Here is a 72,089-nt window from a genome sequence, read left to right as displayed (position 1 = left end):
TAGGAATTTTAATGCAATAGATTTGAGAATTCGACCAAAAATTGGCTACTCTACCGTACTCGTCTTCAGAGGCCATTACGGCACAGTTAAAACTCGATCGGAGATCAAAGATAGGTCTGTTCGACTGAGATGTGTGGCTAAACGTGGGTGAATCTACTAAATTAGAAAATTCTCGTCGACCAGCACTAGACTGATTTTTCTATCGTTTGGTACCCTATTTCCATATTTGAATCCTCGAGATTTTCACGATAACCGAAATTTGTCAATGTGTCGAGTGAGTCCATTGTGGCTCGAAGAAAATCGACCATAGGTCATTTGCACTAAAAATTTCTAAAAGCTACCAAGTAGTCTAGGTCATGCTAAAATCGTGCTGAATTGAAATTAACCACAAATTTGAATCCGATTTCAGAAATTGAAAGTTCTGCCATGTCACAAATCATTTTAAGAACGTCGACTCAGTCTCAAATTTTTTTCTACAAACTGACACTTTTTGGGAAAAAGTCAAGGTAAGGTCGTTTTTGTCAAGAAAATGTCAAGGTTACCATATTCCAATACAAGGACACCCTGAAGGACTAAAATATGTGTTGGTGAAATCTACAGTCTGGGTTGATGTGGGTTTACCCAAAAAGGTGCCCCATTAATACAGGGCATGGTATTGCCATTATCATAATGGACGAAGGAAGTGACCTCTACCGGAATCTGATATACCCCTGTTTGCATTGGAGGTTGCTTTTGGGAAAGGTACAACAAATCCTAAGGATGAATCGATAGTGGACGCAAAAGACCCAAAGCTTGATGATATAGACTCTCTAGTGTACTCGGTAGTGGGCTCTAGCTAGAGCATGGAGGAAGGAGAAATCGAGGAGGATGATAACCTAGAGTAGATTGGAAACCCCCACCCCAGTTTACAGACCCTATTTGTTGAACTGGTTTTGAGTAGAACCTGACTTTGGTGGAGTGTATTCTAATATATATGGTTTGCAACGTATATAAGTGTGGTTGTTTTTAGGTTCGAAAAATATGACTCTACTTTTCTATCCCATTGTTTTATTGTCTTGGGATTTTATATTTGCTTTCACATGCGTATTAAAATGAATGGGTCAGCGCTGCGTCCTGGGAAATCGCTATTTAATCGACCAGTGAGGAATGGGCAAGCACTCGAGGATCGAGGCCTGACAGTGAAGGTTTCCCCGATTTAAATCACATGGTAGGGCATTCGTATTAGGTTTTGGTTCATGGGTTTAACTTTGAGTTTAGGAACGACGAAATCGGCAAAGAAAGTTACCGTGGTCCTTAGAGTTGCCACCACTAGTGTTGTGCGGAAATATGGACCCGTGAATTGGGTAAAATAGTTGGAATGAAGAAAAGGGAATCGGACACCGGATTTACGTAGTTTAGTCTGAATATCAAAACCTTCATCCATGGGGAGAGCAGTACGGAATTCCACTATAAAAACAAGCGATACACCGGAGATTACAATCACTCGAGCACTCAAACACACTCGCAGTGTTTCCTAGCCCCAAATTACACCCAAATTACTCACATGATGTTTAGCCCCTCACAATTCTTAGTGAAACCTCACTCAAGGAATGAAACAATTCTGCTCACAAGAATTTAACTAGCTAAAACACTCGAGTATAATTACAACGAGAAAATTCTTCTTTGTCGAGAGCTTCTGCCTTTTCTCCCTGAAGTCTCACAACTTCTCTGTGGCATCCCAAAAATTCAAGACAAGCTCTAAGGTGTATTAAAGCCCCTAATTAGGTAATGAAATTTCCTAAGGTTTAGCCATTAGTTTTTCTCTTAAAGCTAAGTGATATATGCTTGTGTTCATGAATTTTTTTTTAAATTAGTAATATGGGATAAATTAATAAGAATGATTTATTCTTGGCCATGTGAAATTTAAAAATTTGAAATCTATAAAAGAAATAATTAAAGATGAATAATTGAAAATAAAATTTGATTTTATTTAGGTTGGGCCTTAGGCCCATTGGTTTGAGCCTTTGGTGGGCCGAATGGCCAGCTCAATTAGGGCCCGAGGAGGTGTGGCCGTCAACCATGAGGGGGAACGAGTGGCCGGCCCACTTCTTCCAAATCCAAGCCCAAGCCCAATTTCTCCCAAAGCCCACTATGCATGAGCCTTGCCAAGTGGCAAAAAGTGGCTTGCATGCATTGGCCATTGGAGTGGCAAGTAATGATTGCAAATGATGAGGATTTGGGGAAATAAAAGGGGAGAGGAAGAGAGAGAGTGGCCGGTTGAGAGCCACCGTCCAAGCCAAAGAGAGAGAGAGAGAGTGAGTTGCGAGAGAGCGTGAGGCCGAGAGGGAGAAGGAGTCGCCCGTCGCCGCCCGCATGCCGTCCGTTCGTCCGCCATGTGCCGTCCCTTTTGCTGCTGTTCGTCTGGTCTTTAAGGCAAGTTGGGATTGATTTCCACTCTTGCATGTGTGTCTTGCATGCGTGGTTGAGTTCTTGGATGTTTAGAAGCTAGAAATCGAAGTGCATGAGGTTTGTTCTTGGAGATGCTTGCTGTTTTCGTATGAACCGCCCAAACCAGAATCTTGTGAGAGCTTGAATGCATGTTTCGAGTTTGATTTTGACCTTTATTCCTTCATGAAAGTTGTAGCCAACATCTTAAACTACAACATAATAAAATTTGGGACAAAATTATGGAGATTTATGGGGTCAAACCCTCATCCTACGAAGATACTAGATCTGGAACGATTTCGCTGACCTTTTGGTAGATCTGTGGTTGCATGTTGATTTTTACTAAGAATATCTCTTCGACTTCTTCATGAAACTTGTAGAGAACATCCTAAATACTAACATACTCAAATTTGAAGTAAAATGAGCAAGTGTAGCCTAGTGAATTGACTTATTCTTGAAGACGGTAAATCTGGAAGCACAATACAGGACACCCGAGACTTCATGGACCCATATGGTGACTATTCTTTGGAAATATGAATTAGATATCTTAATTAAAGTTGTAGAAGACCTCTTGACGTAAAACATATCCAAAATTTCAGAGGAAAAGAAGAAGAATAGAGGGGTGAAAACTCGATATTTCGGAGATGACTTCACTGGACATTTCGGTGCGAGAACCAGAGACTTCGTACGACTATAGAAAAATATATAAAACGAATCTGGCTTAGAAGTCTTCATGAAAAATCTACTTTAGTGTCTTAAATATAACCTGATAAAATTTCATAATTTTCTAAGGTCGTTTGGATATTTTAATCGAATTATTTCGGAAACTGTGCATTCCGTTTCTATCCGAAATTGCATGCTGTTTTTGTGTGAATTATATCTTCTTGTGTGGAACTCTCTGGGCGTGTGCTTTTCATGAAATTGCTATTTTATTGAATTTTCTATCACATGTCTTGATTTCATGATTGTTGAGAAGCATATGGATATTTAATTTAAATATTTTCAAAAATGGTGTATGCTGGAATTTTGTAAAAGGCATGAAATATGGACCATTTTAAATTGCATGAACTCCATGAATTACATTGATTGGATGATGGTGCCTTGATGCATGTATGATAATGATTTGAGATGCATGTATGAATTCAATGATGAATATGATATTGATTGCCATCACATCACATGCCATGTTAAATTGAACTATAATTGAAGATGAGAATTGAGATAAATTGAGAAGACCGTCGGAGGTGTGAGCCGACGATGCCCCGGGAGTGTCGGGATGCCTGGCTAGAAGGGTACGGCCAGTTGCCTGGTGGTCATGAATAGCCGGATACCGGAGGGTCCTCGGGAGATCGAGTGGTATCGAGATGCCCGGAGAGTGGGGGAGCTGGAAGCTCGGCATGGTAATTATGCCGAGGGATACCTCGCGATGCCGGTTTGGGTGCGAGATGCCTGGCTTGAAGGGTGCAGCCGGTTGCCCGGTGGCCTTGAATGGCTGAATGCCGGAGGGTCCTTGTGATGCCAGTTGGGGTACGAGATGCCCGGAGAGTGGGGGAGCCGAATGGTCTGAATTGTATCTTGGATACATGTGGGATGCAAACATTGGCCCTGGGAATGAGAAATGTGGCGGTCCAAGATGAAATTGAAATTAAATTATGCATGATGATATATGCATGGCATGATACATGATGATATGCATGTATGATAGGATGTGATGATGATCACCTATGGCATGATGATATGCATGTATGACATATGGTATGATGCATGGATGCATGGTAATGATGGTGGCACATGTGGTATGATGCATGGATGCATGGTAATGATGATGGTACATGCGATATGATGATGATGTCACATGCATGGATGCATGGTAATGATGATGGTAAGTGTATGATATGATGATGATGGTACATGAGGTATGATGACGTGAGCATGATGCCATGGTATGTTGTGCACGGATGCTTGTATGACATGTGATGCTATGATTGTGACGACTGCATGGCATGATGTATTGAGTGGCTTATTGATCCTTTACCTGCTGAGTGGTTGTACTTACCCATTCGGGGACCAACATTTCAGATTAGTAGGATGCCGCTCCCTGCTGTCACACGGGGCGTGTTTTACGGTCTACCTTCCGATGTAGAGGTCGAGTGCGAGGAGTTTGACTGTCCCTCAGTTCCTGGATTGACGTATATTCAAGTGCGCTGTTTAGTTATGTACGATGTGGGCCTAGCTGGGGGCCCTGTTATCCAGGAGTTCATATCCGTCCATGTTCGCCGAGATGGAGTGATGCGTGGGATGTTGCCGCCGCCACCGCCTGATGTACCGGGATGGGTGTGAGGGCCCGTGCGTGCGAAGTAGGGGAGTTGAACCTTTTTGGATGGTTAGCCGACACTAGTTGATGGGAGATCTTTCACGTGAGTCATAGTGGGTCGTGTGTTTCTTTTCGGAGTTTAGGCCGAGTGTGGCTTCATGTCCTGGCCTTTCTTTTGATGTACCAACCCAAGGAAGCCCATCTTGAAAATATGTAAATAAAGTGTCATGGCTTTGTCTTTTATTATGACGTTTAATGGTGTGCAATTGTATCATGGTTGATGGAGGGGGAGATGGCGACGTTATATTTTGCTTCTGCTAATGAGTCGCGCTGAGACCGTTTGTTTAAAATAAAAATGTTTATGATTTATGATGCTTCTTCTAAGAGACGTAATTAGGTGCAACGTTTGGTGCCTGTGGCGACCTAAGGGGATTCGGGGTGCCACATTCTCTTTCTAGCTCTAGCTTGCTTCTCTTCTCCAATCCTCTTTTTAAAGGAGAAGCAAGATAGAAATGTGGACTCATTCGGGCACTCATAATCAGTGCCGACGCCCACCAAAATTCATGGGCACACATGCACACTTTGCATGGGATGCATTTAATGAGGCAGAAAACATGCGCCCATAATCTTTGAATATAAGCATAAAAGAGGGATGGCCACCGTCTTCCAAGATCATGTCCTTGATGTTCAACTCCTTCAATTAATATTTTATCCTTTCTTTCCTTTTGTTGTCTGCAGCTGAATGGAATAGCAAAGGAAAGAAACAAGGAGTTAATGAAAGAAGACAAAACAAGCCCACAACTTTTTACTTTGGCCTTGGTCTTCAACGTCCATTTATTGCCATGCATGCCTGTCCATGTGCATGCAATTAAAGAGGTAGAAAAAATGGACTTGGGAGGCGTGCACATCTTTGACAAATATACACGTGTAGAAGGCCTTCATGCTTTGCTTCTTCATTGTTAATTTGCGTGTCAATTTATGCCGAACTTTGATCAACCAATGCTCCTCGTGTGCATCAAATCTCGTATTGGACTCAAACTCAAGACATAATTTTAATAATCTCCACCTTGGCTCAATGTTTGAGCCAAGTCATAATCGCTTCAATGGACACCTCGCTACTACTTTCCCACAACCCAAAGGGTCAACTGCCACAGAGTACTTCCAAGTTCAAGCCATGCTTGAACTTTCCCATAACCATGGACCTCATCAAGACACCAACTCCACCTCCATAATTAGCTACTCCACAAGGATTTTCTGACATAACCTTCTGTATTACAAATAAAGCAAAACCATCATTGCTTCCATATTTGATAAAAGGTCGAACACGCACCTTATCAAATTCAGCAGCTATAGCAACCGTTGGCTCTATTGGCTCTACCTTGCTACAAGCATCGTCCATGTCGATTATTCCGCTAGTACCTGCTACCTCATGAGTTTTTGGTTGCAACTCCACCTTGAGCTGTACATCGTCTAGATCTGTATTAATACTGTCATAAACACTTCTAGCCAGAAGTATCGGAGACTCATCAAAGGTAACTTCTCCACTGTTAATAGGTGAATTTATATCTAAGCACCACAACCAATTGCCTCGCTCACCTTGTGCATAGCCATAGAATATGCACCTTGCCCTCCCATTGAGCTTACCATCACTCGCTCGAAAATAAAATAGGCAACCAAACATTCTAAAAATAGAACAACAAGTAACATCACTTAACCACACTTCTTCAAGAGTCTGCCATTCAATAGCAATTTATGGGGATCTATTCACCAGGCAACTTAACGTACTAAGCACATCAGCTAGGATTCTCTTAGCAATACTAGCACTAGAGATCATTTTCCGAGCCGTCTCTAGTAATATTATGCTCATCAATTCTGCAAATTGTTATGGTTTACTAGCACTAGTGTGATGTTTCACTATGCCCTCTTTCATGCAAAATTTATTTGTCAGCTCCGAGCAGAACTCCATGCTATTGTCAGTTCGCACATGCTCAATCAACTTACTAATCTCTATCTCAATCAAAGCTCCCAACCACGTGATCCTGACACTAGCATTAAATTTGTGCATCGGCACAAGCGCCTAGGTCTTCCTCGAGTAGTCAATAGACTCTTGAACAGATACGTTCAACGTCTCCAGGGCGAAACCTGTCATTGTCTCACCTTGAAGTTCATACAACCCCCTCCATGCTTGATTCCTCTCATTATCACCATGGCACCTCAAACAACCTTCAGAACTCCACCTTCTGAAGTGTCACGCCTTGACCTCTGAAGTGTCACGCCTTGACCTTCGAGCGTGCGTACATCCTTTTGTGGTCGATACAAATTTGCGACTTCCTAGGACGAGTCGCTAACCTTTTTTGTTTTTAATGCGCATGCGGAAGCGAAACAATAACCCATAACAACAAGCATCATGGGCTAGGAAAGTAGGGCAACATTTTACAAAATCACACTTTTATAAACAATGGGGTTTAGGTACAAACAAGTCTAGTCAAAAGCCTACAAAAGATCAATTCTCAAAATAAGTTGTCCTACAACATACTAATAGGTCACATACGCCGATCCCTTAGACTCCACATTCCCAGACTCCGGGGCTTCGGTCTTCCATGACCACCATTTAAGGATCTGAAAATGGTTATACAATAACCAGTGAGACAATGTCTCAGCAAGTCCATCCCTAAACCCTTATTAGGAAGGAAATATGCCTTAGGGCGCTCTAGCCACATAACCACACAATGAGAACAGAGGACTCACGTTGCCTTAGTTTCTTCCTGCACGTTAGCACAATTCATATCTCAAATGTATATAATTAATGCACACAACCATTGAAACAACTCACTTTCAAACCAATCAAACACAAAAGTCTTGATTATCAGACCAAATCGTTATGACCCGTCCCATTCCGTGCCACACAATTTTGTCACATAATCAGGCGCGGGTAACTCATATTAGTGGTTCCACAACCACCATCTAAGGATTTGAAAATGGTTATACAATAACCAATGACATAATGTCTCAGCAAGTCCACCCCTAAACCCTTATTAGGAAGGAAATACGCCTCAAGGCGCTCTAGCCACACAATCACACAATGAGAATAGATGACTTATCTTGCCTCAATTCCTTCATGCACGTCAGCATAGTTCATATCTCAAATGCATATAATTAATGCATACAACAATTGAAACAACTCACTTTCAAACTAATCAAACACAAGAGTCTTAATTATAAGGCCAAATCGTTGTGATCCGTCCCATTCCGTGCCACACAATTTCTTCCCATAATCAAGCACAAGTAACTCATATCAGCGATTCAATTCACACCCGATATTCACTCTCAATAATCAAATTCCCAATTCAACTCGACATCCCCACTCAAAATTCCGACTTAATACTCAATACCAAGCTCAAGGTTCTAGAGGTGCCTTCTCACAAAGTTCCGATATCGCGTGGCACTTAGTCCCTAACCATAATCAGTCATAGTACGAGGTACTAGAGTGGCTCCCATGAATTTACATCATCGTGTAGCACTTAGTTCTCGATTATACTAAGCAATAGCTCAAGGTACTAGAGATGACACCCACGAATTTCCATTATTATGTAGCACTTAGTTCTTAACTATAAGAAGCGATAGCCCAAGTTACTAGAGATGGCTTCCACAAAGTCACACTATCATGTAGCACTTAGCTCTTGGCCACAAAAAGCACTAGTATAAAGTTCTAGAGGTAACTCACACAAAGTATCTCTATCGTGTAGCACTTAGCCCCTATACTATGCATGACAATACTGCAAGGCTTCTAGAGGTGACTCCCATGTGACTCAATTCACCATGTAGCACTTAGACCTTGACTACAATAAGCAACAGTACAAGGTACTAGAGGTGGCTTACACGAGGTTTCATTATCGTGTAGTACTTAGTTCTTTACCGGCTCACAACCCATTGGGTTTCCTCAACACACCCTATGTCACCTCGACATTCAATAGTTACCTTGCCATGACTATAAATCATCACACGATCATTAAGTATAAGCTCTAGGCATGTCACAAACCAACCATATCATCAAATATGCACAACCCAGCAAGCATTGTACCAATAACACCACAACCATGGCATAATCATTCGTGCCTCATCACGCATAACCTCCAGGCATAACATAAAGCAACCACATCACCAAATGTGCAATTTCCAGCAAGCAAAGCATCGAGAACCATCATAAAACTATAATCGGTCCTAACCGACAGAACGGTCTACTCGCGCGTTTCCAAGTTTAAATTCAGAAACCTACTCAAATGAGCTCAGAAAATTCTCAAATTTGAATATGTTGTAAGGGACACATAAACAAACATTTTTCATGTAGAAACATTAACCCAGTTCCTTTTGGATTCGGCCCAATAAATTGCTTAATCCAGTACCAAAACTAGGTAAGTTTTCTAGAAAGTCTATTTTTCGAAATCAGTTTCTTTAGGGGTCCAAAATATGTCTGTTTGATCCGAAATTTGAGTATGTTAAACTAGAAGATATAAAAAACAACTTTTGTGAAGAAATTATTTTGAAATTCGAACCCTAAGAGTTGATAAAAATCCCTAGAATCCCAAATAGTCACAAGTTCCAACAAAAACTGAGGTTCTGTTTGCAAATGACGGAGTAGATATCTCTTCCTTTAAATTCATAAAAAATCTTAAGAAAAATATATGTTATAGCTGAGGATGTCTAAAAAATTTCTCAAGAAAACATAAACTTCAAATTCACAACCCGTTTTGATCTAAAAAAATGGTAAACGGTGAGAGTCCGAGAATTCGAACTGCAGAAAGTCTACTGAATTGGACTAATCCATCATCAATTGTGCTAACCTCACTAATTAGATTAACACTAATCTATTATAAGGTTAATCTAACCATTCTAGATTATCATTAATCCATACTTAAGCTAATCTAAATAACCCTTAAGCATAATTAACCTCCTAAGTAAGGTTTAGTGAGTAAACTCCCTAGTTTAGCGACCCGGTGAATCCACGGCGATGGCAACGCGGAGGTGGGCAGTAAACCTCCAAGCGGTGACACCAACCAAGGCCCATAAGTGCTTAGAAATGGGCCATGAAACCTCACGGTTTGCTGCTGGCTTTGCTTCTGTTTGTTGGTCGAAGGAGTAGAACTAAACAACTCTAGGTGGGTGAGTAAGGACAACAATGGGGCTTCCGGTGACCACAATGGTGACGTACGGTGGCCTAGCAAGCTACTGGACTTGTGGGCAGAGGCGGAATGAGTAGCTGAGTGAGTTGTTGGGTGTGGCTAGCAGACGTGATGCGCACGGGTGAGCAATGGCGCGAGCAACTATTCAGGTTTCTGCAGGTGGCAAGGCTGCTCAGTGGTGGCTGCTAGCTCTCCTCTGCAAATTTTCAAAGCTCTAAAGGTTCTAAAATGGAGAAAGCAAGGTTGGGTCCCTCTTGCTCTTCTTTTATCCTTTTGTCTCCTAGAAGAGGCCCCACCATGGATGGGCTGGCTTCCTCAGCCAAAAGCAAACCAAAAAGCTTCCTTGGGAAGCCTTGGAAATGGTCCAAAGGTTGAGGGCATGGGGGGCTACGAATTTGGGACATTGTCCACTCAAATTGGATTCAATTCCCCACCAATTCTCTTTCAAATTAACTCAATCCGGTCCCCAAAAATTCCACCAAGATGTCCATGATCAAATTAACATTTTTCCTTGTTAATCCGTCCACCTCAAATCCCAAAAACGTGACCAAAAGCGGCCCTTGAATTTTTCCGATAAAAAATACCCTTACTTTGAAAATTTGCTAAAAATCTTGGTTTGCAGAAAAATCTTCAAAAGATGAGTCAACGATCCTAAAATGACTCGTGACATGATAGAACTTTCAATTTCTAAAATCGGGTTCAAATTCACGGTTAATTTCAATCTGTACAATTTTAGTGTGACCTAGCCCACTAGATAGCTTTTAGAAATTTTTGGTGCAATTGACTTATGGTCGATTTTCTTCGAGCCACAACGTACTTCTTCGACACATTGACGACTCTCAATAGTCATGACAATCTCGATGTTTCAAATACGGACACAGGGTACCCAAAATGATAGAAAATCGATCTAGTGCCAATCGACAAGAATTTTGCAATCAGGTGGAATCACCCACACTTTGATCACATACCTCAGTCAAATTGACCTATCCCTGATCTCTGATCGATTTTGACAATGCCGTAATGACTCTTGCAGACTAGCACGGTCGAGCAGTCGATTTCTGGTCGAATTCTTAAGTCTATTGCATTTATATTCCTTAACAGCTTTCCCTGATAGGCTAGTTATCTTGTGAGTGGCCATCTTAGAGAAGAGCACTATAGGCGTGTCGATAAAAGACCCGATTCATTCAATTGAAAATAGAACTGAATTTTCAAGATGTCTCATGAAGAATACCTGCAACCAGCTAAATTTAGGGCACCCAAGGAAATCAAGTTCTTTTTCAATTCTAGAACATGTCTTACTTCTGTCAATGTCCTCACAATACCATCATCCATTCTGATTTTAATATTACCAACACCCACAACATTGCACTCAGTATTGTTCCCTAACTGGACTTTACACTACTCGTGCACTGATAAGTGATAAACCAGTTCCTATTTGGTGTAATGTGAAATGAACAACCAGAATCCATTATCCATCCGTTAAATGACAAATCCTCAGTGACAAACAAGACACAATTGACACCATCGAAATCATTCTCAGCTACTGCTGCAACATTATTGTAGATTCAACTCTAATTCCCTTACCCTTTTCATTTTCCAGCTTAAAATAGTCTCTTTTACAATGCCCACTATTGCCACAATTCCAACAGACAACCCTACCAGTCCTAGACTGACTTTGTCTATTCATATTCCTACTAGCATGTGTGCTAGTTCTTCATCTACTTTCACCTACTAAAGCAATAGACACGGGTTCACCAGATTCTTTCCTACGAATGTCTTCACTTAGAATCAAATCGCAAACCTCATCATGCGTCAAACTTCTTGACCTAGAGGAATTACTAACAGCAGTAACAGTAGTATTCCAACTATTAAGCAATGAGGATAATAAAATCAACGCATGTACCTCATCTTCAAAGTTAATCTCAATCGAACTCTATTGGTTAACGACCTCATTGAATTTGTTGATATGTTAAGCTACTGACGTACCTTCGCCCATCTTTAAGTGAAATAGACGTCGCATTAAATATACATTATTGATCGCAGAGGGTTTCTTGTACATATTTGATAGGGTTTTCATTAGTCCCGTAGTGGTTTTCTCATTCACAACGTTAAATGCGACGTTACGAGCCAACGTTAACCGAATAATACCCATCGCTTGTCTATCCAGCAATTCCCACTCAGCATCTTTCATCAAGTTTGGTTTCTCCTTAGATAAGGGCAAGTGCAAATTTCTCTGGTACAGATAATCTTCAATTTGCATCTTCTACAAAGCAAAATCATTCTCATCAAATCGGTCGATTCTCACATTTCCTTCTTCCATCATTACCGATTTGCTTTAAATCAGCCAAACCAAGCTTTGATACCACTTGTTGCGTGGAAATATGGACCCGCGAATTGGATAAAAAATAGTCAGAATGAAGAAAAGGGAATCGGACACCGGATTTATGTGGTTCGGTCCGAATATCGAAACCTACGTCCACGGGGAGAGTAGTACGGAATTCCACTATAGAAACAAGCAATACACCAGAGATTACAATCACTCGAGCACTCAAACACACTCTCAATGTTTCCCAACCCCAAATTACATCCAAATAACTCACACAGTGTTTAGCCCCTCACAATTCCTAGTGAAACCTCACTCAATGAATTAAACAAATTCTACTCACAAGAATTTAATTGACTAAAACACTCGGGTATAATTACAACGAGAAAATTCTTCTCTATCGAGAGCTTCTGCCTTTTCTTCATGAAGTCTCCCGACTTCTCTTTCCAGCTCTACCTTGCTTCTCTTCTCCGATCCTCCTTTTAAAGGAGAAATAAGACATAAATGTGGACTCATTCAGGCACTCATAATCAGCGCCGACGCCCACCAAAATTCATGGGCATGCATGCACACTTTGCATGGCATGCATTTAATGAGGCAGAAAACATGCGCCCGTAATCTTTGAAGACAAGCATAAAAGAAGGATGGCCGCCGTCTTCCAAGATCATGTCCATGACGTTCAACTCCTTCAATTAATATTTTATCATTTCTTTCCTTTTGTTGTCTGCAGCTGAATTAAATTGCGAAGGAAAGAAACAAGGAGTTAATGAAAGAAGACAAAACAAGCCCACAACTTTTTACTTTGGCCTTGGTCTTCAACGTCCATTTATCGCCATGCATGCCCATCCATGTGAATGCAATTAAAGAAGTAGAAAAAAATGGACTTGGGAGGCGTGCACATCTTTGACAAATATACACATTCAAAAGGCCTTCATGCTTTGCTTCTTCACTGTCAATTTGCGCGTCAATTTGCGCTGAACTTTGATCAACCAATGCTCCTCGTGTGCATCAAATCTCATATTGGACTCAAACTCGAGATATAATTTTAATAATTAGGTACAAGTTTAGTAGGACCTTTACTTTCTACTATTTCGTTGGCCTGGAGATTGGTCGCTCCGGGCCTCGACATTTCGGCCGGAGGATACATATATTGCCGTTCATGGGCTATGTCGTGCAACGTGCAAACTAAAATTACCCAGGTCAACCAGTGGGGTGTGGAAGCAAATAGGAGTGAAAAGAAAGGGACACTTCGAGCTAACTTAAGAAAGAATGGGAGTCCCAATGCAGTAGGAAACAAGAATGTCATATTGATATACTAATAAGATCATTGAATAGAGTGAACCAATTAAGAAATAATGCATTAAAAAGTGTGTGATCGAGCATCAAGATAGAAGACAATTAGTACTAACAAAAAAATATTAGACAATTAGCAAAAGAAAAAGGAAAGGAAATATTAATCATTTCGAAAAAGATATACCTTCCAATACGAAAACGTCTTAAGACGATATGGAAAGCAGTCAACTCGTTCATCCCATGAACTGTAGCGGCCATTTATATAGTAAATTAAAGTTCTCTCTACTTGTTGTTGAATAAATCCCTGTACACAGTTGCTTTCTTGCTTCAAGTCCATTTAACTGATCCCATTCTTTGCTTTAGCCTGTCCTCAAAGGGTCACTGTTGCCAACCATACAAGCAAAGAGGCCTAGAGATTTAATCAGTCCTTCTGGAGCTAGCTTTGGTATATATGAAGCCGCGAATGTAGTAACCTTTTGGTTGCTGCACCACCATCATACCGTTCAACTTTGATGGCCACCCGTAAAATTTTACTTTGGTACAGCACAACTCAAGTATACTTTAAACCAGCTATTGACATATTTCACTGGCTTTTCAATTGTCACTAGATCATATCAAATTTATGTAATTATTGACAAATCGATCTGTGATTTAGCTTCTGTATCACCAAAATGCTACTAGGCAACTTTGAAAACTTGATATCGTGTATTGAATGACCAAATTTGGCGGGCCTGTGGGCCCCAATCTTGAGAAAGTATGTTATGTGTCGATCATACAACCAAAATGGATAAATAATTAATCACATTGCTTGTAGAATATGCGCTCTCTATTCAACTTTTAAATTTTAATTTCAAAACTCTTCCTCTTTATCGCTTCATTGCAACATGTAATATCGTCATGTGGGACAAACGTCTCTTCCCCGTGCTGTCGGCGTGGGGCTAGCCACGTGTCATCATTAAATAGGCAGTCACTGAGTGAGCAAGCTCACGTCGGCTCTTGCATAATTGCCAGACTAGATTGAAGCGCTTCTTTCTTCTCTTCCACTAAAGAGTAAAATGTAGAAATCGAGCCAAGATAATTAAAAATTAAAACTAGGACAGGGAAAATCACAAATGGGACAAAAGACAATGAACATGAATTTCATAGCTGATGACTCGCATCCATGAATGTTCAAGCATGAGCAGGATGATCTTGGGAATATCAGGATAGAAATTTTAATAACCTCAAGACAAACACGAATAATCCATCTGCATATATATCATCGTTTACATCCACACAATCGCATGCTTAGTGAAAAAACTTATACCTATTTCCAAATCGCGGATAACAAGATCAAGATGTTACCGATTTTTTTTTTTTTTAAGAAATTGTTTATTTCATAGGGAAAAAGTTGTTTTTTCATCATATAATTTGATGAATAATTTGGAATCTATGTCAAATTGCTTAGATTGATTCAATTGCGATTAAGTAATCTACTGTTACTTTTATGACTCCCATCTCATGGTTTCATACTTCCATCTAATCTACTATTAATTAACTCATAATGCGTGAGTTGATTAGTCATGACTTAATCTGAGAACTCAAATTCGTGCTTAAAAAGTACACCTAGTCTCAATCAAAGTAACTTTAGCCTTGGCTACTAATCTCAAGAGAGCCTTGATTTAATGCGCGAGGAAGAATCGGGACTAGACCTAAAGTCGGAGGTTCTTTATTAGACAAAAAATAGAATTGGGGAAAAAGCTAAAATTGGAGTTTTTTAAGGGTATCAGGCTAACATTTTATTGAAAAGGCCACATAAGATTTTTTTGTCAGATTTATTGCTAGAGTTACTCAAGTCATCATTTTTTTTTCTTCCAAGTGGCACTAAAGTGTTTCAATGAAAAAATTTTGGTTGTAAAGTTAGTACCATATGAAAGTTATGACTCTTCTAGTGTCTTTTTTCCCAATGTAGCAGGCATTTTGAGTATGTATAGTTGCAACACAGGCATACTTTTCTAGTTCTCTAAAGTGTTTCAATCTTTATGTTCTTTTTACATTTTTATTTTATTTTATTGAAATCTTTTCATTTTGTTAATTTAGTTTTTATTTGGATATAAAATTTTATACAAGTAAGGTATTCACATGAAGAGCTTAAAGTGGGTTAAATTGATGGTCATAAGTTTTCATAGATTGGATTAAATACAGATGTTTTTTAGTTATATAAGTAGGTCGGGTATGGGTGAGAACGAATCCAATCAGGTTGAGTACTAAACAGTGAATAGAATATAGCAAAATCCCTAAGTTTCTTATCTTATCCTATCCGGTCCTAAACTGATTAGAAATCCAAATGACCAAATGTAGTCTTAGTATTATTCAACCCCAAAGTATATCCATTAACTCACATAGTTTTTAACCTTTACAATTTCTTGAAAACAATCTCTCAAACCCATAAATAGATTTATAAGGATTTACAAATCTTATCACATAATTGATTAGAGTGCCGGACACCTAGAGAGCCAAAATTTGGCATGAATGGATACTTAAGTGCCAAAAGTTAGGAAAGTGACACTTAAGTGCCTAAAATTAGAGCAAAATGGATCATTTAAGTACCAACAATGAGAAAATTTGGCCAAAATGCTGACGTAGGGATTTTTCGACGAGGCAAGTGCAAAACGACGTCATTTTGCACGCTGATGTAGTTAGACAAGTGTAAAAACGATGTCGGTTTGCTTTGCTGACATGGGTAAATAATTAATATAAAAATTAATTTAATTAAATTTAAAACTTAAATTTATTTAAAAAGTTTAAAAAAGGGAAGGAAGCATGTGGTTGAGGGCTCGGCCCTCTGTGACATCCTAGATTTTCAATCCCGTTTTCAATTAAATTAATCGGGCATTTCATCGACGCGCCTATAGGGTTGTTCTCAGAGCTGATCACTCTCGATATAACTAGACTAACTGGGAAAGCCATTAAGGAATTTTAATGCGATAAACTTGAAAATTTGACCAGGAATCGGCCATTCGACTGTGTTTATCTTTTGAGGCCATTACGACACAGTTAAAAATCGATTTGAGATTAGAGATAGGTAGGTTCGACTGAAATGTGTGGCTAATCATGGGTAATATCACTAAATTGAAAAATTCTCGTCGGCCGGCACTAAACTGATTTTCCTATTGTTTTGGTACCTTGTATCTATATTTGAATCCTCAAGATTTTCATGACAACCGAGAGTCGCCAATGTGTTGAGTGGGTTCATTGTGATTCAAAGAAAATCGACCACGGGTCATTTGCATTAAAAATTTCTGAAAGTTACCCGATAGTTTAGGTCACGCTAAAATTGCGCCAAATTGAAATTAACCGCAAATTTGAGTTCGATTTCAGAAATTGAAAGTTATGTTATGTCACAATAAATTCTAGGAGCGTCGACTCAATCTTAGAAGATTTTTCTGCAAATCGAGACTTTTTGATAAAAAGTCGAGGTAGGGTCGTTTTTATGCGAGAAAAGTCAAAGATCATTTTTGGTCGCAAATTTGGAAAGCAAGTGGGATTAATTGGGGAGGAAAAATACCAATTTCATCATTGGTGAGTCAATTGATTTTATTTAGGCCGAATTGTGTTGAATTGAGTAAGAACAAGTGTCCAATTGAGGGGGAAATGCTAGAAATTCGTAACTCCCCCTTGCCTAGGATTTTTGGACCATTTCAAGAGTTGTAATTGAAGCATGGGTGGCTAATTTTGGGCCAAGGGTTGCAGATGGTGGTAGAGGTTGGTCGAATGGACATTTGAAGAGAAAATTTGGCCAAGTGGACCCCTTGTCCCCTTATCCCTCCCTCTCTCTTGCCCTCAACTGGCCGGCCATCACCATTTCCCTCTCCCTTGCTGTTTCAAAAGCCCTTAGCAGCCATGGAAGACCACCAGAGCAGCTAGCAACCCTTGGAGTCGCACGACACCACCGCCCTCTACCGTTCGCCGTTTCCACCCCCGTCCGTATGCCGCATGACCCTGACGCCCCTGTTGCTTCCAACCGTCTATTCTGCCATCCAGGGTGCTGCCAGGGCTGGGTGGAGCTCAGTCGGAGCTGTCCCGCCTCCATTCAGCCACCATGAGCCCTTGTTGTTGACCACTCGACCTCCTCAATCCTTCACCGGTCTTGTTTGCCTCAATCGGCCCTTGTTTCTCTCTTTTGCAGCCCAAAATAGAGAGCAAGTTGGTGGGTTTTCCAACAAAGGTTTGGCCCATTTTGAGGTGGTTCCGAACCTCGGTTGCCAAGCCTACTTTGGAGAAAGTTGTCCTCCATTGCATCCCCGTTGATTTGAACCGACCAGATCGCAAAACAAGTGAGTTTAACTCACTAATCCTTGCTTAGTAGGTTAATCATGCTTAAGGACTGTTTAGTTTAAGCTAAGATGGATTAGGTGGTTAGTTAGATTATATCAATGAAATTTAATTGTATATTGATGCATGCTAGGTGGATAGTTAGTGAAATTAACGAGTAAATAGACTCTAGTATTTATTTAACAGGTCACAAAAATTTTCCGAATCCGTTTCAGCGTCCAATTAGACATTATGAGCCTAAGTTGGATTTATTTTCATTTATTTAATAATTTCCGTAATTAATTAATTAATTAATTAATTAATTTTCCGGAAATTCAATCGGGATGGCTAGTGACCGAAATTTCGTGTTGATTGTAGTGGTGCTTTCTGTTTATTTAATTGAGCACTAAATTGTGAAATTTGAGTGCAAGTAGTGATTGTGAGTCATTATTCCAAAAAAATGGACAACTTGGGTAATTGATTGGGAAATTGCCGTGTGAGACTGTGAACTAGATCAAGAGAACCACCGGAGTATGGTTATGTTGAGTGGGGACGTGATTCCACTAAGTCTAAATTGCTCGGTGGGACTGTGATTACCACCAAATCTAGAAACTTGCTCGGTGGGGCCATGATTACCACCAAATCTAGAAACTTGCTCAGCAGGGCTGTAATTACCACCAAGTCTAGGAAATTGCTAAGTGGGGTCGTGATTACCACTAAATCTAAGATATGTCGAGTAGGGCTATGATTGCCACTAAATTTAAGTTATGCCTGTGAGGCCGAGTTTCATAATTGAAGCGATTAATGGAATTGACCGTGTGAAAGTCCTAATGACATGTAATCGACTAGGTCGATTGATTAATAAATCGATTTGAGTAAATGAGTTGATTTGTTGATGTGACTCAATGAAATTATGAATTGTGTTGAATTGTAGGGAGAAACTGAGGCCAAGGTAAGTCCTCTGACCCGTATTGTGCTTAGGTAGCTCTTAGGGTGTATTTTCTTCCTAATCGAGTCTTAGGGGGTATAACTCGCTAAGATGTAGTTTCACCCCGTTGTAGGACAACATTTTAAGTCCCTAGATGACAGCTCCTCCGAACCCTCCTGATTATTTTGGGCAACCTAAGAAGTTCACTGAGATAAGGTACCATATTTCGATACACCACCACCCCAAGAGTCTAGAATATGTGCTAATAAAGTCCACGGTTTGGGTTGAGGTGGGTGAACCCCAAAAGGTGCCCCACCATTACTGGGAGTGGTATCGCCATTATTTTGATGGACGAAGGGAAGGTCCTGTACCGGAATTCGAGGTACCCTTGTATGCATTGGAGGTTGCATTTGGGAAGGGTACGGCTAACCCTAAGGATGGCTCGGTGGTGGATGCGAAGGATCCTAAGCTCGAGGGCAATTCTAACTCTCTGGTGTACTTAGCCGTGGGCTCTAGCTATAGCGAGGAAGAAGGAGAGATTGTTGAGGAGGAAGAGAACCTGGAGGAGGACCCAGAGGAGGATCCAGAGGAGGATTGAAAACCCCACCCTTGTCTGCAAACATTGTTTTCTGAACTGGTTTTCGTAGGACCTGAAGTTAGTGTTTGTATTGTGGTATATACGACTTTGGTTGTTTGTATAAAAGTGTGGTTGTGGTTTTTCAGGTTTCAAAAATATGGCCCTACTTTTTTATCACATTGTTTTATTGTCTAGGGATTTCATATCTGCTTTCGCATGTGTATTAAGATGAACAGAGTTGGTGATGTGTCCTAAGATGTCACTATTTAATCGACCAAGCCTAGATGGGTGCGCGCTAGAGGATTGGGGCGTGACACCCTCATTGCCACTGCCTCCCCGCCATCGCCGGGAAGGGCCAGCGATGGTGGGGGGAGGGTCAGCTGGGATCGCCAGGCCCTCAATCGTGTGCTTCCTTCCTCTTATATATATATATATATGTATGTATGTATGTATGTATTTCAATGAAATTAATTTTATATTAAAAGTCAAATTTGCGCCAAAATGACATCGTTTTTGCATTTCTTTTTTTTGTTGAGTGAGCTCTTCAACGAGCCACGTAGGCAAACATAATTAATAAAAAATTGCCATATAGGATTTCTAGTGGGGTTTGCCGAAGATGGCATTTAAGTGTCCCATTTCTTTTTAAAAAGTGGCACTTAAGTGTTTCATTGTGCCAAGTTTTAGCATATGGGATGTACTTTTGCCTAATTGATTAACTTTAATACTTGTCTCTTGGATGCAATACATGAGTGCGTCATGGCTTGGATTGCATGGTGAACAATATTGCATGTACATGGCATAACTTTTCACACAAGGCTATTTACCCTGGACCAATCGAAAAAGGCATGAAGAATATTCCTTAACTTCTATTATGATATTTCTATTGAAGTAAGAAACAGACTTCAATGTAAAAATATGGGCAGATAGAAACCTAGATGGAGGAAGACTGAGATAAAAAGTATGTATATTACCTTTTCTTATTAAAACTGTAGAAGTACATATCTATTTTAAAGTATGTAGAGCCTAATTAATCTTGGCAAGAAATATACATAAAAGAGAATAAATCAATTCCCAATGTACGATATCCCAATAAAACAATTAAGGACAAATCATATCTATCATATTAAATATATGATTTCAATGATATCTTCACCATATCAATTAAGGGGCAACGATATCTCCAACACTCCCCCTCAAGCTAGTGGCATATACACATTGAGGACGCCTAGCTTACTTAATAAATACACATGTTGCCTTTGACACAAAAGTTTGGTGAAGATGTTTGTAGGTTGCTCTGTCATCCTTATTCCCATTATCTCCATCACTCTAGCCTGGAGTTTGTCTCTAATTAAATGCTAGCCAACTTCAATATACTTTGTTCTTTCATGAAAGCTAGATTCACTATGGTTTAAGTGCAACATTGTTGTCACAAAATAGAGTTGTTGGTTTCCTCACCCATAAACCGAGATCTTGAAGTGATCCCTTTATCTAGACAATTTCACAGCTAGTGTTTGCCATCGGTTGATATTCTGCCTCGGTGGATGATAATGAAACAATCAATTGTTTATTTGTTTTCCACCAGAGAAGTGAATTACCAAATTTGACATAGAATCTCGTTACTGAGATTCTACTCCAAGGGCGAGAAGCATAATTTGTGTTATAATATACTGTCGTTTCTATGTTATTCTCCCAAGACAATAGTATTCCCAATCCCGAACACCCTTTCAGGTGTTTCACTACTTTTTTTGTAGCATTCATGTGGGAGTGTTTTGGATCATGCATGAATTGACTGAGACTTTGGACCACATAGCATAATCAGGTGTGGTCATAGTGAGGTAGATGAGCTTCATGACAAGTCTCTAGTATGCTGAGGGATCCTTAAGTAATGGATCCTCATTCAATGGTGACACTTCCTTGTCATATTCAGCTGTTGTTAACTTAACATCCTACTCAATTGAAATGATAGCTAGTTTGGAACCAAATAGTCCTACTTTCTATATAATTTTTAGGAGAAATTAGCGCCGATTGAGACAAAGTCCTTTATCTAATCATGCCATTTTAATCCCTAGAACATATTTGGGTAATCCCAAATCTTTAGAGTTTGGGACACCTGGAGTGCCATAACTTCGTACGAAGGGACACTTAAGTGTCATAACTTCGAAAATGTACACTTAAGTGCCAGTTTCGAAGTTAAATGGAACACTTAGGTGCCACTCCGGCAAAAATCCGGCCAAATGGCTGACGTGGCAATTTTCCAACGAGTTTGGTCCAAAACGGCGTCGTTTTGCATACTGACGTGGCCAGAAAATGCAAAAACAAAGCCATTTTGTGTATGATGTGTAAACAATAATATAAAAATTAATTAAATTAAATTTAAACTTAACTTTATTTAAAATATTCTAAAAATTAAGAAACTAAAAATAAATAAATAAACAAATAAATAAAGATGAGGCCAAGGGGCGGTTGAGGGCTAAGCCCTCGCCGCCGCCGCCTCCCTACCATCACCGAGAAGGGCCGGCAATGGAGGGGGGACGGTCGGCCGGGGTCGCCGGCCCCCGCTTGACATGCATCGAGGGCTCACGGCCCTGCCGCCTCCCCCGCCGCCGCAGGAAGGGGCGGCGACGGAGGGGGAGGGTTGGCCGGGTCGTCGGCCCTCGGCCGGCGGCGGGGCCCGCGAGCCCTTGCCCGGATCTGAGGCGGGTCGCGGCCTCGCTCGGATCTGGGCGAGGTCGCCGCCTCGCCACCTCCTTGCCGCCGCGAGGAAGGGGCCGGCAACGAAGGAGGGAGGGTCGGTCGGGGTCGCCAGCCCCTAGTCGACTAGCGGCGAGGGCCACGAGCCCTCACCCCAAATCCGAGCGAGGGCTCACGGGTCCTCGCCGCTATCCAAGAAGGGGTCACGGCCCTAGTTGCTGGTCGGCGAGGGCTGGCGACCCCGGCCGACCCTCCCCCTCCGTCACCGGCCCTTCCCGGCGGCGAGGAGGCGGCGGTGGCAAGGCTCGGCCCTCGGCCACCCCCTTCGGCCTCCTCTTTTTAAAAAAAAAAAAAAAAATAGAATATTTTAAATAAAATTAAGTTTAAATTTAATTTAATTAATTTTTATATTATTATTTACACGTCGGACATGAAACGGCATTATTTTTGCATTTTCTCGTCATGTCAACGTGCAAAATGCTGTTTTGGACCAAACTCGCTGGAAAATTACCACGTCAGCCATTTGGCTGGATTTTCGCTGGAGTGGCACCTAAATGTTCCATTTTACTTCGAAACTGGCACTTAAGTGTCCTCCCGTACCAAGTTATGACACTTGGGCTGTTCTTCTGCCTAAATCTTTAACATGAAAAGTGGAATGCAAATACTTCTTAAATTCCTTGATGGTAGATTCGTCATTCCTCATTATCAATATATCGTCAACATATATCAACAAGTGGATGGATGATGTACCTCGACTTCATGTGAATAAGGCATAATCGTATCTTGATCGCTTGAACTTTGCAGCCGTGAGTGCATTGGTAAATTTGGCATAACACTAACAAGATATTTGTTTGAGTCAATATAGGGATTTATGAAGACGACATACCAATCCTTCCCCCATCTCTATAGTCCCAATGGAAGATCTTCATAAATTTCCTCTTCCAAATCCCCATGAAGGAAAGCGTTATGAACTCATCTGGCATAAAGGCCAATCATAAAAAAGTAACAATGAAAATAAATGAATGAATGGTGACTCCCTTGACTATTGGGGAAAGTGTCTCCTAATAATCGAAACCTTCTTGTAGTGTGAATCCTTTGGCCACTAGCCTAATCTTATATTGTTTGATGGAACCATCTACTTTGTATTTGATTTTGTAGACCCATTTATACCCAATGGGCAGCCAATTGAGTTGTAAAGAAACAAAATCTTAAGTCTTATTTTCCATGAGGGCTTGTATTTCATGTTCCATGGTTTGTTGCTAGCAGGGATCTTGAACAGCTTCGTTGTATGAGGATGGTTCCTGTTCTTCATATATTCTACTTATGTAGCTTCAATGTTTTGGTGATAGATGAGCAAAGCTAATATAAAAGGAGATGGGATAGTGTGCACCAGATGATTTTGAGGTAGAACAAATATGGTCCTTCATCCATTTGGGTGGTCACATTGTATAGTCTAAATGTCTAGGGGACACAGCATCAGTCTAGATGGGTGGCCCATGAGAGGCATGATTGATAGGGCTTGATGGGAAAGCCATAGAATCCTCTAATAATAGAGTTGGTATTGTACTGTTCATTTCCAATGATGTATTGGAATCAATTCTAGATGCAGGAGGCGCCATATGGAGGAACCATAATGAGCCGTGAGGGTGATAAGTCTTCCTCACTTAAGAATGGACATTGGTTGCCTATTTCTTCCAGTCACTTTTATGAAGATATTTCATTTTTGAAAAGGAAAATATCTTTATAAAAAATAACATCCCTACCCACAAAAAATTGTCCAATCTATGGAGCAAGAACCAAATATCCCTTTTGAAAAATAGGATATCCCATAAATAAGACATGTAGGTGATGAATATCCGATTTTTTGCCAAAGGGTAGCTCAAAAGGGGTTCATCCATTTAGGGTCCAAGATGTTGTGATGTTTCAAGAAAGGGAGTTTGGTATTTGAGGGCATGAGCCACCTCTAAAAGATGGCGATGTTTTCTCTTGACAATCTCGTTTTGCTTAGGTGTGTAGACACAAGAACTCTCATTAAGCAACAGGATATACCAGCATAGCTAGCCATTTTGTCTTGGGTTCCCAATTGGCTTAGAGCTTTCATAATCTACTAGAATTGATCGTGATTGATGGGCTGGCTAACTCTAGTATTTGCTGTGACTGGAAAATCTCGACCTTTTCTTTCTTTGTTGTATGATAAGGATGTTTGCCATAATTGCAAAATTTGCCTTTTCCTTTGTTGGAGTTTTGGCCGTTGGATGCTTTCCATGCAGGTGCTGACGTGGCATGATACGTGCTGTCTGATTTGGGCACAGCCAAGATAAAAGATGGGCCATCAAATTGCACCGCTCGCCTTGGACCGTCCAATCTCATGATCAAATCTTGGCCATTCATCTGTGTTGGGTCTCGCGTGTCTTGGGCAGTTTGATCTTAGGGACACGATTAAATCATGTCCGTTTGTTTTGAACGAAGAGTTGAGGTTATCTTCTTCGCTCGAGAACCCTAGAACTGTGCGAGGAAGACGTCCATGGCCGAACCTCGCCATGGCATGTCACTGCTACTGTGTTGCCTTTGCCGCAAGGGAAACATGGTCGCCGTCAGGTACTTCGTAGATGCAAGATGTTGGGATTTTTCTTGCACAACCAATTGGTAAATTCGTCTAAGCGAAGGTACAAGATCCATGGCTAGGATTTGACTCCGAAAAGGTAAATATCTTTTGTTTAGTATGAGTAGGAATCTAGTTACCTTCTCCCTATCCTTGATTGCTAGATATTGTGTTAGTGTAGCCTCTAATCCTTCAAGCTTTTCTACCGCCATCTTGACTTCATTCCAAAGGACCAATAGTTAGCTGAAAATGGCAGTGATTGAGAGGTTGCCCTATTTTAGCTCCGTAGGGCTTAGGTTATTCCAAAGATTTTTGCCCTATCAAGTTTGCTTTACATTTCTTTGATATTCTCCCAAATTTTCTTCATATCCTCAGTTGGGGGTAGTCCGGAGGCGACCTCTAGGGCGAGGCAGTTGCCAATTCATGTTCAGACGAGTTGGTTGCATTTCCTCCATTGCTGTGCAAGCCACTTGTCAAACGGAATTGGCATTATTTCGTCGATAATTTAGTCTTTATTTTTTGTGATTAGAGCACGCCGGAGCTCTTGGAACCAAAAGGAAAATTTTCCAGTCCCGAGAGCTGTTGCGCAATGAGGCCCAATTTTGGACTGTCAGTGGCAGGGGTATAGAAGGGTTTCTGTTAGTTCTAGCCGGCTATCGGTGGCAACTGGAAAAGGAAGAAACCGGGTTTGTAGACGGAAACAAAGTTTGCCCCAAAACCCAATGGACTCGATCCGATTTGGTTCGAGAAATGCCAACTCGGTTCAAGGACCAGGTTGGGCTCGAAAATGGGATGTGGGCCTCCTTCTAACCCATTATTCTCCACAGAGCCCGTTTAAACTGGGCTTGGTGAAATTGTTTGGTGCTGAATGGGCTAAACCTGGACAGGGACCCATTGGACGTATGAGCCTAGAAATCATTGCCCTGAATGGGCCTGTGTAAGATTTGGTCTTGGGAAGATTTGCCCTATACAAGGCTGAGCCGAGTTTGGTAGTTTAGTTTGTCCTTCCTCCGTCTAGCCTTCTTCGGTGATATTGGATGTGTCAAGGTGTGGATCCAAGGGAGGATCATTGAAGGGCTTTCGGGGTTGTTTAAAGAACCGGACTTTTTTTTTTTGGTCGGAATGAACCGGACTTTGAATTATGATTTCTTGGCATTTGTCTTTGCAGGCTAAAAAACGGTTTGCATAAGCTTATTTTGACTGCTCTGATACCATGTGAAAATATGGGCATATAGAAAGCTAGATGAAGGAAAACTGGGATAAAAAATATGTATATTGCTTTTTCCCAATGAAACTACAGGAGTACATAGAGCCTAATTAAGCTTGGAATGAAATATACAGAAAAGAGAAAATCAATTCCTGATGTACAATATCCCAATAAATTAATTAAGGACAATCATATCAAATATATGATTTTGATGATATCTTCACCATATCAATTAAGGGGCAACGGTATCTCCGATGTTCAACATGAAAAAATTTGAAATCGACTCCAATTGGTAAAAGGAAATTGCTGTGTTTGAAACAAACTTGTGCTTATACGGAGTCTTAAGTTAAACTTTCCATTCTTGACCGCAACTCCAACACAGAACCAATTTCTGATCTGCAATATTCGGTTTTGAACTTTCATGTTTAGGGCTTAGACACAAATCAATTCGGATCGAGTTTGTTCCATGAGCTCAAACTTGAGATATCCTTTAACAAGTAGAACGAACCAAAAACATTAAGAAAAAAAAAAATATATATATATATATATATCTCTGCAAATGATGGATAATGTCGGATGATCAATTGAAACTAGTGATTGGGAGGATTTGCGGTGTCCGAAAATTTCATTGTCGCCGAGTCATCAGTGAAGCGATTCGCAGCACCATCCTGAGGCTGGCCTACAGAGGTCCTGCTCGCCGTCCCGTCCTCTTCCCAGTCATCATAATGGAAAGTCTCAATTCCCCACCAATAAATGGAAGCGAGAACAACCCAGTATGTCATCGAACGGATTCGAAGACGCCTGGTCAGATAGAAGTGAGGGTACCCTAACAATTTAGTACCTGAGTTAATCAGGAGGATAACGAGTCCCGAATAAAATATGGTGTTAGCAAGCCATGGGAGTTTGCCAACAGTCAAGGTGACGCCAGTTATGAAAGCGATGGACATCGCCAGGAGTGCGACTATAAGCTGCAGTTTTGAGTACGAGTATGCAGTTAACGCCCTGTGGGCGTCTTTTTGCTGCGCCAACACGAGGTTGACGACCGCAGTCATTGAGAAGATCATCGCAATGGTGTTGCAAATCACGAAAGCCTGGAACATTCTCTTGTCCAGCATTGTAGCCATGCCGTGGTCATCTTTGGAGGCCGTGTCAATGCCGTTAAATCCTCCAGGAACTGTGAAACCAGCTGCGAAAGTCACAGTGACCACAAGCGCTGCCACCAGCAGACGGGTATTGATCAGATCCTTCATGTCGTCCATGTCTGGCTTCCTTGCATTAATGTCTACTATCGGATACTCTTTATTTCGAACTTCCGGCCTTTGTACGATTATGTCTCTGTTCACGGCTGATGCAGCGCTTAGCACCCTGAAAGCCAATACCTGAGATCGGAAGCATATCAAAAATCAAAAAAGAACAAATTGTTACCACATCGATAATGGGAATGAACTACCGGAATACTCATTCAAAGGAGAACTTTCAATTGCAAAGCTCTTTTTGAAGAAGTAACCATGGAGTACAGGTTCATTTTAAATGAGAAGAAGCATGAATGAAATGTATATGGTTATTGTAGTCATAGGTTGACTTTATGGTAATGTTATGAGATAATCCATACTTAGAGTGGTCATATTTGCCCCATTGACCCCTGGCTATTTAAGAAAAAAAGAATGGAACATTGACAACCGGCGCTTTTTGTCCATGGCTGTATCTATATAGACTCTATCAATGGAGATATCAAACAATTTATCTTTACATTTGTTAGATGACACGTCGCTTGTTTCTAACCGAGGACATATTCACGGCCACAAACTTTAACTACCTCCTATTGAGACTAAATTAGAGCTTTTACTATTGAGAAGACATTAGACAAGTAATTTTGAAGATTGACAAATCTTATCCAGAGTAAAGACTTTGATTTTGATAATAAGTATTTTTCAAGTGGAAAGTCTGACGAGTTATATAAGATATTATCAATCAAAATGACAGTTGTGGCTTAATTATTTCCTTCCATGTATGTTCTATCAAACTGCTAGGAAGGAGTCAATATACTTGTGCAATAGCGAGTGGCAATTGATTGGATTTCTTACCTTATATATAATAAGTTCCAAAGGAAAGTTTTTCCCGAAATTTCTCTCCAAAATTTGGATTTCTTGGAATGTTAGACTTGAAGCAAAGCATCATTTTCTAATTAAAGTACTCAATTTGTGACATCCCAGATTTTCAGTCATGTTCTCTACTGAATAAATCGAGCATTTCATTGATGCGCCTATAGGGCTATTCTCAAAACTGATCACTCTCGAGATAACTAGACTATATGAGGAAATCATTAAGGATTTTAAGGCAAATATACTTGAGAATTCGATTAGAAATCGACTTCTCGACCGTACTCATCTTTAGAGGCTATTACAGCACAGTATAAAATCGATTTGAAATCAGAGAAAGGTTGGTCCGATTGAGATGTATGACTAATCGTGGGCGACACCACTAAATTGGAAAATTCTCGTCGACCGACACTAGACTAATTTTCCTATTGTTTTGGTACCATGTAATACGTATTTGAATCCTTGAGATTTTCACAATAACCAAAAGTTGCTAATAAGTCGAGTGGGTTCGTTGTGGTTCAAGAAAATCAACCACAGGTCATTTGCACTGAAATTTTTTAAAAGTTACCTAATAACCTAGGTCATGCTAAAAACGCGCATAGTTGAAATTAACTGTGAATTCAAGTCCGATTTCAGAAATTGAAGTTTCTGTTATATCACAATAAATTCTAGGAGTGAGATTTTCTACAACCCAACACTTTTTGGGAAAAAAAGTCGTCACCAGGTTGTTTTCGTACAGAAAAGCATAGGATTGTTTTTTATGGCAAAATTGGGAAGCAAGATGAATGTATGGGTGAGGAAAAATGTCAATTGAAGCATTGAGGTGTCAATTTAATTTATGGAGACCAAATGAGGATAAATGGAGCAAGACTTAGTAACCAATTGAAGCCAAATGTTGGAAACCGTTTCATAGTTTTTCCTTAAAATTCGGATCAATTTTCAAATTCTTGAAAAACTGTTCTTTTAAAGTCGTGTTTGCTCATCTTCCTTAAAAAAGAATCTCTTGTTTCTTCTTCATTCTCCATTCCTCTTTCGCTGAAATACTTCTCCGCAAAAACTCTCTTTCTATCGAAAAGATCGAAACTTTCTTCTTCATTCCTATCAATGGCCCCAGAGTGTGTTCAAAAATCAAAGCCTAGACCTTTAGCATCAAGAAGATCAAACCGCATTACCGGAATGCAATTTAGGGCAAGAGGAAGTACTGATCACTTCGATATTTCCAACTCATCCAATAGCGTTGAAGGTATCATCGGCAAAGAAACTTTTTCTGAGTTCTTACAGTTGAAATCTATCATTGTATCTCTCAAGACTTTGGGAAACAATGAGGATGTGATCACTAGCCTATTGGCCAAGCACGGTTTCGAAAATGAGGAAGTTCTTGAACTCATGTTTGCAAACCTTATTAGAAGCTTTCCTCAAATAAACATTGGTGACTGGAGTGGTGTAAGCACTAAGAAGGGGAAGAAGGAAGTAGCAGAAACTCCCATCTCTAAGAAAAATTCTGATTCTAGGGAGGGATGGAGGGGTGACAATGATGAGAAGTATGCAAACTTCAAAAGAAAATTGACTAGTTATGTGGCCAAAGGAAATCGTACTGGGAAATTAATCAGGTCCAAAGAACATCTGGAGTATTTCAATTCTCTGATGCATAGAGGAATTATCAATGAAAGGACTGTGGATTTTGACTTCTTTGAATCTTCTGACATCAAAATCAAACATTATTTTGATAATGTTTGATGATTGATCTTTGTGTCAACGAGTTCTCAACTTATTTGGCCTTAATTGCATACTTTTACTCTAGTCTTGCATTCTATTCTGCCGATACAATTGAGTTCATTGTTTAGATATAGTCTATCTTCTTCAAGCTTGGGATTTAGCAAAATTATGGGAGTAACGCATTTAGATTTTGAGCCTATTGATATTGATCCAGATGTTGCCTATAGATCTTTCTCTGGAATTTCTAATTTCTCTGAGGATACAATGTCTCATGTTTCTCACTATTTGTTTCCTGTTAAGCAAATAGTTCTTCGCAAAATTATTGTCAATTGTCTAAGACCTAAAGGCTGTTCAAAGATTGATGTTTCTCGGTATGAAGCCAAGTTTATATGGGCTATTCCAAATCATCATCCCTTTTCTCTCGCACATCTAGTTATACATCACATGTACAGAACTGTGCTGAAGAACAAAGGTCGGTTACCTTATGGTTCTTTAATTACAAAGATTTTCAATCATCTAGACATTGGGATTCTAGAAAGATTGAGTGAATTGCAGCTACCTTTGATGAATGTGGGAGAGAATATGATGAGAAAAATGAGTTTTAGATTTACTGATGAGGGTTGAAAGGATAAAAAGGAAGACCACTAAAAATAGATGTCAATGACAACATTCCAGAACTTCCTTCGCCACCCACAAAGAGAAGGAAGACTGCTGCTTAGAAAAAAGGTCCTTAGGCTTTCTTAAATAGGCTAAATGAAGAATTCATCGAGGAGTTGAACTTAAAGGAGGGTAAGGAATATGATGATCAGGACAATTTGATTGATGAATATCAATCTGATGAGAAGGATGATGATGAAAGAAGGGAACAAGATGAGGAAGGAGAAGGAATAGGAACATCTACTGACCAATGTTGATCACCGAATAGGACAAGGAACAAGATGCTAAAAATGAGATAAAAAAAAAAAAAAAAAAAACCTATTAAAGCTCCTTTGCCTCAAAAAGAAAAAGTGTGACATCCTAATTTTCAACCCTGTTTTCGATGAAATGAAATGGGCTTTTCATCAATGCGTCTATGGCCATTTTCTCTAAGTTGGCCACTCATGAGATAACTAGTCTATCAGGTGAAGTCGTTAAGGAATCTAAATGTAACAGACTTGAGAATTCGACCAGAAACCGACTGCTTGACCGTGCTAATCTGCAAAGGTCAATACAACACCGTTGAAATCGATTATAGACCGGAGATAGGTTGCTTGCATGTAATTAAAGTGTGGGTAATTCCACCTAATTGCAAAGTTCGTGTCGAATGGCACTAAATCGATTTTTCTGTCGGTTCTGTATCTTATGTCCGTATTTGAAACTTTAAGGTTTTTACGACAACTGAGAGTTGCCTATGAGTCGAAAATACACAATGTGGATCAAAATAAGTGACCACAAGTCAAATGTGCTCAAAATTCCTAAAAGCTACCCTGTAGATTAGGTCACGCTAAAATTGCGTCTAATTGAAATTAACCACGAAATTTAACCCGATTTCATAAATTGAAAGTTCTGTCTTGTCACGATTTATTTTAGGAACATCAACTCATCCTTCAAAGAATTTTCGGCAAACTTGAATTTTTGGCGAAAAATCAAGATTTGGTGAAATTGGACCGAGAATTTGAATAGGCCAAATTGTGTGCACTTTTGGCCTTCAAGTTGAACCAATTGGTGAGGAAAATTATGAAATTTGATGTGGGCATCCTCCTTGACATTATGGCCATTTATTTGAAGTCATTTGGAGTGAGATTGAATTGAATTTGAAGTGAAATTGAAGGGAAATGCTTGGAAATTCGTAGCCATGGGGGGGCTACAACATTTTAGCACCATTTGAGGCTTGTTGGAGAAGTCTTGGAGGGAAATGGCTGTGGATGAGGGCTATGGACTTTGGGGGCCTTGTGATGATGAGTTGGGATATTTATTGAAGACTTTGGTGGCCTTCCTCCTCCTCAGGCTAACAGCAGCAGCCACCTTCTTCTTCTTCAGCTTCTTCTTCTCCTTTGTTGCTGTTTTAGAACTAGAAAACCAGCGAGAACCAACCAACCTCACCGAGCTAGCCCTTGCAGCCGTCAATCACCGGTACTACGCTCGCCCGAGCCACCTGCCTCTCACTGTCTGCACAACCGTGAGCGCCAAGCCCATGTGTCCAAGTCGCCGGTTCTATGCCTGCTTGCCGTCCGCTAGGCCCTCTGTCTTGAGCCCTTGTCCATTGAAGCCAAGCCGTCATCCGCCGTCACCAGCTCACATTCGTTACCCCTACTCACCTATAGTCGTCCTCGTTGCCATTCGCCATTCGCCAGCTGTCCTAGCTCCTCTCGAGCCGGTCTTCCAGCAACTCAAGCAGTGAGCTACAAGGGCTATTTTCAAGCTCTTTCGAGCCTCCCTTGGCATCACTCTAGGCTTGAGTCTCACTCGCCTCCGCGTTGCCGTCGTCATGAACTCACTGGCTTGCTAATCCGATGAGTTTACTCTCTAAACTCTATTTAGGGAGTTAATTATGCTTATGGTAAGTTTAGTTTAGCTTAAGATTGGTTTAGGTGGTTAGTTAGGCTAATTAGGCTGTTAGATTAGTTTAATTAAGGATTAATTAGATTGTATGATTTATCTAGCTTAGTGCATTATTTAATTAAGTCTAGTTAGGTGGTTAGATTAATGTTTAAAGCTTAATTAGTGCATTATTTAATTAATTCCAATTAGGTGGTTAGATTAATGTTTAAAGCTTAATTAGTGATTTATTGAATTATTTTGCATTTATTTAATTAATTTTGTAATTTATTTAATTATTTATTATTTTTCGAAAATTAAATCGGGATAGCCGGTCGTTACAATTTCATGCGATTGTCATCGTGTAATTAGTTTGTGCAATTAATTGCTAGATTTTACAATTGAGTGAAGATTGTGATTTTTGAATTATTATTTCAAAATTTTGGATTTTCGGTATTTAATTAGAAAATATCAAGTGTCGGTTTTGACTCCAAAAATGTTTTTAAGTACTATATAAAATAGTGAGATTTTAAAAGAAATGATATCACTTTTTTTGGTTCGATCTAACAGTGTGCCCACACATGATTATTTTACTAGGTGCTTTTAATACGAAGAAATAGGCCAAGCACATTACTTTAATTGAGACATTTGAGTGCAATGCACAATATCCTTGGTTGGGATTGGATGTGCGTGTGTTGGTTAAGAGAATCCGTCACCCGATGTGTGTTGGATGGACGATGCTCCTATATGGAATGCCCCACATCAATAGATGCCAGTCGCAATAGAAGCTAGGTCAATACTCCTTCGGGATTGTCGTCTAGAGGTAGACGTTGCCGTGCTCAATATGGTGAGACGATTCTCGGTTACGCCGGAAGACCGCCGAATGTCGAGTAGGCCGTGCCCGTGGGGCCATAATCAATTGGAACACGTGACTAGCTGAGATAATCACACCTAATTATGGGACAAAATTGTGTGGCACAGAATGGGACGTGTCATAACAATTCGGCCTTATAATCAAGACCTTTATGATTGTTTGAGATATAAGTTGAGGCGTTCCAATTGTTGAGTGTTATTATTGCATATATCTGTTATATGAACTGTACTAATGTGTAGGAAAGAACTGAGGCGAGGTGAGTCTCATTGGTTGTGTGGTTAGGGCATCGAAGATCAAGAAATCAATCTTTCAGAGAAAGCTACAATTTCTCAGGGCGAGCTATAAGGAAATATGAAGTTTTTGTTTATGCTATTTGGAAATAGGAAGTTTTGGGATTGACTTGTATACCATGGATGCATTTTAATATTATGGTTTGCCTATTATGCATTGTAATATTCTTTTTGGTTGCTAACAAAAAGATGGTAAAGATGACCTAGCAGAACTTGCAGGTTTTATACATGGTTTTTTTTTTTTTAATACATTATTGCACTAACAAGTTTTTCTGCAGGATTCTTTGAAAGACTTTGAGTATGAAATTGACAGGATTGGTTATAAGATTCCTTATCTCCTATCTTTTTAATTCCAGAGCATTATCTATAAGAATCTTGCTCAAATTCTTTCTATTTAAATATTTTTGTAGCTTGATTGCACTATATTTAAAATCTGACCATAAATAGAGCTATTCAATTTTAAATACTTTTAAGCTTTGAAAGCTCTACTCGGAAAGTTTTGTCATAATAAAAATGGGGTGATTGTTGACAAAACTGATTCGGAATAAAGACTTGGATTCTAATGATAAGTATTTTTAGGTGGGAAGTTTGATGGAGTGTGATCAGATGTTATCAATCAAAACCAAAGTTCTGGCTAAATTATTTCCTTCTATATATGTTCTATCAGACAACTAGGAAGGAGTCAATATACTCATGTAATGGCTAGTGGTAATTGATTGGATTCTTCATCTTATATATAAGGAGCTCAAAAGAATTTTTTTCTGCAAAATATCTCTTGACAATTTGAATTTATTGGAACGTTAGACTTGAGGCAATCCAAATTGAAGTACTCGATTTATGAAAACCCAAACTACTGTATGGGTGGTAGAATCTATGGGAAGCTTCATCCTCGACAACCTTGAAGCGATTAGATCTTCTAAGCAAGATCCAAGCCAACGGGTAAATTGGCTGGACAATCCTCTTGAAGATATGTCCAACAGTTAGCTTGGATAGGGAGGAGTATAAAAGGAGATTTCGAAGTTGAAAGGAATAAGAGAGCACGAGAAACTCGAAGCTTATAATTCCAAAGTCTAAAGAGTATTTCCAATCAAATGCATTCTTCTTTGTAAGCAATACTGTGTAATCACTTAGAGATTGAAAGTGTGTGAGGTGTCGTTCACACGAGGTTGAGTAATCATTACTTAGATCTTGTAACTTCTAATTGATTTGTATAGTGAAATCTAACTAATAGGCTATCTAAATCAAATCACTATAATCTTGTGTGCAATCCTCTATCACTTACTCTCTTTATTTTACTTTTGATAGAATTAATCACACACTGTTATGATCTAACCAGTGCATGCTTTGTCACCAAGCGTTATACTTTGCAATGTTAGTTTTAAATTTTTCTAATTTTTGCAATATCACCTATTCACCCCCTCTGGGTGATAGATCTAGTCCTAAAATTTACAACATTAATTCTACAGAAGTCTTGATTATTGTAATAAATTGATCAGTGCTTCAACAATCCCATCGACTATGAGACATGATTTGAATACAAGATATGTGCTTAACTAATGTACTAGCATGTGAAATTCCTGTAAGTTGATAAATAAAATAATGACTATCCATTTGACCTACCTTTCGAAACACATACTTATCTTTGATGCCGTCTAGAGCAATGTCAAAAGCAGTCAAGCGTTTGTGGTTGAGAAGTAAGAGCTGAATTCTTTCATCCTGCACAAGAGAAACCAAGGCACCGGGTTGTGAATACATTGCGGCCATGTGCAATGGTGTATTTCCAGCATTATCTCTTTCATTTATCAGCATCCCCAATTCTGGATCGCTGAGTATATATCTCACTGCCGAAGTTCTCCCATATTTGGCTGCAATATGAAGAATTGCTTGTCCTTGCCCGTTTAGCAACTGTGATACCGGTTGCAGCTTCTTGATCAGTTCAACATTTCCCATCTTGCTCGCAATATGAATGGGAAGATCCCCATTCACATCCCGTTCTTGAACCAAATATTCTGTTTCTGGCTGTAAGTGTTCGAATACTCTAGCCTTGCTCAAGAGAGCTGCTATGTGGAATACATTACCGCCTCCGGAGTCGATCATTGCAAATAGCTTCATGTTCCTTTTGAATAGCTTGGCGACTAATTCTGAGATCAGGAACTCCAAATTAGGGATCAAATCAGCAAAACATTCTTTGGTGGATGGGGTTTGCTTGGTTTTGATATATTTCAATACATTTTCGGATATGGACATCTTCATAGTTGCCAATGTCGGATTCGATTGCAATGATGAAACTAGTTGTAGCAATTTTGATAGAATAAACCGCACGCTTTGAAAGTTTTCTTAACCCATTTCCACATTCCTTCTATAGCATGATGGAACATGATTTGTGAGACTTTAGATAAATTTTGAAATGGAATTGTCCAAAAACCCTAAAAATATTTTGTGGCTGCCAATTAATCCTAAAGTTTTGAGTTTGGCCAAATTTAACCTCAAACTTTTGATAATTTTTCAATGTAATCTATTTGACTACTTTGCCCAAAAATAGTAATGTGGCAGTTCAAGCAACGCTGGCTGTCCTACATGGTATATCTGGCCTTGATGTGGACGACTTTTACAACTTTTCTATAAACTTTTCTGAATTTCTTTCCTTTTCTCTTCTTTCTTTTCTTCTTCTCCTTCTTTTTTTTTTTCTCCATTTTATTGTTCATCTTTTTACTTTGTCGGCTGCTGGCATGGGCCATGCTTGCCTAGATCTAGGCAAGGGAGTAACGACCCTTGTTGGCCATCACCAAGGCTAGGTGACCTACTGAGGAAAAAGATTCACAATAGAACAAGGAAAAAAAAAAGAAGGTTGAAAGGAAAGGAAGGAAATGCAAGAAAGAAACATAGAAATTTAAAATTTGTAAAAATTGTCCATGTCAATGCTGACCTCACCACAATGGACAGTTCGCATTGATTGGGTTGCCATGCTATCGATTTCCTACCAAAATTGACTATATGGATTATATTGGAAAATCGTCAAAAGGTGAAGAACTGAATTGGTCAAATTGAAAAAATTTACAATTGAATTGACAACAGTATCATATGTTTAGGACTTTTTGGATAATTTTTCCTCTTTTGAAAGCATCCCATTTATGTATTATGGAGAGACTTTAGCTAAATTTCAGACCATTTCCTTACAAAGCAATGCGGCATGTACTAGGATTATACCATAAAAATCTTACTGAATGACATGGTGATTAATATGGCGTTTCCATGTCATGAAGTATCTAAAGAGTCGGCAAATATAATGTATTGGAAAAAAAAAGAGAGACAACATTTAAATTGCTAGGGCAAGATCAAGAAAACTGAAAATGATCTTTTACCATTACGTTCGTCGAGTTCTAGCAAATATCAAGCAAATATATTCATCTGTCAAGAACATTCAATGGCCTCCATGGCAACGTACCGAAATACCATTAAATTTCTTCCACCCTCTCTAGAATGAACTTCATCTTCTTCGTAAAGGTCGACACCTATTAAACTCAACTAAGAAATTACTTACTTACGAAATTTTTTTAGTAAAAACTAAGTAAACTATGTGACCAGAATCTCTTTCCGATATTGAATAATGTACAGTTTTTAAATCACAAATCACAGAAGGAAAAAACTCAATCAAAAGAAGAAGTTTTGGCCCCAAAATTTAGAAATTTAGACGTGCTATTAAAGAAGATAAACGCAATTATATATCCGACATAAATAATCTTAAAATTACTAAAATATATTTTTAGTTGGGACAATACGTATGATAATACTATAATATGAAAGTCGGAGACTACAATCACATGAAAATGAAAGTTTAAATACGTGAGTGAATTTTTTCTTGGACATCTGAGTTCTTTGGGTAGTTTACATAATTTAGTGGCATAAAAACTCAAAAAACACGGTGTCAACTATTACATCATTTCCGTTCAAAAAAAAAAAAAAAAACTATTACATCATTCAAAATATTTGTAAATATTAATAAAAGATTATTGTAGTTGAGTGGAACACGATTAGCCCAACTCAAAATACGCGGCACCGCCGTTACATATATAATCGCCACATATATAACATTAAATTGGAGACCCGTGCGTTTTAATGATTTAAAATTTTGCACATTCACATTTTAACGGGGTAATATAATAAGGTAAAAACTTTAAAATGGATAAAAGTGTTGTATGTCTAACGACTTCAGATTAATTAACCAGACAGCAAGTACGTATGAGTAGCATGGGCATCACTTTGCTATTTCTCTCAAATTATATCTCGCTTATTTGAATGTTCATATTATATAAATATTCAATATACAAACAATATTCCTACTATAAGATTTGAAGAGATGCTCTATTATTTTTAAGGGATCTCTTCCTTCTTTCTTCCCAAAATGCTATCATAAAAATTTATCTTTAAAGTCAATTGATGCGGACAAATGCGTAGATCAATAATTTTTTCTTGAACAAGAATAATTTATTGTTAAAGTTCAGCATCTACTTAATTCTTGAATCCTATACCTCATTTCCTTCGTACTTTCTCACTCTTGATCGTTTAAATTTTATATGATATGTGACAATTGCATTCTCAAAATTCAAATATACATATTCATGTCCTAATTTGCACAAGTATACCTGCTATACGCACAAATTCTGTGGAAATAATCTGCACCTAACCAGATTTTATGTGGGGATTTAGTATGTATGAGGACCTTCTATATTTTTGTTGAGATCTCTAAATGGCCAAATGAAAATGCGATTTGATGATGTAAACACATAATTACATGCGCAGAATAAAAGAGACTGTTAAGATTAGGTTCAACTTGAATTACTTGGTGAATTTTATCAACATAGCTAAAGGAATCGTATATAATATAACAATTCGAATAATCTAAAAACTGAATGATTATTTTTTGTGGTGAAATCATGTATGGGTGCATATGTTCCTTTATGGGCTGACTGTTAACCGGAAAATTTAATGAACCTACACAAGTTGTGTGACTCTTATACAATATTAAGAGCAATTGACATGAGTGGTCCCTTAATTTTTCTTCAACATTCGATGTGGTTCCCGAAGTTTTTTATTCAGTCTAAACTCTAACCTTAAAAAAATTTGCTAAATTTAATCCTTCCTTTAAGTGTATTACCGTGTCACGCACATTTTTTCATGTGAAATGCTTGAGCCAAAATGCTTATGTGGACTATCAAGTCGTTCTCCTAGCAAATCGTTTTTTTTTCCTTTCTTCATGGACTATATATATACATATATGTGTGTGTGATGTGGAAGGCATAGATAAACCACATGGAGCCAAAACGCCATATCTAATAGCGTCAAGTTAATAGAAATTATGGTCACCTCAGCTAATGGTGTTAGAAACTTTAACGGAAGGACTATATTAATGGACTTTAAAAGTTGGAGAACTAGATTGAATAAATTGAATTTAGGGACCACATTTAACATTGAAAAAAAAAGTTTAGCGACCATTCATTCGTTACAATAATAATTAATGGGTAGATTTTACAATTTTTGTCATTTAGATGAATGATTAATGAATCAATCAATCAACTAAAATTCTTTCAATAGGCAATTTAACTTGTTTAGTGTCTCTTATATCATGCTATACCTTAATTAACAAATTGCATAAATTAATGGAGGAAAATTCCTGAAGTACATTATTTATGGATTTAGTAGAAAAATTAAGTATTTATTTTAATGACTGTAAAAGGAGATGGGAAGAGAATGGAGCTTTCTGACATTGCCCCCATTAGGGCTTGAAATGGTTTTGAGATTAATCTGACGGGCAAATTTGAAACAAGAGTATGTTACATTATTTACCAAACTAACTTTACTTTGCTATTCAGAACCCCCCGCCCCCACCAAAAAAAAAAAAAAAACTTTACTTTGCTACAAAACTGAAGATATATTTATGTGAATCCTTCAACAAGATTAATTGTTAGATTCTAGATTTTTTTATTGTCGCTCTCAGTATCCAGCTACTCCAATAAGAGGTTTGGAATTTTATGATTCTCGGGAAAATTGACAAAAAATATTAAATCTATTGCAATTGTATCAATTTAGTCTTAAACTTATTTCTTTGGCCAATTGAATCTTAAATCTTTTTTGTAATTATGCAAATTTAGTCTATCCAGCCAAATTTGGTAGGCTCTGCAATTGCAATTATATATTTTTATTAATTCTCTCTCTCTCTCTCTCTCTCTCTCTCTCTCTCTCTCTCTCTCTCTCTCTCTCTCTCTCTCTCTCTCTCTCTCTCTCTCTCTCTCTCTCTCTCTCTCTCTCTCTCTCTCTCTCTCTCTCTCTCTCTCTCTCTCTCTCTCTCATCTTCATCTTCTAGCTCTAGCAACTAGCCAAAGACAAGGGCCGATTGTTGGACCGAGGCGATTGGCTAGTGTAAGCTAGGAAGGGTGAGCTCACCGAGCCACTAGCAAGGCAAGCCCTCCCCGAATATGGCAAAGGCAAGCCTCACCATTAAATTGGCGAGCTCACCCTTGCCCAACCATTGGCAAGGCGAGCCCTTGTTAGATCCAACAAGGCTTAGCCTCGCCTAGTGACGACAAGGTTGAGCTCGCCACTGGCTGGATGAGTTGGCCCTCGCTCAGTGATGGTGAGGCAAGCTCACCATTGGCCAGCTGCTATAATTTGACAATTGGCCCTCCCCTCTAGCCGTCATCGGAAGAAGGAGAAAGGAGGAAAAAAAAAGAGAAAGGAGAAAAAGAAAAAGGAAAAGATAAAAAAATTAATAAAAGAATTTAAAAAATAAAATATTAACAAATTATTGGCTTGCAAAAGGTTTGGCAAAAAAAAAAAAGTATAGGATTGAATCAGCACAATTGTGGAGTCGCCGTGTCAAAAGTTTAGGACTTTTTGATAATTTTCCCTATGATTCTCACAAAAGGTTGATGACCAGATTAGAGACAAGGTATGGTTTACAAATAGATAGATATTTGCCATAAATAGATTTAGGTGCGTACCATAGTCAGAACGCAGAACAGCACCATGAACAGGCGGCAAGCCTTGTATCCTTGATGTTTCAAGCGAGAGAGAAAGTAGAAACTCAAGTATTGTGGAGTCGCCGGTGTCAAGGGCCAGGTACAGTGGAGATTTTTTATCCAAGTTCTCCCAATACACGGGCTCCAAATCTTCTCTCACCAAAAGTTGCACCATGTTGACATGACGATTAAGCACGGCCTCATGCAAAGCGGTGTTTCCATGTTTGTTCTTCATCCTCAGGATTAGGTCAGGGAGGTCTCTTGCCCGGCGAATCAACATTGTGGCCGCTCTAGATTCCCCGGCCCTAGCAGAAATGTGCAGGGGGGTATTTCCCCAATCGTCTTGGCTGGCTATGAGGTGGTCAGGGACAAAATCAACTAGGAGCCTTAGGATGTCGACCTTGCCAACTCCTGCTGCAATGTGGAGCAATGAACCCCTCGATAGCCCCTGGAAATTGAGAATGACAGACGGATGGGCTTGATAGGCAAGCCTTTCGATCGTGGAAATGAACTCTTCAACGTCGGCGCCATTGATGACATCCCCCAGTTTGCGAGCAAGTGCGTACACTTTCGCTGGATATTGTTGCACCACGGTTTGCGTAGCCGCCAATGCATTATTTATTCTCTCCCGTCGACTCCTCCAACCAACATCCTCCTCTCCTATAGATAGCTCTATGTCCATCGAACCTAAGCTATGCAAGTAATGTAGTTATTGCAAGGGAACAAGATTTGTGTAAGCAGACGTGATATCATTTCATCTAATTATTTAACCTTTTATAATAGTTAATAGTGGTCCTACCGATTTTTATATGACATCTAACAAGAAAGTTTCGAGTAAAAAATTGTTGTGCAAGATCCGAAGCATGAATAAAAACAAATGGTTCATTGCGAGAATTTGAGCGCAGCAAATTAATAAGATGCTGCAAATTTGCCTGGTGGTTTGGCCAGGTGTACCTGCTTGACGAAGAGAGATCAATGAGATGTTTCATTTTAAACAAGCAAAAAGAGTAAGTGCTTGACGCGCTCAATCACTCAATTGAGTGGTTTCCTATTTTGAATAAATTGCCAATTATGGATATGAGTTTTTCTATATAAGAAGTGGGTCTTCTTAGTGAAATATATCCAAGAGGAGCTTTTGGTGTTTAAATCAATAAATTTTGTAGTAAGATCTATGAATTTCTTTGTGAAATTGATAGAATATCTTGTGAGAAATGGATAGCAATAAACATTGTGCAAAATTATTGGGTGTAGCTGGAGATTGAGAAAGACTAGAAGTATAGTGATCTGAGTGTAATTGTAATCTCCATTATATCATTTGATATGTAGTGGAGTTCCAGTGTTACTTTTTTCAATAAAAAAAGGTCATGCTGCCTAAATCATGTAAATTTGGTATTTGATTTATTTCCTTTTTCCGTTATCACAATAACTTGTATTAGAGCCAAGCTTGGTTGAGTTCAAGAGAATCAATAACGACAGAAGAAGGAAAAGTAAAATTTGAAAGATTTGATGGAAAGGATTTTGATTTCTAAAAGATACAAAATGGGGATTATATGTACCAATGGAATGTGCACTTACCCTTGTATGGGATGAAGCTAGATTCAGTTAAGCAAGCTGATTAATATTGGCTAGATATATAGATGTTTAGTGTTATTTGGTTGACATTAGGTCATAATGTTGCATTTAACACTGTGAAAGAGATTAAGATTGTGGGATTGATAAATGCCTTGTCAAGCATGTTCAAAAAGCCCTCTTGGTTGAGGTTGACTTTGATGAAAAAGTATGTGTTTTGATTCTATTATTCTCATTACATGATAATTAGAATACTACTATCAGTGATTCTTCTAGGTCAATGAGCTTAACGTTGGATAAGGTTTGCGGTTTGATTGAAGACATCCCTAGGAGGGAATTTAGTAAACCTGCATTTATTGCTCAAAAACCAGTTTGTTACTTATCGGTGCAAGGATAGTAGTAAGCTAGGGAATAACACCGAGTACCATGAGGATATGGAAGAAAGCTCTTTTCCTACTTTAGGATCGTACGGTAGAAAGCATTACTTCCGATTTGAATCATCTCGTGTAATCAAATGCAATTCTTTATCTTTGCATCTAGGAGTGGTTGGGATTAACAGCCTTCGTACATAAAATTGTGTTTTCAATTAAGATAGTGGATCAATAAAACTCCGTCCAAAGGTCCTCATAGAGGCGGTAATGATAATGACATTTCAACACCGAACCATTCATAATTACCAGATTTACATGACGGCCTTTAGGTTAGTATGGAAGTCATACAAACACAAATCCTTAAAAGACAATTGAGATCCTAGCGTACTTTGCAAGCCATCCACAAACGTTATCTTATAATCTCTCATAAAAAAACATTTATTCAAAAAACTCATAGAGAGAATATCTTAACACTTATTTTGTTTGGTTTAATATGCTAAAACCAAAAGCCACCCATTTATATATAATATATGCGTCCAAAATAAGAAATCCCATTTTAGTCTATTCAAACTAGAAATCCAACACCAACCATTGTTACTTCAACATGTTTGGTTAACAAAAGTCCAATGAAGACTTTCCTAATTCAAATCACACGGTAGTGCATTCATACTGGATTTTGGTTCGTGGGTTCAAGTTCGAGTTCAAAAATGACGAAACCGACAGACAAAGCTACCGTGGTCGCTAGAGTTACCACCACTAGGCGCATGTTTTGCAGAACCTTTACTTGCTCCTGTTTTGTTGGACCGGAGATTGATCGCTCTAGGCCTCGACATTTCGGCCGGAGGATGCAATATATCGCCGCTCATGGGCTATTTCGTGCAGAGTGCAAACTAAAATTACCACGGTCAGCCAGTGGGGTGTGGAAGCAAAAAGGAGTGAAAAGGAAGGACACTTCGAGCTAACTTGAGAAAGAATGGTAGTCCTAATGCAGTAGGAAGCAAGAATATTTTATTGATATACTAATAACATCATTGAATAGAGTAAACCAATCAAGAAATAATACATTAAAAAGTGTGTGATCGAGCTTCAAGATTGAAGACAATTAGAATTAACAAAGGAAGTTTTAGACAATTAGCAAAAGAAAAAAAAGGAAATATTAATCACTTTGAGAAAGAAATACCTTCCATTTCGCACAGGTCCCTCTCCAAAATTTCAAGATGATATCGAGAGCAGACAACTCGTTTATCCCACGAAAGATGAACCGAAGTGGCCATTTTATTTCACATTAAAGGGCTAAACTTCTTGTTCAATATATTCTCATACATTAGATCCTTTCTTGCTTTGAGTCCCTTTAACTGATCCTATTCTTTGCTTAACTTATCCCCAAAGGATCACAGTTGCCTATCGTACAAGCAAAGAGGCTTAGAGAATCAATTAGTACTTTGGGAGCTAGCTTTGTTAACTATGAAGCTGCGAATGAGGTAACTATTTGGTTGCTCCACCGCCATCATACCATTCAACTTTGATGGCTAGCAGTAAAATTTTACTTTGGTACAACTCGCGTGTAACTATAGAACCAGCTATTTACATATCCCATTGGCTTTTCAAGTGTTACTAGGATGATCCGTCGTACCTATTATTACCACATATCAAAGTTTAGTATTTATTGACAAATTGGTCTGTAATTTAATTTAAGTGTCGCTAGAACCCTACTTAGCAACCTTGAAAGCTTGATATTGTGTATCGAAACACCAGTTTTGGCGAGTCTTTGGGCCCCAATAATGAGAAAGTATGATATACGTCAACCACTCAACCGACGTGGCCAACCAATTAATCACATTGCTTGCATAATATGAATTTCATAGCTCATGACTCACATACACGAAGGCGAGAGGCACCTTCAGCGTAAGAACTTCAATTGGCTCGTGCTTTTTGGAACATTGAGAAGGAAATTTTCAATACTTTAAAAGTAGTAAGGATAATCCATTGTATAGATATCATCACTTCCATCTTGGAAAAACCTTATATTTCAAAAGAACCTTGTACCCATTTTGAAATGCGTAGAGTGGAATCAACATCAAGAAGTAATCGAAGCTTTTTTCTTGAAAAATTTGTTTGACTCGGAAAAATTTAGTTTCTTCATCATACGATTCGATAAGATATCTAAAATCTATGTTGAATTGATAGATAATATCATTTGACTGAATTTCATTAGAAGAGAGTAGAGTTTCTTCATATTCTCTTATATAATATCTCAATTGGTCATGTTAGAGACGAGGCAACGGGGTTTATTTTTCAGGACACTTAGGGTGCAAATAATAATTGTTCTGCTCAAAAATTGATTTTTGTTTCAAAAATAAAATATGGTATTAGCGAGCCGAGAGAGTTTGCCAACGGTTAAGGTGACGCCAGTTAAGAAAGCAACCGACATTGCCGGGAGTGCAATTATTAGTGGCACTATTGAGTTCCAGTATGCAGATATCAGAGCTCCGGCGTCATTTGGCCGCACCAAGATGAGGTTGACAACGGCGATCATTGAGCAGAACATTGCAATGGTGTTGCAAATCACGAAAGCCTGGAAAATTCTCTTGTCCAGCATCGTAGCCATGCCCTGATCACCTTTGGAGGCCATGTCCGAGCCGTTAAATCCTCCAGGAACTGCGAAACCAGCTGCAAAAGTCACAGTGGCCACAATTGCCACCACCATACGGGAATTGATGAAATCCCTGTTGGCATCCCTGTCTGGCTTCTTTTCGCGCGAGACAAGCTTTTGATCTCGAGCTTTCGGCCGAAGTATGAGTGTATCTCTGCCAGAAACTGAAGATTCCCAAAGGTACGAGCAAGCCAACACCACGAATGACAATTCCTAAGATGGGAAGCATATAAAATGGAAAAAGGAACAAACTTATACCATATTGAAAACGGGAATGGACTCTGGAAACTTTTACTAAAGATGAAGAGTCTGCTCTTCTAGAAGAATTGACAACAAAGCACCAAGTTCATTTTAGATGAGAAAAGAGGCATCAATGAAATGTTTGTGGTCAATCCTTTCATAGGTCGACATAATGATAACGTTATGAGATTGTGCAACATTTCGCCTATTTGACCCCTGGCTTTTTATGAAAAACGGAAAACAACCTTGACAACCCCTGCCTTTTGTACATGACCGTATTCATAGGCTCAATTAATCAGGATAAAGAAATTGTTATTTCCACATTATCCAAGATATGTAACTAAATTAGAGACTTGTAGAACATCAATTCGAGAGGAGTCTCGGCTATTCTAGAAAATTAATTAGTATACAAAATCTCTAATAAGTTGATGTTGAAAAAGCACCGCCTCTCTCTCTCCTAGAGTTCTCTAGATCTCTCTTTCTCTCGTTACTCCTCTAGATTTCTCTCCCTCTCTCTAGACAATTCCTCAGCCGCAATTGTTGACCCAAGTTGCAATAAAATAATAAGGAAGAAGAGTTATTTGGTGTGGGAAGTCGGTGGATGTGTGCCGACTTTACACCCTATAAATAGGGGCTCTTGCCCCTTGAGTGTGTGTGTGGAGCGTGTGAAAAGTGTGAGGAGTGTGTGATGTGAGTGGAGTACGTGAGTGTGTGAGTGGGTGGAGTAGGTGACGTGAGTGTAGAGTGAAGTAAGTGAGTGGGTGTGTGTGCAAGAATTGTGTTCGTGTGAGGTGTGTGAGGTGTGTGAGAGTGGTGTGTAAAAAGTTTGTAATATTGCTTATATAAAATCAAGTGATTATTTTACTTGCACATCCACTTAATTTCTCAACAAGTGGTATCAGAGCAGGTCGTCGGAGGTCGTGCGAAGACAGTGGTCGGGGACCATTGTAAGTGAGCAAGGCGGTCAGGGATCGTCGAGCCAAGAAGCGAAGAAGCGAAGGACGTCGGAGTTCTACCAGTGCACAATCTGGGATTGTGAAGTCGGTTGGTCTGGGACCAGGCTTACTTGGTATAGTGCGGGGCATTGTACTCAAGTCACCATGGTGGATTTCTCGAGTCCGGTGAATGGGATGGAGAAGCTTAATGATTTTAATTATAATAATTGGAGTACCTGCATGCGGTATTATTTGCTTGGACAAGATTTATGGGATATTGTTGGCGGCAACAACACCACACCACCCACAAATGATAGTGATTTAAGAAAGTGGAACGTCAAGTCAGGTAAGGCTCTTTACGTTCTTGCCGTGACTGTTGATGATGAATTATTACCACACATAAAGAGTGCGAAGACCCCGAAGGAGGCCTGGGATAACTTGGCGACGCCGTTTGCAAGGACAAACGATGCCAAGTTACAATGCCTGGAGAACGAGCTCCTCTCAATCTCGCAAGAAAATATGACGGTGAGTCAATATTTTTCTAAAGTTAAATCTATTTGCGAAGAAATTTCAAAATTAGATCCTGAGAATGCCATCTCCGAGACAAGAATGAGAAGAATCATACTTCACGGGTTAAGGCCGGAATATAATGGTATTGTTACGGCCACTCGTGGATGGGCAAATGAGCCAACTCTAACAGAGTTGGAAAATATATTGGCCAATCAAGAGGCCTTAGATAAACAAATCCCTAAGGTCTCAATTAAAGAGGATGAAAGTGCCCTCTTCAGTAATAAAAGAAGGTTCAAGGGCCAGAATAGAAATAGAGCAGGTGCAAGAGATGGCAAACCATGGAAAAATCATGGAGATTGGTGGAGGCAACCCGAAAAGAAGGGTTATCAGCCAGGGGGAGCTCGTCAAGATCGTGACGACAATGACGATGAAGACAAGACCAACAAAAGGCGTAGCAAACGGTGCTACATTTGTGGCAAGGTAGGACATATTGCCAGATTCTGTTGGTACAGGCGAGAAGAAGGAAATGTCGTCACTTCTTGCAAGAAGGAGATTGAAAGCGAAGAAGAATGGGACTTTCAAGTGCCTGTTGCAATGAAGGAACAAGAAGAGCTTGCAACAGCTTGTATAGTTGAGTTGGATAATTCGACAAGTTCCATCACGACCCCGAATAAGAGCAAGCCAAGGGAGAACTCGAAGAAGCAACTAACAATGCCAACAAGTAGTCATGAAAATAAATTGCATGAGATGCAAGATATGATAAAGAAGCTAAAAGTTGAGAAGGCAAAGGTGGAGAATATGTTGAAGAAAAGGGATGAGATGATAAGGCAGAAGGATCGAGAGCTCAAGGCAAAAGAAAGAGAGCTAGAGAAGTTCCGATGTGAGTTCAAGAAGCCGTAGAAGCTTCAGGACCTCAAGCCCGCTATGATGTTCCCAATTGGTCATACTAAGAGAGATGACGAACAAATGAAGGAGAAAAAGAAAGTTTTCTTTGAGAAAAGGAGGCCATCTACATCCTACATCCCGTGGTGTAAGGATCAGTGGAATAAGATCAAGGGGAAGAAATTTTATGAGAAAAAGGATCAAGATATCTCCACTAAAGTGCTTCGGATGGGACTGAATCGGTTGAAGCATGAAATGAAAGTCACAAATGAGAGGCTTGATCGAATGAGTTCCAATCTCAAAATTCTTATAGAAGATATGTCGAATACGAAGATTGAGTTGAGTGAGAAGAAGGAAAATGAGACTAAAGGGCAAAATGAATTGGCATTGCAAAAATTTAAGGATCACAAAACTCAATGGAAAGTCGCCTCAAGAGAAGCAACTGAAGATGGAGCCATAAAGCCATCCACGTACGAGGAAGCTTCGCAATATGCTGAATGGAGGAAGATAGTTGAAGAGTCCAAAAGCAATATCAGCATGACTACTATATCTAAATTAAGAGAGAGTAGTCGGTGAGGGGGAGTGTTGAAAAAGCACCGCCTCTCTCTCTCCTAGAGTTCTCTAGATCTCTCTTTCTCTCGTTACTCCTCTAGATTTCTCTCCCTCTCTCTAGACAATTCCTCAGCCGCAATTGTTGACCCAAGTTGCAATAAAATAATAAGGAAGAAGAGTTATTTGGTGTGGGAAGTCGGTGGATGTGTGCCGACTTTACACCCTATAAATAGGGGCTCTTGCCCCTTGAGTGTGTGTGTGGAACGTGTGAAAAGTGTGAGGAGTGTGTGATGTGAGTGGAGTACGTGAGTGTGTGAGTGGGTGGAGTAGGTGACGTGAGTGTAGAGTGAAGTAAGTGAGTGGGTGTGTGTGCAAGAATTGTGTTCGTGTGAGGTGTGTGAGGTGTATGAGAGTGGTGTGTAAAAAGTTTGTAATATTGCTTATATAAAATCAAGTGATTATTTTACTTGCACATCCACTTAATTTCTCAACAGTTGATAGATAAAATAGTAACCGTTCATGTTACCTACATTCTGAATTGTATGCTCCCTTGCGATGCATTCTTGAACAACGTTGTAAGCGGTCAAGCATTTGTTGTTGGAAATGGTGAGTCGAATTCTTTTATCCTGCAAAAGATGAATCAAAGCAGCGGGTTGTGCATGCATCGCAGCCAAGTGCAAAGGTGTATTTCCAACATGATCCATTGCATTTATGTGCTCTCCCAGTTCTGGATGTCTGAGTATTTGTCTCACCGCTGAAGCTCTCCCATATTTTGCTGCGACATGAAGAACGGTTTGTCCTTGTCCATTTGGCAATTGTGATACCGGATATAGCTTTTTGATTAGGTTAACTTGGCCCCTCTTGGCCGCTATATGAATGGGAAGATCTCCATTCATGTTCCGTTCTCACGCCAAATATTCAATTTTTGGTAGTAAGATATCGAAGACTGGGGACCACCTGATGTAAGCACCTAAATGGAATACATTGCTCCCTTCAGAGTCAGTCATTGCAAACAGCTTCTTGTTCCATCGGAGTATCTTGGTGACTAATCCTGGGATCAGGAGCACCAAATTAGGGCCACATCCACATAAACACGAGATGGATTGACAGTCGCCCATGTTAGAATAGATTGCAATGCTAAAACTAGTTGTTATAATTTTGACTAAATAGGGAAGCCTTGATCTTGCTCAATTCATGACTTTTTCTCCGTTTAAATTTTCATTGCGCCATTCTGACTTAATCCACATATAATTAATGACATGACATATGCCATATTATTTAGTAAGGCTTTCTGATGGAAACCTTAATACATGTAGCATTACTCATTCATTTATACACACAATATACATGACCGGGTGAGACTATTTTGTATTATGAGAAAGCGGCATTTCTCTCACTTCTGTATTTCTTAAATTGTCCTTGCGTTACGCACATAACAACCCACTTAAAACTATTTTTTTACACAGCCATGTTACCACACGCATGGGCGTGTGCCAGTACATGATTTGTTCCATCGTGAATGTGCTGTGCGCGTAATCATATAAATCCAAGTTATGACAGCCACAGTGTTGATCTGTGATGACATAAACACAGTGGCGGACAACAAAACAAGTCCACTTTCTCTGCCAGTAAAATCTACATCCATAATAATAAAAGCTCGGTGACTTTTGCAAATTAATTATAAGAGGTCCTTCCTAATGGATTTGCCTCTAAAGTGACACGTGACACGTAGAACTCTAATTTGCAAGAAATTAATTATTTTTCTTGCACCATCCACTTATTTTGCTTCGAATTAGGGTTTATGTTTGACTCATTCAATACCTAAATGTTGTGACCTACCCTTTCCTTCCAAGAGTGGAAAAGGCATACATTTAGGGATATTGCCTAAATGATGGGTCTGTAGCTCTCGATTAAGCACGGGCTCTCCTAAGCTCTTATCTCATGTGACATTAGTATATTCAATCTTCGTCTAAATTGGCCTATGAAAATTTTAAATGAGTCACTACTAGTCTATTAAGGATACCTCACTTCTTATATAACTAGAGAATTTAGGATTATAGACTTGGCTACATTAATTATCCAACTAATGTCATTTCGATACCTAGCCTTGTTCAATCATCAATTAACATGTTCAAGCAGCCTTGATTTTCAATCATGATCCTAAAGGCAAGTGTCCATTTGAGCATGCATATGTTTTTTGTAGGTCTCATGTTCATTAAGGTCTAAACTAACCCCAACCTATTCTAGGAAAGGGAAATTAACAAACAATTTTTTGAAAAGCGGCGTGGTAGTAAGACAACCAAAGTCCAAATTGCACTAAAATTTAACACGAGCTACTAAATATTCACATACGTAATTAAATATACAAATCAAACATGCAACATAACCATCATGCGAACAAACAAAGGCCTAATTATATTGAGAATGCATGACATGGCAATTCCTAACCAAATTCTTGCATACATTAATCTTCAAATTTTTTTAAATTTTTTTATAAAAAATAATTTCTTTAATATAAAAAATAATATAATGCAATAAACTACCTAGGTTGGATCTCCCCCATCTGACCCGGTGGGGACCGACCGGGTCCACCAATGGACTGGGCTCATCAAGCCTAGACAGGCCGGCCTAGAACATCTAACCCAACCCGCCAAGCCTAGACCCAAATTTGGGCCAGCCCAGCCCAGCCCGGAGAAGCAAATGGAACCAGACCAGCTCTCTTCCCCCTACCCAGCTCCGACCACACAGCCGACCTGCTCGCGCCCTCGCCTCTCGCAGCCCCCCAACAGAGATGGCCCAAACGAGCGGCACCACTAGTCTCGGCCTGGCCGTAAGCGCACCCGGCACTGCCTCAGCCTCCGCCTGGCCAACCATCTCCGCCGGCTGAGACTCGGCTCTTCACGCCCAAAGCTCGGCCAAGACTCGACTCTACCATAATCGGCCAAACTCGACCCCACGCCCTGCCTCGACACCTCTCGACACCCATCTAGGCCGCCACTCGCCGGCCGATCTCTACACCGCCAACCAGGCACCAAACAAAGGAGAAGAGGGGGAAGGCCGAGGCGAAACAAAATCGCAGGCGGCCCCGAACAAACGGTAAACACAGAAATCACAACAAAGTGGGGAAGACGAGCGTTACGCGGGAACATCCATTTGGCGAAGAACAAGGAACACACAAAACGAATCTAACTTAGGCATTTCATCGAGCATTTGGAGTACATTTTGGCTAAAAAGGAAAAGAAACGAACTGACCCAGACTCAGATTCACGCCGGGACTCACGGCAATCAACAAGCAACAACCCAAAAACCGTAGCACACATACGGACGGGACCGGAATTTGTGTGAACCGGACGACGGCAAGCCCCTCTCCGGCGAGCGCGAAACAGGGCAAAACAAGGCACAAGAAAGGACAAAACAGGGGGCTGTCGGCGGTTCTCCCTACCCGTTTCGGTGGCGACGAGTGGGGTGAGCTCGATAGATCAGACTGCGCCAGGTCGCCTCGCGCGCCTCCGAGTCGGGATCCCCGGGAAATCCACACCACCCTATATATATATATATCGCACCGAGACCTGCCGTGGGGAAAAGGACCCGTCGGCGAGGGCCGTCGGCCAAGGTCCAAGCGCGGTGGCTACTGGAGGTGGAGGAAGCCTCTCACTATCGGCCTCGCTCTCTCCCTCTCCCGATCACACTCTCTCTCTCTCGGTTTCTCCCTTGGCCCCCTCAACTCTCTCTCCCTCTGTCTTTTTCTCCTTCTCCGATCCCTCTCTCCATCTCTCTCACTTTTAGTCCCTTTTTTTAAGACTCCCGCCGGTCCTCCCTCTTTGGCATCCCTCCAAAATGGCCCCGGATCAGTCAGCAACGCCAGCTCCTTTTCTTTCTATTTCCAGCTCGAAGTTGCCACTAATCAGTCTGCCCTTCCTGCCCTGCTCTGCTTCTGTCCTTCGCTGCTGCGCTGCTAGGTGCGTGGAGGAAGACGAGAGCACGGGCCGGGCCAGAGGGGACGGGAAAAGGGAGAGGCTGGGCCAGGTTCAGTCAGTAAAGAAATATGGGGCCGGGTCGACCCTGCCCGCTTCCGCTTTTTTCCCTTCTTTCTTATTTTTTAAAAGAATTTTTAATAATAATAATAATAATAATAATAATAATAATAATAATAATAACGATAACGATAACGATAATAATAATATTGATAAATGTTGTTACTATTAATGCAAATCTTCTTAATGTCTATTATTGCGCAATTTAATTATACCATTTTTGTTTAGGGGTTAAAGCTTAATCCCTAATTTTCTATGTAATTTATCATTAAATTTTTAGCAAAAACTTAGGTGTCAACACATGAATTTTTGTTGAAAAAGAAAATCATTACTCATAATTAGATTAGTTCTAATGAGTTGAATGAGCAATCATTAAAATTCTAATGTTTTCTTTAATGCTTCCCATAAAGTATACTCTAATATTTGTTAAGTACACATATATTTCCCGCTGTCATATAATAATGATAATTAAAATTTTCTAATTGTTATCGAGTCCCCTGCATTTTACATCAATAGGTAACATTCACATTTATTATATTCAAAATAAATGCAAATATAAAAACAGTTAATAGTACCAAAAAAAGAAAAATCTGATAACACGTACCCACATGGACAACAACATACACACCACATGGATGCCAACATAGCACATGAACGTCACATGCACACCACATGGACGCCAACATACACACCATAACAAGAAGTTAATAGAACTTACTGTCACGCTAGCTAATGATATTAGAATTTTTAACGGGAGGATTACATTAAATGAATTTTTAAAAGTTCAATGGCTAAATTGAATTAAAAAAATATTTAGCCATCATATTCAATATTGAAGAAAAGTTCGGGGATCATCCATATCATTATCCCAATAACTAATAGAAATTATTTTATTTATTTTGTCATTTAGATGACTATAAATGAATAAAGAATCAACTAACGTTCTTTCAATAGCCAATTTAACTTGTTTAGTCTCTTTTATATTGTGCTATATCCAAATTGACAAATTACATCAATTGATGTTGGAAAATTCCTAAATTACATTTTTTATAGACTGAGTGGCAAAATTATGTATATTATGATTATACTTAATACAACGTATCATGATTTATTTAAAGATAAAGAAGTCGGGGTGCAATGGACGATCGGCACAAACCCCCCTCCCATGCCCAATTCCATTGGGGAAATGGGACAGATTTAGGGTCAAATGCTTAAAATACTATAAAGAAATCCGACATCCAAAACTCTACTAGGATTTGAGATGGTTTTGAGATTAATCCAACTAGTAAATATGAAACCAGAATGTGCTAAATCAAACTAAATTTACTTAGTTACAAAACTAGAAGTTTAATTTAGTGAACCCTCAAACAAGACCAATTGCAATCTAATCTTCAACAATAATGTTGCAAGTGTATCTTTTTCAATCTGTCGTTGTTAGTTGCTAGATTTTTATGATTGCTGATCTTAAATATTTGTACTTTGTATTTTTTTCTAATCAAAGATCGACAACAAATGAGTTTTAGCCAATTGGTTCGAATTGTCAATTTAAGTATGTTCAAATGTGAGATAGTTTACTAATTAAATGAATCATATGGCTGGTTGGATATATCCAACTAAACGGGGTTTGGAATTTTATATAAAAACGCATAACGGGTTTGGTATGTGGAGAAAGTCGCTGCACAGATTTGAGACAATATCATTTTTCACATACATAGATAGTTCTTACAAGCAGATTTAGGTATGTACCATAGTTGTCACGTACAACAGCACCATGAACGGGCGGCATGCCTTCTATCCTCCATGGTTCGAGCGAGCGTGAAAATAAAACCTCATGTATAGCGGAGTTGTCGGTGTCGAGGGCCAGGTGAAGGGGAGATTTCCCAGCCAGGTTCTTCCAGTACACAGGCTCCAAATCTTTTCTTAACAAAAGGCGCACCATGTCGAAGTGACCATTGAGCACGGCCTCGTGCAAGGCAGTGTTTCCATGTTTGTTCTTCATCCTCAGGAACCGAATATTACCAGCAACATTGGCCAAGTCTCTGGCCTGGCGAATCAATATCGTGGCAGCTCTAGATCCCCCGGCCTTAGCGGCCATGTGGAGTGGGGTATCTCCCCATTCATTTTGGGCTGCTATGAGGTCGTCACTGACATGATCAAGCAGAAGCCTTAGGATGTCATCCTTGTTGGCGGCTGCTGCAATGTGGAGCAGTGAACCTCTCCATAGCCCCAAGAAATTGAAAATGGCAGACAGATCGGTCTGATTGGGAAGCCCTTTGATCGCGGAAATGAACTCTTCGACGTTGGCGCGTTCGATGACATCAGCCAGTTTTCGAGCAGCTGCATACTTTTCTGCTGGATCTTGTCCCCCTGTGGCTTGCGCAGCTGCCAATGCATTATTCATTCTCTCACGTCTACTCTTCCAAATTTCTTCTTCTTCCAAAGAATCCATTTCGTCCTCCAACAATTCCATGGAAGCTCCTCCTTCATCCTTCTGGACCTCCTCCTTGATCGACTTGTTCCTGCCGACGTCCTCCCCCACTATAGATAGCTTTACGTCCATCGAGCCTAAGACATTCAAGTGATGTGGTTATTGCAACTATAGTTTATTTTATATATACTCCTACCAAAAGTCCCTCACATTATCTTGGAATGATCCAACTAATTTTACATCTTCAAGATAAACATACTGAAAAAGTATATATAATGCATGAATTTATAACTGTCTCATATTGCAACTGCATGCGCACAGCCTAATCTTCATGTTGTTCTTGTTAATATAATTAGTAGCTAACTATCTTTTACATTTTGACTTAATTGTTGTCACAATGCATTCTTTCAAACCTCGGCCAAAAAAAAAAAAAAAAAAAAAAAAAACTCAATGGCCCTTATTGAGATATAAGGACGTGTCATCTTTAATGCAAGGATTTGAAAATAAGTGTAATTGCAACATTGTTAAGCAATCAGTAAGTCTTTCTTTATCAATTGTTTTTCAGTTGAATACGAGCACAATTTGAGAGTCCCACTGTCTTACAATTGGCCAAGTATTCAACTGCCAAAACTTTGGCCTTCTAATAAAAAATTTAAGCCTAAACAATGACTTTTACTACTTAACAGGGGTGGCTTCCATTCCGAGGAGCACTGAACTAGGTCAAGGTTCAAGAAGAGAGACTCTTTCATATGATTCTTTTTTTTTCTTTTTAATTATGGTAACCACAGCACATCATGAATTAATGAAAAAGATTTGTTAGCACTGATTTGCAATTCGCTCATATTCTGAATAAACCTCTTGATAACAATAGGTTTCTAATTTGATGGATGAAATCGGTGTTCGTGATCCTTTTGGTTAATATTCACTTTCCTTTATGTTTATTTTGCTGGAATATGCTTTGTAGAGCACTTTTGTATATAAAAAAATGGATGCTTTTGATCTTATGGTTTTCATCCTCCAGGTATATGATGATATTGCTTTTTGATGAAACAAAAAGGGGGAGAAGCACATACTCAGGGGGAGGATTACACTATGTGTAGTGTACTTATAGAGGGGAGTTTACTATGTTCTGCAAACATATTTTATATGGTCTATTAAAATGTCGCATGTAGAAGCATGCATGAATCATCTCTGGTTTTACAGTTAGAAAATTCTGCAGAATCTGCATGCTTATGTGCATAACTCACTCTTATTGAATGAATGGCATAGGTTTGTCATATTCAAAAAGGAGAAACTGTTTGGAAAATATACTAAAAGGATTATGACAATATCAAAATTCAACCCAAGTATTTAAATAATTCATTTAACTGTGCAAAGGTTCATGTTTAAACCATACAGAAGCTAGGTTCAGATTCTACAAGAATATGAGTAAGATTTTACAAAGTGAGGAAAATTGCTGAAGGAAAGTTGTAGAACCAAACCAGATTCAACAAATCAGTCAGATTTTGTTAACGGCCACTTTCCATGGATAGATTTAATGACTATTGGAGTTCCTAAATCAAAGCCCCAACTCATAGCAATAAAATTTAATATTCCAAGGTTAGTTATACAAAAATTGATGGACTAATTCACTCAGAAGATTGGCGAAACGATATGATCAAAACCTGCATTAATAGAAGATCAGATTGACGGCCTAGATTGAAACAGGGTTTTGTATGTGTTTTTCAAGGAATTTTGCCAAGATTTCTCTGTTACAGAAGATTAGATGGATATAACTCCTACAAGAGAATTTAGTATTGTTGGGAGACATGAGTTTGTCTCTTTTGTAAGCTTGTCAAGCCCATTTAGTGTTGTTCCTAAGTATTAGCAAGAGTGACAACCCCATTTGTAACATATGAAAAATGTGGTTGTATTGTGTCTACAAGGTGTGAGAACAGGATTTTTTTCTTTTTGCCGACTCAAACTAAAAATCCAACAAGGACATATTGTTACTTCGTATGTTCGGTCAGCCAAAAGTCCAATGAAGACTTTCCTAAATTATATCACATAACAGGACTTCGTATTAGTTTAATTCGTGAGCTCAAATTCGAGTCCCAGAATGGTGAAATTGGCTAAGAAAGTCACCGTGGTCACAAGTGTTGCCGCCACTGGGCGCATTTTTAGCGGGGCCTTTACTTCCTCCTATTTCTTTATTCTAATCCTACTATAACACTCACTCTCGGACTTTTTTCCTGCCTCCTTGTAGGGCGTGGGAGTCGAAATCCACTCTTGAAATGAAATCATTCTCACCCCAATCCCCCTGAGGAGGTGAGGATTTGAAACCTCCACCTCTCCCTTCCAAGTCGGAAGGGTGGCCACTAGGGGCTTCGCCCCAGTGGTTACTTCCTCCTATTTCGTTGGGCCAGAGATCGGTCGCTCCGTGCATCTATTGCCGCTCATAGGCGATGTCATGCAAAGTGCAAATTCAAATCAGCCCGATCAACCAGTGGGGTGAGGAAGCCAAAAGGAGCGAAAAGAAAGGACACTTTGAGCTTACCGGAGAAAGAATGGTAGTCTTAAATTTAATGCAGTGGGAAGCGAAAACTATTATATTGATATGTTAGTAACATTATTGATTAAAAAGTGAACCAATTAAGAAAGAATATAATGAAAAGTGTGTAATCCAGCATCAGGATCGAAGACGATTAACATAAAAAAAGAAGAAGGAAATATTAGACAATAGCAAAAGAAAGAGGAAAGGAAATTTTAATCATTAAAATAAAAAAAACTAGATCACCTTCCAATATGAAAACTTGCTTCTCCAACGATCAAAAGGCGATGTCGAGAGCGGTCAAGCATTCACTAATTGCAACTCCCCACCCAACTCATTTATACAACGGAAGATGAACCAAAGCCGCGAGTTGGGCATACCTCGCGGTTGCCATTTTATAATACATTAAAGGGCTCAACTTTGTGGTGAATAAATTCTCGCACATAATTCCTTTTAGCGTTGAGTCGCTTCAACTGATCTTATTCTTTGCATAGCTTAAATGCAAATAAGCAAAATGGAGTCACGTGCCAGAAATTTATATAGCCCTTATGTAGCAAAAGTTTAGTAGCTATGGACGAATCATTCTCCACATAATTCCTAAATGTTTAATGTAGTCCCTAAGCTTTAATTTTTTTTTTTTTTTTTGGTAAAGGTAAGAAATATATAGATTTAGCAGAGACTTACAAGGAAGGGGGGAAACCAGGCACCAACAGAAAGCGGACACTCAAGGCGACCAAAGTCGAAAGAGAGTGTAGGGGTGCCTTGGATCCAAAGAGCAGCAAAGAAAAGCAAACCATGACACCTAAACAACACAGACTAAACTAGACCGAAAGACCCTCCATCAATCAAAGATAGACGGACTCAAGTTCCAGCTTTGTTGCAGCCTTCTGTTCGTCGAGGTATCCAAGACATGCTTGAACGTCATCGCTTTGTCTTTAATTGCCTTACAAAGATGCATCTTCATCGCCGGGATAAAGTGAGTCTGATTCTGGAAGATGATGTTGTTGCGCTCTTTCCATATTATGTAACAAAAGAGCACCAAAGCTGAATCGAGCCATAGAGTGATAAAAGCCCTATCCGAGAATCGTCCTGATGCCCAATCAAGATTCTCCCGCCAAGAATTGTTCCGCCACAAGACATTGAATTTCGCAGCCCGAAGGAGGCGAGATTCCCCGGTATACAGCATGCGAAGAAGAGGTGGTCCACCGAATCAGGCCTGCTTGAACAAAAAGGACACGAAGAAGATGCTAGAATCAACGCAAATGAGAGGAGAAGAACCCGAGTTGGCAACTGTTACGGGTAATAAGCCATAGGTGGGTTTGGTATCTCGACGGCATGGATGAGCTCCACACAAACGAAGACCAAGACACCACATTTCCTTTGGGTCTCGAAGAGATCCCAAGCGACGCCGTTGATAATTTCCCGATGGATGCCGTAACCATTGGAAACGGTCTTCTTGTTGATTAAACTCAGGTAGGGGATCCCACCAATTAGCCCTAACATTAATAACATACCAACCAAGAGGCGTGGACAAAGCATCAGCAACAGAGGCATCTCGGGGGATGCCGGAACGATATATCTCCTGGTTGGAAAATAGGATATTGAGAGGGCCATTAGGGTGCCAAGGATCGAACCAGAATGACACAGCTTTTCCTTTCCCTATCCTCCATCTGAAATGCTGTTGGTAAACATACCGAAGGCGAAGGAGTCTTTTCCAAGCCCAAGAACAATAAGTGGGGATAGGAGTAATCCAGAAATTCTTCCGGTTTAAGAATGTGGAGTGGATCCACTTACACCAGAGAGATTCTTTGTCCGAGAAGAGCTTCCAAATATGCTTGAGCATAAGGGCGAGATTATTTTCTCTCAAGGTCCGAATTCCAAGGCCTCCCTCTTCTCTCGGGAGGCAAACGTCACTCCAGGCTACTTTGGCCCCACCCAGACCCATATTCGAACCTTTCCATAAGAATTGCCAAAGTATCTTCTCAATTCGATCAAGGACAGCACAGGGCAGAAAAAATACACTCGCCCAAAAGACTTGAATGGAATAGAGCATAGATTTAATGAGCTGAACTCTACCAGCAAATGACAAGAATCTATGAGTCCAAGATTAAATTCGAGCCGTTATTGCATTGACCAACGTTATGCAGTCCGCCTTCCCTAATCTTGCAGAAATAACAGGGACACCAAGATAACGAAAGGGCAAGGAACCAACCTAGAAACCAAGCATATTTAGGATGTCATTTCGAAGGCCAGAAGATCCCCCAGACAGAAATACTTCACTCTTGTTCAGATTCGGCACCAATCCACTCCAGCTGGAGAAAGAATCAATTCCAGATTTTAATAGACCAACCAAGGCTAAGGTAGCTTCCGAGAATAAGAGGACATCATCAGCGAAGAACAAATGGGAGAGCTTAGTCGATTTGCATCTCCAGAAGAATCCAAATTCACCTAAGCTTTAATTTTGTTCACTACAAACCCTCCATTTTTCACAAAAAAATCACATCAATCTTTGTTTCGATAGTTCTATTTATGTATAATTTAGCTTATGGTTTTGATTTAGTATAAGTAGTAACCTCATTTACAGTTGTATCGAGTTGATATTCCTACTATTTAAAAGTAAGTATTTTCATAAGGACATTAAAAAATGATAAAAAATTATTTATAGAAATATGTACTTATAATCTAAATCTTGTTCCTATTTAGATAGATAAACCTTCCAAGCTGTTGTGTTTCTTACTTTATTAATTAAATTTGTAAATTAGGAAAACAAACACGATAATCAACATTTACAACTTGAAACAAGTTTCTATTTTTAATAAAAAAAAAAAAAATATTAGAAATGTCGTAAATTTTGTGTAACATTCATTTCAGTGTCAAAACTTTTCAAGCAATCATTTGAGTGCCATATCAATAGAAAAATAATCAATTAAGTGCACCCAATAATAAATTATGGCAATTCATCTTAGGTGACTTTTTTTCAACTAAAATTTGTATTCTTATGTAGCTTTTCGTATGATAAAAAAAGGAGTTTGACGTGGCGATGATTTGGCTCTTTCTGACAAAACGACGCCTCTTGTAAATGAAGAAATCTCTCGCTCTCTCTCTCTCTCCACACTGCAGACATTGTGAAGGCACGGGAAAAGGCGAGAGCTTTCAGGGAAATTTTTTGATTCGGTGCTAGAAGGACAATTGCGGATAAAAGCACAAAATGGATCACATTAGCTCCACACGAACTGCTTTCATCCTGGCTACTAATTCGCAAAAATTATGAATTGCTCTTTGTAGCGTTGTTGTCATGAAAACCTATCTCTTCTTCCCACGTAAAAGAATCGATTCCGACACGATCTGAAGATTGAGCATCACAAATTTATAAGATACCCACAAAAATAGAAAGCATAATATAACTTTTCAAAAGAAATCATCAAATAGCAATAAGAAAATCGAATGACATGAGGAAAAAGCGGAAAAATCTAAAAGTGAGTACAAAAGGTTGAAGCATAAAAGTGGGTATCCATAGTTGAACTGTTGTCTATACTTTGACTTTTAAGCCCACAATTGCAATAATATTCACCTTCATCTTCAGTTGGTTGACACAGTCTTGAGTTGATTTTCCTGTTCTTGCTTTCCATTGCAAGTTTCATATGGCAATTTTGCTCCAAATTCTTGGATATGAGTTTAGGTTTAGAAGAAGAGACTTATTGTATTCCCAATTTGTTAATTTGGGACAAACATGATTTGGACAACATCATCTAGGTCAAATAATGTTGAGTTCACTTAGCTAGTGAGTCATGTTAGACTATTTATATTAACAAAATTACCCCGTCTAAATTTTCGGCTATTCAAATCGGCAATGGCATTGAAGTAATTCTTTTTGAAGTGACATTTAAGTGATTGCTCGAAAAAGTTTGGCACTCAAGAGATTATTACATCAAAGTTATGACACTTTGGTATCCTGCTCCACACGAACTGCTTTCATCCTGGCTACTAATTCGCAAAACTTATGAATTGCTCTTTGTAGTTTTGTTGTCATGAAAACCTATCTCTTCTTCCCACGTGAAAGAATCGATTCCGACACAATCTGAAGATTGAGCATCACAAATTTATAAGATACCCACAAAATTAGAAAGCAGAATATAACTTTTCCAAAGAAATCATCAAATAGCAATGAGAAAATCGAATGGCGTGAGGAAAAAGCGGAAAAATCTAAAAGTGAGTAAGAAAGGTTGAAGCATAAAAGTGGGTATCCACAGTTGAACTGTTGTATATACTTTGACTTTTAAGCCCACAATTGCAATAATATTCACCTTCATCTTCAGTTGGTTGACACAGTCTTGAGTTGATTTTCCTGTTCTTGCTTTCCATTGCAAGTTTCATATGGCAATTTTGCTCCAAATTCTTGGATATGAGTTTAGGTTTAGAAGAAGAGACTTATTGTATTCCCAATTTGTTAATTTGGGACAAACATGATTTGGACAACATCATTTAGGTCAAATAATGTTGAGTTCACTTAGCTAGTGAGTCATGTTAGACTATTTATATTAACAAAATTACCCCGTCTAAATTTTCGGCTATTCAAATCGGCAATGGCATTGAAGTAATTTTTTTTGAAGTGACATTTATGTGATTGCTCGAAAAAGTTTGGCACTCAAGAGATTATTATATCAAAGTTATGACACTTTAGTATCCTACTCCACACGAACTGCTTTCATCCTGGCTACTGATTCGCAAAACTTATGAATTGCTCTTTGTAGTTTTGTTGTCATGAAAACCTATCTCTTCTTCCCACGTGAAAGAATCGATTCCGACACAATCTGAAGATTGAGCATCACAAATTTATAAGATACCCACAAAATTAGAAAGCAGAATATAACTTTTCAAAAGAAATCATCAAATAGCAATGAGAAAATTAAATGACGTGAGGAAAAAGCGGAAAAATTTAAAAGTGAGATGAAAGGTTGAAGCATAAAAGTGGAGGTACGGACACCGGAGTGCCAAAACTTAGCACGAAAGGATACTTAAGTGCCTAAACTTTGAAAAGGTACACTTAAGGCCTGCATGGAAACATTCTTTATTTCTGTTTCTGAACAATTTTTTTCTTTTTTTGTTCCCGGAACAAAAAAGAATAGAAACGCGTTTGGTTGGGTTTCTGTTCTTTTTTTTTTTTTTGTTCCTGGAACAAAATAAGAACAAAAAAAGAAACAACAAATTTTTGTTTCTTGTTCCAGAAACAAAAATGAAGAAACGTTTCTCTTCTCTCTCTTCTTCTTCTCTTCTTCTTTTCTTCTTCTTCTTTTCTTCTTTTTCTTTCACCGGTCATCGGCCTCGGCCATGGCCGGCGATCGGGCCGTCGAGGGCCGGCGACGCCGTCGAGGGTCGGCAACCTTGCCGGAGCCTCGCCGGCCGAGCTCGCTTGCCAAGGCGAGGCCGAGCCTCACCCAACCACGGTGAGGCTCGGCCTCGCCGAGGGCCGGCGAGCCTCGCCGTGGCTGGGTGAGGCTGCCGCCCCGTCGGCCGGTCGCCGGAGGCCGTGACCGGCCGAAAAAGAAAAATAAAAAAGAAAGGAAAAAATGAAAAATAAAAAAAGGAATAAAATTTACCAAACGTGTTTCTATTCATTTTTATTTCTGGAACAAACGTTACCAAACGCGTTCTTTTGTTCAAAAATTGTTCCCCTGAACAAAAACACTTTTTTTTTTTTGTTCCCCGGAACAAAAAAGAACAGAAACGTTACCATTCGCACCCTTAAGTGCCAAAATCGGAGTAAAATGGATCATTTAAATGCCACTCCGGCCAAAATCCGGCCAAATTGTTGACGTGGTAATTTTCCGGCGAGGTGAATGCAAATTGGTGTCGTTTTACACGCCGATGTGGCGAGAGAATGCAAAAACGGCGTCGTTTTGTCTCGATGTGTAAATAATTAATATAAAAATAAATTAAATTAAATTTAAAACTAAATTTATTTAAAATATTCTAAAAATTAAAAAACTTAAAATTTATAAAGGGGGTGCGTGGGCGGCATTCGAAGGGAGGTGGTTGAGAGCCGAGCCCACCGCCGCCGCCCGGGAAGGCCTGGCGATGGAGGGGGAGGGTTGGCCGAAGTGGCCGACCCTTGGCTAACCGGCGGCGAGGGTTCACGGCCCTCGCTGGATCTAGGCAAGGGCTGCGACCCTTGACCTAGATTTGGGCGAGGGCTTGCGGGCCCTCGCCACCTCCTCGTCGTTGCTAGGAAGGGCCGATGATGTGGGGGGGAGCATCGACCAAGGTTGCCGGGCCCCGGCCGGGTCGCGATGCCGGTCGATTGTCGACAAGGGCCCACGAGCCCTCATTGGCCCCCTCGCGGATCGGGCGGCGAGGGCTCACGAGCCCTTGCCGGATCTGGCGAGGGCTACGACCCTTGCCCTAGATTTGGGCAAGGGCTCGTGGGACCCGCCGAAGGTCGGCCGGCATCGCCGACCGATGCTCCCCCACTGTTGCCGGCCCTTCTCGGTAATGGCGGGGAGGCGGCGAGGGCCCGCAAGCCCTCGCCCGCATTTGGTGAGGGCTCACATTCCTCGCCGCCGGTTGGCCAAGGGTCGGCCACCGCGCCGATCTTGCCCCCTTCGTCGCCAACCTTTCCGGTGGCGGCGGTAAGGGCCTCACCCTCACTGTCTCCCTTCGACACCACCCCACTCTTTTTTTTTTTTTAAAAAAAATTTTTAGAATATTTTAAATAAATTTAAGTTTAGTTTAATTTAATTACTTTTTATATTAATCATTTACACATTAGAGACAAACGACGTCGTTTTGCATTTTCTCGCCATGTTGGCATGCAAAACGACGTTGTTTTGTAATCACCTCGCTGGAAAATTGCCACGTCAACAATTTGGCCGGATTTTGGCCGAAATGGCACTTAAGTGATTCATTTTACTCCGATTTTGACATTTTAGTGTACCTTTTCAAAGTTTTGGCACTTAAGTGTCAATTTGTGCTAAGTTTTGGCACTTGGGCTGTACTTTTGCCCATAAAAGTAGGTATCCACAGTTGAAGTGTTGTCTATACTTTGACTTTTAAGCCCACAATTGCAATAATATTCACCTTCATCGTCAGTTGGTTGATGCAGTCTTGAGTTGCTTTTCCTGTTCTTGCTTTCCATTGCAAGTTTCATATGGCAATTTTGCTCCAAACTCTTGGATATGAGTTTAGGTTTAGAAGAAGAGACTTATTTTATTCCCAATTTGTTAATTTGGGACAAACATGATTTAGACAACATCATCTAGGTCAAATAATGTTGAGTTCACTTAGCTAGTGAGTCATGTTAGACTATTTATATTAACAAATTTACCCAGTCTAAATTTTTGGCTATTCAAATTGGCAATGGCATTGAAGTAATTTTTTTTAAAGTGACATTTAAGTGATTGCTTGAAAAAGTTTGGCACTTAAGAGATTATTATATCAAAGTTATGACACTTTAGCATCCTGCTCCACACAAACTGCTTTCATCCTGGCTACCAATTCGCAAAACTTATGAATTGCTCTTTGTAGTTTTGTCGTCATGAAAACCTATCTCTTCTTCCCACGTAAAAGAATCGATTCCGACACAATCTGAAGATTGAGCATCACGAATGTGTAAGATACCCACAAAATTAGAAATTATATTTCAATATAAATAATATTTGATTTCTTAAATAAGATATTCAAAATAATAAAAAAATAACTAATTAGTTTTTTATTTGTATTTGTATTTGTATTTATATATTTGAATTTAATTCTATTTTATAACATAAGTTCAATATATAAAAATAATATATATTTATTACATATTTTAGGTATTTTAGTATTTTAAGTATATTAGTATAGTAAGATTTCATTAGAGAATGATAGAAGGAAAAGAAAGAAATAAAAAAGAAATTAATTTAAAAAGAGAGGAAAATAAAATAAAAATAAAAATAAAAATAAAGTTGGCAAAAGTTTTGTGAGAGATTTTTACCATCTCAATTTATAATTTTGGTTCATTGATACTAATATACCATTCATACCAAATAATATACATAATATGATGCAACTATTTTTGACTTTATTATTGCAATCACTAAACAATGTATATGACACAGCAAAATCCTTGGATTTCATATTTTATCATATTCAGTTCTATCTTGGTTAGAAATCTAAATGACCAAATGTAACCTAAGGGTTAGATGAAGAGGCTTAATTTGTTCCCAATTTGTTAATTTTGGGCAACATGAGTAAGACCATGTCGTTTAGGTCAAATAATGTTGAGTTCACTAAACTAATGAGCCACTTTAAATTATTTATATTAAAAAGACCTTGTCTGAATTTTCATGGTGATGGTGTTGAAGTAATTTTTTTTTCCCAAAGTGATATTTAAGTGATAACTCGAAAAGTTTTGATATTGAAAAAAGTGCTATATGAAAGTTGTGCTACTTTTAATGCCATTTTCATGCTAATTTTAGTATTATAGAGAGATAAGCTAAAAACACAGTTAATAAATATTTATAAATACCAAAAGTGTAAATAACTAATGGAATAGATAGCATGTTTTTGTTGATTTATGAAATTGATTGACATTAAAAATATTCTAAAATCTAGGTAATAGTGTAATTATGTAAACTTGTGAATACTTTGGAATGGCTAATTAGGCTTTGACATGGAAATTGTTGAGATTAGATTGAACAAATTTAAAGTTTATGGGTTATATCAAATATTTATTAATAGTTTAAGAATTACATTAAACAAGTCCAATGTTCAAAAACGACATTGCAAATATGACCAAAGTTTAAGGTCTATTTATGTAATTTTCCCTTTAATTTATGTGTCATTAGAATGCTGCTTGGCTTCATCTAAAGCTCGATAGTTTGCATCCAAAGATTAGTTTTTACGGGTCTCTAAGCCCTAATCACGAGAAACTATGTTATGTAACGATCACACTATCAACGCGGTTAACCAACCAATCAAATTGCTGGTATAATATGCATTTTCTATTCCATTTTTTCAAAATTCTGTAACTCTCCCTCGTTATCGGCTGATTACATTATACATTATAGTCTTGGGGCACAAACTGCCTCCTCCTCCCCAATCACATGAAGAATGAAGATAAGGAAACGTCTCCTTTCTGCGCGGCCCCGCGTGGCGCTAGCCACCTGGTATCGTTCAGCCTAATTGCCTAACCCGAGTGAATGGAGAACGTCAGACGTAGCCGTAGGCAATATTTTCTCGACCCGAATGAACCCCTTCTTTCTTCTCTTCCATAAAACTCAAAATGTAGACATTTGAGCCAAAGAAATCAACATTAAAGTAAGCATAGGGGAAATCACAAATGGGACAAAACACAATTAACTTGAATTTCATAGCTGATGACTCACTCCCATACACGAATATTCAAGCATGGACAGACACGAGAGGTGTCTTCAAGCGCACGAACCTCTTCAATTGGCACGTGCTTTTGGGAACACAGAGATAGAAATTTTCAATACTTCAACAGCAGTAGGAGTAATTCATTGAACAGATATCATCACTTACATCCTTAAAAAAACCATATATTTTGGAAAGAAGCTCGTACCCATTTTGAAATCTATGGAGGGGAGTCAATCAAGAAGCAATCGAGATTTTTTCTTTAAGTATTTGTTTAGTTCGGGAAACGAATTTAGTCTTCAACGCGTGATTAGATGAGATATTTGGGATCCACGTTAAATCGGTAGATAATATCAATTGATTGTATTTTGTCATAAGAGATGTAGAATTTTCTCTTTTTCTCTTATATAAGATCAAATTGGTTATAAAAGAGGATAGAGGCCAAGGGCCTTACTTTACCTGACGGTGAGTCATCCTCTTCCAAATTAGTCACGCTAACGGAACACAAACGGTTTTCAGATATGGACCTAGAAAAAAAAGAAGCTTTGATTAGATTGATTTTTTTTTTTTTTTGACAGTGAAAAGGGCAACTTATATTAATAATAGTAATTCATACATCCAGCTGCGAGAGCATCCGCACATAACAAGTTAAGTAGAGGAATAGGCAGATGAAAAGAGGATATGCGATGCGTAGGGTTTCTACTATGGGCTTTACAGGCCCAATCAGCAACCATGTTAGCCTCCCTAGGGCAAAAACCGAGCGAAATATTGGGGAAAAGTGAAAACAGAAAGACCGCCTCTGAGAAGAGAGCACGATCCGGCCATGGCGGCTGTGCTCGTCGATTCAGAACTTCTACTAGGGAGAGGTTATCTGATTCAAGAACAAGTGATGCGTATTGGAGCCCCTGATCAAGTAGATGTCGAAGCGTTGATGATAGGGCCTGGATCTCCACCTGCAAAGCTGAGGAAGCTTCAACCCTTGCTGCAAAAAAGTCGGTAAGTCTACCTTCGTGATCTCTGCAAATACTTGCGATACGCTGGTTATTGCCCCGGTGATGTGATCCGTCAATGTTAATCTTCGTGTGCCGGATCTGGGGACGCCATAGATGACTCGTTTGACCGACCGAGGGCTTCGATGTGCAAAGTGTAAGGCGAAGACAGACGATCCACTTGGGTATTCGTTAAAGCAGCTTCTGCAACAATGGACGGATTAGGAAATTTGCCTCGGAAGAGGAAGCCGTTCCGAGCCTTCCAGATCTGCCACAATACATTTGCGATCAGTGCAAGACGAGGTAGGCGGTTCCCATTGCTGATCCTGGATACAATCCATGAGTCCAGTCTCTGAATATTGGTAAGGTCGATTGATATGCCAATCTGAGAGTTCGACCATACCTGTTTAGTCAACTCGCATAATAAAAATAAATGTTCTGAGGTTTCTGGAATATTTCTTTGACAGATTTGGCAGCACGGACTGTCAATGATGTGCCTTCGATGCAGATTGTGACGCGTTGCTATGGAGTCATGACAAATGGCCCCGGAGAGGAACATACGGATTTTGGGGCTTGGCGTCTTCCACAGAGTTCGCCAAAACCAGGTAGGAGTTCTATATGAAGTAGAAGCACCATCTGTTAATCCACTGGTGTTAGTCTGAGTGATTGCATGGTATGCTGACTTTACAGTATACGTACCCTGTTTTGTAGCTGTCCAAATGAGTGCATCCTTGGTAACAGTTGGTCGAATTTGAATGGATGTGATTTCTTGAATTATTGGCAAGTCAAAGAAGCTGCGCATTAAATCTGTTTTCCATGAACCAGTAGCTTGATCAATAAGATCAGCTACTAGGAGGGGTTCTGCTTGGGCCTTTGGTCCACCTAGAATACCCATGGATAGCCAACTATCTTCTCTGATATTGATGCATGTGCCATCCCCGACTGACCAACGGATGTTTGGTAAGATAGCTGCACGTCCACTCAAGAGGCTCTGCCAGCCCCATGATGGGCGGGAACCCTTGACAGCTTTAAAAAAGGTGGATGAATGAAAATATAATCCTTTAAAGAACTTAGCCCATAATGAGGAGGGTTGATGAATAAGACGCCATGCTTGCTTACCAAGCATGGCTTCATTGAAACCGATTAACTTCCCGGGAGCCCAAGCCCCTTCCTCTTTTCGAGCTGTAGTTTGTCCCAACATTGCCAATGAATTCCTGCTTTGCTTGTGTCATTATTCCACCAAAACTTAGCCATACGCTGTTCTATAGTTTTACATAAAGACCGAGGAATCTTAAAACAGACATGGCATATTGTGGAATAGATTGAATTACTGCTTTTAGCAAAATTTCCTTCCTCCCTTAGAAATAAGCTTCTCCTTCCACCCCTCTAATTTCAATTGAACTCTAGCCAAAATCCAAGAAAACATATCCCTCTTAGATCTGCCCCAATCAGTAGGTATCCCTAAGTATTTTCCGCATCGCTGTAAAATAGGAACTCTTAACTCACTGGCCAAATTCTCTTGAAGTGTCATAGGACAGGATGAACTAAAGAAAATGCCAGATTTGTTTCGGTTAATAGCTTGTCCAGTAGCCAAACAATACTGATTTAAGATGTTAGATAGATTCTAGCATTCCATCAAGGTGCCATCAAGGAAAAATACAGCATCATCAGCGAAGAACAAGTGAGATAAAGTGGGACACCACTGATTTAATTTGATACCTTTAAGCAATCCCGTATCAATAGCATTCCGAATGAGAAGTGATAGGAGGTTTGCAATGAGAATGAACAAATAGGGGGATAAAGGATCACCTTGCCGAAGCCCCCTAGAAGGACGAAAGCTCTGAAGATAATCACCATTCATTTTAACACACAAGGTTGTAGTTGAGATGCACTGCATGATGAGCTGTACCCAATGAGACGCAAAGCCTAGACAAAGTAGATAATCATGAAGAAAATCCCATTCAATGCGGTCATAGGCCTTCTGCATATCAACTTTGAGCACAGCTTGAAAATGACGCTTTCTTTTCCTAGTTTTAAGCCGGTGAATCACTTCCTGAACCATAAGAACATTATCTTGTATCTGTCTTCCAGCAACAAACGCACTCTGTTCCTCAGAAATTATAGCAGGCAGTAAAGGTTTTAACCTATTAGCAAGTACTTTAGAGAAGATTTTGTAAACATAGTTGCACAAGCTAATAGGTCTATATTGATCTAAGCACTCTGGGTTTGGGGTTTTAGGGATCAATGTTATTGCAGTTCGATTTAAGGCCACTGGTAAGGATCCAGAACTGAAAAATAATTGCACTGCCCGATAGATATCTTCCTTGATTACCTCCCAATGAGATTGATAGAACATACCAGTCAAACCATCAGGGCCTGGGGCTTTCGATGCACCTAATTGAAATGTGGCCTGTTTAACTTCTTCCACTGTTACCTTTGCTAGAAGCATACAATTCATTTCTGTGGTAACCATTGGTTGACATTGTTGAAGAACTTGTTCATAACTTCTAGGGCCAGATGTTGTGTATAGAAGTGAAAAATACTCAGTGGTCATTTGTTGTAACTTATGATTTAGTTAGGACTTTGTCTCCCTTTCGTAATGACGCGGGACCGTCGAATGCCGGTCCTTCTAATGCGGCCCCTGCTGACTCTCCTTGGGGATCTTTTCCATCGGTGCCCCCTTATATATGTGTGTGATGTGAAGAGGGTCTCCTTTCCTGAACCAGAACCGGGGGGGGGGGGTGAGAGGAAAAGGGGCTCAAAATGTCCCATCAATAAAGTGAGCTTCTATCACGTGCAGGTTCGTTTAGATTGGGCCATAGCCTTCTCGCTAGGAGTTCTATTACATTCCGTCCACTCTCCGTAAGAGATGGTACTCTTTTTTTGGCAGTGAAATTCTTCTAGAATTGGATTGTTGCTCTTGAAAAGCGAGTACTATACTATTTCTTGCCAACATGCCTTCCTTTTAGACCGGATCTCTAATAGGTCAAACTTAAAAATGTAAAAGAGCTCTGGTAAGGCTCGCATAGGCTATGTCTCTGAGCACGAAGCCAAGCCCCAGCCACTGACTGACTGATGGACTGACTGACTTGGGAGAGGTCTATTATAGGACAGTATGTAATCAAACTCCCATCTCAGCGAGAAGAGAAGAACTAGACAAACCCAAGGCATTTCGGAACATCGAATCGAATTCTTTGCTGCAGGTCGAAGGTAGTTTTCGTAGGGAGCCTTGGCTTACTCTTCTTTGCCTTCTATATCCTGGAACGTGCCATTTGATGAAAACCCTTCTTTCTTGCTTGATAGGGGGGCTTCCATTCACCAGCGCAGACTAAAAGTGCTCTCCGAACCGCGGGGCTTGGAAATTCAGTTGAAGTTTGATTCAGTTGCCGATTCTGTTTCTGATTCAGTTGTTGAACTTCCTGCTTCGCGATTTTGGAGTGGATTTCAACAAGCCATGGGAACTAAGCTACACTTTAGTACCGCCTTCCACCCACAAACAGATGGACAATCACCAACCTTCAAGTCTTCCTCCATCAGGTCATCTTCCGGAGCCAAGCCTTCTTTCTGAAATACCGACAGCTGCTCCCGCTGAAGCAATTGTAGCAGCTCCGGCCCCTATGATCACATGAAAACCATGAAAGCCAGTTGCTAAGCAGTCAAAGTAATAGACAAGTACCCATGATAGGATAGGTCTAACGTCTAACACCAAGCCCAAGCATACAAGAGAGAGCAAGGCAAGTGCATAGCTTGCTAATTGAATCCCCAACAAGTTGGAAAGTCAAGTTCAAGTGCTGAAGTCTAAGAGAAGTTTCTTTTTTCTGTGGGACTGCTTCTGCTTGTTTTCCTCATCTCCGCGGATTGGAATGGAAAGAAAAGGAAAATGGAACTCTTGGATTTTTTGACTCGCCCCCGGCTACCTGTCCAAAGTTTCGCTACGCACCTCAGTCCTTACTCTTTCGATCTCGGGTTTCCGGTGTATGTAGCCAATTCCCGGCTTTCCGAGAAGTGCATTGTTGGAACTGGGTTGGAACGCCAAGCGGCTCTAGATTCAGGGGTTAAGCTGAGAAGCGGAAGTGAAGTAGAGTAGAGTAGAGGAAGATGAGCAATTTGAGAAAGGAGAGACAAGATGCGCTGCTCCGTGAAGGAAACAGTAGACTTTTCAACCATTTTTGCTCGTGCTAGTGCCCCCAGAAATTCTTGGTTAATTGTCAAATACTAAATTAAACTGCAAGCAAAATTCTTTCACATCCTCCTAAGCTAAATTAAGAAGTTGGATCGTCGGTCGTATATATGCATAGATTGCTTATTCTTTAAACACTCATCAAGTTCATTCAAGATTCACTATGCAAAAGCTCCTTATGGTTTGAGAGAAGTGGGGGAAATGAAAGGGCTGCGATGAGTTGGGCTAGAATTCGAATTTTTGTGAGGACTGAACAGAAATTTCAAAAAAATTTTATGGTCTTCCTCGCCGAATTTTGGACTAAGAGAATAGGGGATGAGAATTATTCTCTTTACACACAAGACATGTGAGTGAGTGCTTAGGATGTCATGACTCGAGAGTGCCACGAATCAAACTGGTCCAAGGTAAATCTTTCTTGGTTGCTCTAGACGAGTAAATTCACAAAATCGTAAGTTTTCACATGTTCAAAATTAACAATCTTATTCCAGAGCAGTGAACAGCTGAAGTGAGCCCCTCAGCCATTC

The 72,089-nt window shown here is 39.6% G+C and overlaps 3 protein-coding genes across 3 annotated transcripts; 1 reads left to right on the top strand and 2 right to left on the bottom strand.

The window, feature by feature from the left end:
* Nucleotides 1-34,820: 34,820 nt before the first annotated feature.
* LOC120289717 (protein ACCELERATED CELL DEATH 6-like) lies at nucleotides 34,821-41,026 on the bottom strand. The gene is made up of 3 exons (XM_039305042.1): nucleotides 40,327-41,026; nucleotides 34,949-35,469; nucleotides 34,821-34,844 (listed from the first exon to the last, which is right to left on the bottom strand). The coding sequence occupies exons 1-3, from the start codon at nucleotides 41,024-41,026 to the stop codon at nucleotides 34,821-34,823; spliced, it is 1,245 nt and encodes a 414-aa protein (XP_039160976.1).
* Nucleotides 41,027-46,277: 5,251 nt separating this feature from the next.
* LOC120289716 lies at nucleotides 46,278-47,522 on the top strand. The gene is made up of 2 exons (XM_039305041.1): nucleotides 46,278-46,458; nucleotides 46,693-47,522. Exons 1-2 carry the CDS (start codon nucleotides 46,278-46,280, stop codon nucleotides 47,520-47,522), a joined length of 1,011 nt encoding a protein of 336 aa, XP_039160975.1.
* Nucleotides 47,523-53,786: 6,264 nt separating this feature from the next.
* LOC120289715 (putative ankyrin repeat protein RBE_0317) lies at nucleotides 53,787-54,491 on the bottom strand. The gene has a single exon (XM_039305040.1). It carries the CDS (start codon nucleotides 54,489-54,491, stop codon nucleotides 53,787-53,789), a length of 705 nt encoding a protein of 234 aa, XP_039160974.1.
* Between the last annotated feature and the right edge of the window lie 17,598 nt (nucleotides 54,492-72,089).

Source organism: Eucalyptus grandis, chromosome 11 (genome assembly GCF_016545825.1).
Source record: "Eucalyptus grandis isolate ANBG69807.140 chromosome 11, ASM1654582v1, whole genome shotgun sequence".
Lineage (NCBI taxonomy): Eukaryota > Viridiplantae > Streptophyta > Magnoliopsida > Myrtales > Myrtaceae > Eucalyptus > Eucalyptus grandis.
This window is presented reverse-complemented; position numbering and strand designations above follow the sequence as displayed.

Excerpts from the sequence above, each read along its gene's own strand:
- LOC120289717 (XM_039305042.1), bottom strand. The coding sequence starts at position 41,026 with ATGGACATAGAGCTATCTATAGGAGAGGAGGATGTTGGTTGGAGGAGT. Across the intron at positions 35,470-40,326 it reads TGTTCTGCGTTCTGACTATG|AATTAGTCGCCAAGCTATTC; the intron begins GTACGCACCTAA and ends TCCTGATCTCAG. Across the intron at positions 34,845-34,948 it reads ATAAGTATGTGTTTCGAAAG|TCGATGGGATTGTTGAAGCA; the intron begins GTAGGTCAAATG and ends CATGTCTCATAG.
- LOC120289716 (XM_039305041.1), top strand. The coding sequence starts at position 46,278 with ATGGTGGATTTCTCGAGTCCGGTGAATGGGATGGAGAAGCTTAATGAT. Across the intron at positions 46,459-46,692 it reads AAAGTGGAACGTCAAGTCAG|ATCCTGAGAATGCCATCTCC; the intron begins GTAAGGCTCTTT and ends TTTCAAAATTAG.
- LOC120289715 (XM_039305040.1), bottom strand. The coding sequence starts at position 54,491 with ATGAATAATGCATTGGCAGCTGCGCAAGCCACAGGGGGACAAGATCCA.